At 36.3% G+C, this 72,089-nt stretch overlaps 1 protein-coding gene across 2 annotated transcripts; it reads right to left on the bottom strand.

Annotated features, from left to right (window-relative positions):
* Nucleotides 1-23,221: 23,221 nt before the first annotated feature.
* Nucleotides 23,222-53,895, bottom strand: Zc3h15 (zinc finger CCCH-type containing 15). Of its 2 annotated transcripts, XR_012447288.1 has the most exons (11): nucleotides 53,683-53,895; nucleotides 46,953-47,054; nucleotides 42,452-42,563; nucleotides 41,795-41,947; nucleotides 41,283-41,374; nucleotides 39,711-39,893; nucleotides 34,005-34,151; nucleotides 33,778-33,879; nucleotides 32,388-32,511; nucleotides 30,069-30,446; nucleotides 23,222-25,529 (listed from the first exon to the last, which is right to left on the bottom strand). XR_012447288.1 is itself a non-coding variant. In XM_020164072.2 (10 exons), exons 1-10 carry the CDS (start codon nucleotides 53,755-53,757, stop codon nucleotides 30,256-30,258), a joined length of 1,281 nt encoding a protein of 426 aa, XP_020019661.2. In that variant the 5' UTR covers nucleotides 53,758-53,895; the 3' UTR covers nucleotides 25,861-30,255. The 2 variants fall into 2 exon arrangements, 1 of the variants encoding a protein (XP_020019661.2); XM_020164072.2 differs by lacking the exon at nucleotides 23,222-25,529 and having other exon boundaries at nucleotides 25,861-30,446.
* Nucleotides 53,896-72,089: the final 18,194 nt, after the last annotated feature.

The following is a 72,089-nucleotide window of genomic DNA, read 5'->3' as shown; positions in this document are numbered from 1 at the left end:
TGATATCTTTTTTTTTCTCAATTGGTTTTGATGTAGAAAGAAGATAATATTTTTCCTCTGGCTTCTCAAATTCTCAAAACCTATCATGTATAAGGTTCTGAGAGATTACTTTAGGGGACACACTAGTGACTAACATACCTTCTTTAGGGAGGTTGAAATCTTGTACAAAGTTACAACTTTTCAAACGTAACCATAAGACAAGATGAATAATTAAAATAAGAGAAGCAAAACAAAGTATTATGGAAAATTCACTACTATCTGGGCATTGAGGAAAAAAAAATCTCCTGGAAGAGATGGTATTTAATATGGCTCTTACTCTAACAGATTGAATTGGGACAGAGGGAAGGAGAACATGTTAAGCAGAAATCAAAACCATGGTGGTAGAAACACATGAGTTTGTATATTAGGGGAGGGAGGATAGTGGAAGATATCTGTGGAGAAACAGCAAGTACAATGAGTTCCCACTTATTCATGGTTTTATTTTCCATGGTTTCAGTTACTGCAGTTAGCCATGGTTCAAAAATACAGTGCAGCATACTAAGATATTTTGAGAGAGATATTTATTTTAAGAAATTGTCTGGGTGGGGGGCAGGAGGAGGGGAGAGGTGGCCCAAACAATGTATACACATGTAAGTAAATGTAAAAATGATAAAATAAATAAATAAATAAATAAAAGACATTGGTTCACATAACATGGTGGCCGTGAAGTTCCAGAAGGAGAAGACCAAGAAAAGCTGGTGGTGTAATTTAAAGTCCAAGTTTGAAGGCCTATGAACCAGGAGAGCTTAGGATCCAAATCCCAGTCTGAGGCTGGGGCAGACAAAATAAAATGGGATGTCCTGCTCAAGCAGGCATACAGGCGGCAAAAGAGACAAATACCTCCTTCCTGCACCATTTGCTGTCTTTAACCCTCTCGATAGATTGAAGATTGGACAATCCCAACTATATTGGGAAGGGCAATTAATCTACTTTGAGTTCACAGATTTGAACTTTGAGTTCAAATGCTAAACCTCATCTGGAAACACCCCCACAGACACACCCAGAAATAGTTTAATCTCCATGGCCCCTGAAATTGAGATATGAAATTAGTCAACACCTGTAGTAAGTAAGATCGCTCAGAGTTGAATATTCAGTTTGAGGTGCCAGTGAAACATTTAAGTGTATAATTCTAGTCACTTTTGTCTTATTCTATTCTTTAAGCCATGGAGAAATATTTTTAATATTTCCATCTTTAATTTACCACACCAATTCTGTGCTTTATTAGCTTCCTGACCTAGGACATTCTACTTAATTCTTTCTCAACCTGATTGCTCTAAAGTGTCATTGACTTCTGAAAGTTGATAGCACATCTTGTACAGCTCCTGGCATGTGGTTGGTGATAAAAAATGATAACTATCTCCACCATCATCATCCTTCCAGATATTTCAAATACTTGCTCTGTGATTAACCTCTAAATCTTTAAAATGAGGATAATGTGAATCACTACTGGCTATGTTGTTATAAAATTTATGATATGATCTGTGTATAGAACTTCTTAAGGGACTAGTACTAGCAGCTCCCACATAAAGTTCTTAAATGTAAATGTTAATAAGTTCTTTAACATAAAACATTTATCATGTTTGATGACATACATTAATAAATATACTCAACAAATGTTAGCTATCACTACTAAAATTGCTACTGCTACTAATACTATTGTAATTGCATTAGGCAGACCATTGACTATTTCCAGTCCATTCATTATGGCTTCTCTAAAGCATCTTCTCAGTATCTATCTTGCTCAGGAGATTAGTCAGATAGTAGACAGGCAAATGTAGAAAAAAGATATTTTAAAATATAAACTGAAGATATCTGAAGGACAGTTTGCTATGTGTATCAGAAATGTATTTCAACTTAAAGTGTATTTAGAATAATATATGCAGAGATCACCTTGAGAACCCTGAGGGAATGAAGGAGAAGGAGTGCTGATGAGCCTTAGTAGGTGTTTTCTCAGAGCAGATGGGAAGAAGAAAAGCCAGGAAAGGACATTAAGGAGAGATAAGTAAGTGAACCAGAAGTAGAACCAAAATGGTACCAGTCACAGCACCAAGGAAGAAGAAAAGTAACAGAGAGAAGGGAATGTTCAATAGTGCTAAATGATGCAGAAAGCCTGAGAAAAATTGTAGGTTTTGTCAATTATAGGATAACTGATGACCTTTGAGAGAAGTTTCAGAAGAAGAACCAAGTGTAGAATCCAAATTCCAATGAACTGAGGAATGAGTGGGTAGGAAAATGGCAGCTATGATGGCAGCCTACTTTTTGAAGATATTTTCTAAAGAAAAAAAGAAAAGAAAAAAAAAAAAAAAACACAGAGCATAGACTGACAGGATTGCAAGGTCAAAGGAAGGATCTTTGTCCTTCCAAGAGATGCTCTTGGTGGAATAAGATCCTGGAGGAAAAAGGGGAAAAGAGCCCAGGCTGAGCTGAGCTTCATAATGGCAAAGAGTAACATCTTGCTTGAAAGCAAGAATAAAGGAATGGGTAGACTGAGATATATAGAGAAAATAAAATTGCACAAAGTCTTCACCAGGTAGCTTGGATATTATTGGTAAATGAAAAAGTGACTTTTAAGTTTGAACATCTCCAGGCATGGGGTGGGTGGGGATCAAAAGGGAGCCACCATCCCTTTTGATTATAAATGGTTGAGGATTGACTATAAGATGAATAAAATAATTTCTGGGCAGTAATGAGAGCTTAGCTAAAATAGGATACATTTGATTAGTGTTTAGCCCCAATGTACCGACTTTTCCTAAAAATATTAGAGTGTTCAGGGAATAACAGGATTATACTGAGGTTGAAAATGCTAAGGAATGAAAGAAGAGAAAAATGACAAGGGATGCTGTGTGGTGGTTAAGAGTATTTTGCTGACATCACAAATGAACCCAGGTAAGAGAAGATAAACCGAAGAAAAGAGTTTTAGACACAAACGGACACCATTAGAATTAAAACAAGTTCAGTGATCATGAAGAAATGGCAGACCTGAAACTGAAGTCTGAATATGGACACCGAGGGTCAGTATCACTGAGACCAAGTCTAGGGAGGCCTTGTCAGGCAGTAACCTTGATGAGTGAGTCTTCAGTTTCAGGAAGTCCAGAAAGCAGTAAGGAAAGCTACACAGAAATAGGGCCCAGTAATACACACAGTGGATCTGCAGTCAAAGAGTCCCCGCTTCAAGTCCCAGCTCTGCCACTCTCTTGGTAGGTGACCTTATGCAAGTTACTAAGTCTTTTCACATTTTTTCCCCACAAAATGGGGGAAGGGTCTTATTAGCTCCTACCTTAGGACTATTTGAAGATTAAATGGTATAATATAGGTAAAGTGTTTTACATTCAATACCTAATAAAGTTTCAAAGTATAATATTGATTAATGTTAGTGATACTTTCAGAATCTTCATGAATTATACTTTTATATTTACACTTGGGAGGGTTACATGGGTCAAGGTGGAGAGGAAGACCATGGAGAGGGTACAAAAGTATATGGAGAAGTTATCAAGCTTAGGAGCTTAACAGATGACTAGATAAGGAAGGTTAGAAAACTTCATAAAAATGTCTGCAACACTAGACTTTTAGATCTCAAAAAAAAAGATCCACAGATAGAATCATTCCAAAGTTTAGAGCCATTGCTTAATACTCTCTTAAAAAACCCAGCCTGCTTGTTGTCTTGTCCTTTTAGGCAATTTCCTGTCAAAGTTCCAGCATTATGAGTTTCCTGTTCATAGCTTTTGCTTATAGTTCTACTGGATTTCTCAGTATGTTATTAGTCCCCTCCCCTTCCCTTCCCTCCCCCTCCTCCCCTTCATTTTTCTTTTTCGACAGGATCCTTCTATGTAGCCCTGACTGTCCTTGAACTTTCAATACTCCTGCCTTGCCTTAGCCTCTGAACTGCTGAGATTACAGATGTAGAAAACCCTAGCTCATGTATTTTTTAATTGTAAAAATTCTTCATATAGTATAGAAAATAATCCTTTGATTGCAATCTATCATAGCTTTTGTCTTTTAGGTGTTTGTTGTTTTGTTTATAGAGATGGGGTCTCTCTATGTAATCCAAGCTAGCCTAGAACTCAGGATCCTCCTGCCTCTACCTCCCAAGCTGGTATTACAGACATGAGCAACCACACCTGGTTCTACCTTTAGTTTTTTAAACGATGTCTGTTGTAGAAAATAACTGTTAATTTGAACCTACGTTTTTGCACTTTTGGACTCTTAGGTTGTTTTATTGAAGTAACAGGTTGATTTCCAAAGTCAACCCTGCCCAAAGTCAGTTACAGAAAGTGCTTTATAGAGTGTCATTTAAAGGACAAGAAGAGAAAGCCTCAACTGTTCAAATATGTTTCAACTCATGAGTCTGATGCCATGACTGAAATTCCCCACATTAGTCACTCCTGAGGGACTTTCTGGCAGCTTGGATTTTAACTGAGTGAAGGGTGTTATTATCTTGAGACAAGATATTATCCTGCTTATACATTAACAGCAACTATGTACTTTGAAGGTTTTGCCATTCTTTTCTCCATAGTAGAGAAAGAATGTGCAGGGAATGAGATGTGCAGATAAAGTGTGGAATGTCTGAATCACAGCACAAGGTCTATGATATTGAAGAATTTTGGTACTGGCAATTGAACTCAGGGATTAGTACTTGCTAGGTGAGTGATCTACCACTGAGCTACATCCTGTTCGGCTTGTTTTTGAGATGAGGTCTTGCTAACTTTTGTTTTGGTTGGCCTGGAATTCTGATCCTCCTGTCCCCACCTCCCAAGGAACTGGGATTAGAGGTGTGTACCACTATATCCCACCCTTGAAGAACTGTTATGGAGGGCTCTTCGGAGTGAGGGGGACATTTTAAGGCAATTTTCCTATATTTTTAAGGAACAAAGGAGAAAACTAAAAAAGGGAATACTATTCAATTAAACTGATGTTTTAAAAAAATCTGAGCCTAGAGTTTTTAGTCCTCTAGTAGTTGGGCTACTTGGTATCAGTATCAAAATGTGGTAATTTTTCTACTGAAATTAGATGCTACTTTGCTTATCCCTTTGTTGTTTGGAAACAGGATCTTGGTCTACAGCTCAGCCTGACTATCAGCTTGCTACATAGTTGAGGCTGGCCTCAAACTTGTGATCCTCCTGCCCGGACCTCCTGAGTGCTGGAATTACAAGCATGTACCACCATCCCAGGATGTGATTCCTCTATTAAAGCAAACTTAGTAGAGTTCTACAGCTATGATTCAATAGATCCTTTTGTTGCACCTTCCTCACAAGAGCCCTGTGATAGAAAACTTAAAATGAGATTATTACAAAGAAAGATGTTAAAAAAAAAAAAAAAGTCTTGCCCTGGGCTAGGATCTGTAGCTCAGCAGTAGAGCACTTGCCTATGATGCATGAGACTCTGGTTGGATCCCCAGCTCCTAAAAACAACAACAAAAAAAACCACATTAACTTGTGAGCTTTATTCTGTCTTTGTAAGTGGTTTTAGTCTCCGAGAGAAAAATATTTAAAGGAAACAGATGTTGATGAGTCACATTTAAGCTCTTATAGTTTGAAACACATTTTTAATTTATATATGCAATTCTTACTTGGAAGTGGCTGGCTGAAGTCCTCAACCAAAACATAAATGATGAATTTTCTTGTGTTGTCATTACCAAAAAAGGTTGGACTAGGTAATCTTTAAGAACAGTTCCATCCAAGCACTGGTGGCTCACCTCTGTAACCCTAGCTACTCAAGAGGATTGTGGTTTGAAGCCAGCCCAGGCAAATAGTTTGTGAGACCCTATTTTGAAAAAAATCCACCACCACAAAAAGGGCTAGTGGAGTGGCTCAAGGTGTACACCCTGAGTTCAAATTGCAGTACCACAAAAAACAAAAGAACAGTTGCAAGTCTTGTATTCTAGAAATGAGTTTTATGCTTTTTTTTTTCCTGCCTTTGACAGAGTTTTGTAACCACTGATTGATCTAGTACCCAGTCCTTGTTTTGAAACTCTGGGTATTTCTTTAAGTCACTATCCAGCCACTCACAGTGAAGAAGTTAGAGAGAAGTAAAAACTTTAAAAGTGTAAGAGTGGGCCTTTTTTTTTGGTTGTACTAGGGTTTGAACTCACACTGCTTGAGCCACTCTGCCAAACTTCCAAAGTGTGAGAGTTGAAGCAATATTCATCCCTTACTTAGTAAATATTTACAAATTGCTTAACATGTGTCAAACCAACCACAAGTAGTCAGACCAACCAAATAACATCATAGGTAAAGCTAAGTGCTACGAAGTTTCCCTATAATAAAGGAGTGAAGAAAAACTGACCTAGGAGTCCATCTAAAAAAACCTCAAAGGAAGAACCAATATTGAGCTGAGAACTGAGAGAGGAAGAGGGTCTAAAAGGTGGAATAATATGTGGTTGGCAGTGATAAGACCACTGCAGACAGAACAATTGTGCACAGGTGCTGTAGCAGGAGGGAGCATAGTGTGTTTGGGAAACATGAAAGAAAGGGATTACATCCCCAATGAGGAGGACTTGGTAATGATTCAAATAAACCAGTATATTTCTTCTACAGATTCCTTGCTACTGTTCTCCTCTTTCTTCTATAGCACATAGCAAACACTTCAGTAAGGTACTTTATACATATTAACTCAGTGTCAGCCCTACACCACCCAAGTGAGTACATGGTAGAGAATGTGAACTCATGATCTTACCTGAGGCATCTCTGCTTTGCCTTTTTCCTCTCTTCATACACTGAGCTATTGTTAGGATAGAATTCTTATAGGGACAAGCCCAGGGTTACTTGAGAAGACTTAAAAACAGACAAATCAAAAAAGGATGGGGTGTGTAAATATTTTGGTCTTGCTGAGTACCAAGGCATGGTACTCAGAAAGCCTGCAAACTATAATCTATTCATGTGTTACTTATTTAGATGTGTTAGATAATATTTACTGAGTGCATTTTATATAAAGTACTGTTCTAAACATTTTTATATATTAGCTTATTTAACCCTAATACTCAAACCTACTATGTCCATTTTACAAATGAGAAAACTAAGAAATAAATCCAAGGATGCACAGCTAGAAGCTGTGAAGCGAGGTGGGAGCTGGTACCCTGGCAGTCTGGCTCCAGAGGCACAAGGCTTTACCTGCTTTTAGTAGGACTGGTAAATGCCTAATTACCTCATGAAACAATCCTCTTCCTTAGCTGGGACATTCCTCTCTGAAACATTAGAAAAGAAAGGTCTTCATGACAAACATGATGTAGTCACTGAATTAGTAAGAAAATAGTGAAACTGATGGGACTCTATAAGAGCAACAAACAGCAAAACTGCCTTTTCTTTGACAAAAAATGCTAATGAGTATATGGAAGTAATTTCATGGCTAATGAACATGGAATAAATTCTATGATATACAGCAATTTGCCATATAACTCTAGACTTTTGAAACTGGTAGGATGAAAACAGCTCTAAGGCTGCTTTTGAGCAGGGATTATAGTCAATTCTACACTAGTAAACTAATTACAGCAGAAAGGAGAGACCATTTTCAACAAAGAAGCAGAATTCTGCATTAAGTATTTGTCATTTTCTTGGCATATGATTTTCCATTCATCAACTGTAGGAGAGATTGTGTGTTTCAAATCTGCCTCTCTGTCATTTGGGTCCAAATCAAATTCCAGTGTTCTTTTGGAAAAAGGATTTTCCATGAAGTTAAGAAATTTTCCTCCACATGTGTTCATATCTAAGGAAGCAGGATTTCAGACCATCACGCATCACTCTAAGCAATCCCTTATATATTACCCTAGTTTTCCTAATATATTCTTCCTCTTACTCTCTTAGCAGAAAACAAAGTACGTTCAAACTCTATGTGCCAACCACTGTTCTGTGAATTTTATACCTGTTAACAACAGTCTCTGAGGCCAGGGCAGAATGCACACATCTCTCTTCAGGAAGTACTTGTCCACCTGTTGGGAGACAGCTGCCTGAATTATATAGACCTTCTGAATACTGCTAGTCTCTCTGCAAATGGGAAACCAGGCTGCACTCAAGAGCAGACTAGAAGCATAGAAAAACTAATCAGCTTGCTCAAGACAACACAGCTGCTAAGAGGCAGAACCCAGATTTTAACCTCAGCATTCTGACTTCACAGTTTGTGCTGTAGCATTCATGCATTACTGAAAAACTCCTCCCTGAAAAACACCTTCCCCTGCTTATATTTGATCAACATCTTTTCTCTCTTTCAAAACTTGGTGGCCACCTCTCTCATTCTCACTCTACTGATTACTTGTATGTGGGAGAAAAGTTTGACATTTTTCTTTCCTATCATAATAGTCTTCTTAGCTGACCCTCCTAGAATGAGACTGGTCAACAAGAAAAAAGCAAAACAGACTAACTTAATCAAAATTTCATGTAGCATGGGAGCCTTCAGAAATGAACACTGCTCATTTTTATGGTGAAATTCAGTTGTGTAGAAGCATGATTGTATGAAACAGGTGTGATCTCACGGTAACAGGCACAGGGAGCAAGTCCAGCAAGGCTTAGTTGTTCAGATTCTTCTTGGTCTGTCTGTGTAGCACCCCTTCTTCTCAGGAAAGGATAGAACCTCTTCTGGAAGGAGGTCAGAGAATTGACTGTCAGGTCTTATACAAAGTTGAGGAAAGTTAGAGTAATATTTCTGTATTTCTAGGTTCTATGGCTGCCTTTGGGGGAGAGGAGTTCTAATTTCAATGGACCAACTTGGGAAGAGGAATTTTAGTTTCTATGGCCTGCCTTGTGTGTGGGGGAAGAGAACAGGAGAAAGAAGTAGGAGAAAGAAAGAGACTCCGAAGTCCTTTCGCTGTCCTTGAAGTAGCTTAAAGTACTCAGCATGCCAAAGTGTCATACTCTGGGATAACATTTTCTGAGACCTGACACTTGCTTTTCATTTAGTTGAGAAAATGAAAACAATCAGAAGAGAACTTCATGTAACTACCACCACATCTACTGACCCACTTGCATTGGACTCCATATGATCTGCCTAACATTTACCGTGGATGTATCTCCAGTTTAAATCCAACACACTTTTATTAAATTAATTGTAAATTCAGCAGTCTCTTGCACCAGGTTCCATGATCTTATCCTTTCTTTCTTTCTCCAGGATATCATTTATCCTCTCTTGTCATCAGTTTTCCAACTGTTACTAAATCACTTCCTTTGATATACAGATGTACTATAACATCTCTTATCTTAAAAACAAAAAGGCTTCTGGTTCCAGTCCAGGAGCCTAGAAGTGGTCACTCCTTCCTGACAAATAAAAGCTGAACAAATTGAAACAATCAACAATTCTTAAATCCATCAGAGAAGAGCAGTCATAGGGAAAACTGCTGCCCTCACCCCCAACTGGAGAGACAGACAAACAAATAACAAGAATCACTACTTGCCAGAGGAGAAATCTCAGAGCAGAACCTCCAATGGAACCAGGACCTAGGTAGGAAAATCTGAACTACCTAATTGATGAATTACTCAGTACACCCTAGTTGACTATCAATAAAATTTAAAAAAAAAAAACTAAAGGAGTTGTGTGTTACATACCTGTAATCTCAGAACTTGATGGGCTAGCACAGGTTTGCAAGTTTTAGACTAGGTTGAGTTATATATTGAGACCAGGGAGGGAAAAAAAGAAGAGAGAGAGAGGGAGATAGAGAGGTTGAGAGAGAGAGAGAGAAAGAGATTGAGAGAGAGAGATTGAGAGAGAGAGAACAGTTAGAAGTGACAAAACAAGCATCAGAACTAGGTATGGCAGGAATTTTGTAGTTAACAGACCAAGTATTTAAAGTAACTATGGTCAATATAAGGGCTCTTATGGATAGACAACATGCAAGAAGAGATGGACAATATAAGCAGATAGATATATATTCTAAAAATTAAAAAATGCTAGAGTCCAAAAATACTGTAACAGAAAAGTAAAAAAATAAAACTTTTGTTTTTGCTATTTGTTTATTTATTGGTACTGGGGATTGAACCTAGGGCCTCATGCATGGTAAACACTCAATTTCTGAGCCACATCCCCAGCCCTCTTATTATTAATTGACCTAATTACAGCCTGTACAAAGTAACAATCTCATCAACATATTTGATTGTTTATGCATGTGTGTATATCACATACATTCGTGCATAAATAAAATTAATGACAGAAATGATAGAGGAAGAGTAGGAGGAAGGAAAAAGGACTATTTTGTTAGTATAAGATCTTTTCACTACCTGTCAAGTATTACAGTGCTACTTGAAAGTGGACTTGGATCAGGGTTTTTTGTTTGTTTTTTCTTTTTTGTGGTACAGGGGTTGAACCCAGGCCCTCAATGCTTGGTAGGCAAGCGTTCTACTGGTTTGAGCTATGCCCCCATTCTTTAGATTACTTCTAAATGCAACCACAAAGAAAAAGTTAAAATAAAAAACCAACAAAAGAGGAAAATTGACTCATAGTATGTTCAAATAAAACCACAAAATGTTCAGCCTCTGGTGAAGCCCTAGTGGTGGATGGCATCATGGCTGGAGTAGTGTAGGAGCCAGAAATCACACTGGATGCAGGAAGCTAGTGCAAGGGGGAGGGCCAGGCTTGCTCCTTTTATAACAAACCTTTTTTGAGAACTAACCAAGGAGTCCTGGAGAACTATCTTAGTCCCTTCTGAGGGCTGTGCCTTCAATGGCCTCCTTCCAGGGTCTACATTTAAAAGCTTACAAAGTTACACTGAGGACCAGTCTCGATTACATGAATCCTTGAGGGACTAACCATATCTAAATCATAGCACCACATATATTCCTTCTTCATTGCTTTTGCATTTGAGTTCCCTCTGCCTGGGATGTTCTTCCCTGAGATCATCTGTGCAAATATTTGCTCACTCTTCTCTCGCCTTCTCCAGTATATCTCTCAAAGTTTTTTTTCTTCTGCATCATCAGGGCCACTAGAGGAGGACCTAGCTTGTGGATTATGTCTAAACTACAAAACCAGGTTCTTGATGAGATCCTTCAAGAGTCTAGATCAAACCTTGCCTGATCTAGCTCTTGGACTCGTTACATAAAGCAGTTGTGCCCTTTAGAGTTTATAGCAAGATCTGGGAAAGCACTCCAGCAACTCAGAAAACAATGTTCATGAAAAATATCATTACCAGTAGCATACTGTAATAATTTATTACTATTGATATTTAGTGTGGTAGAATTGTATAATGATTAGTATTAGAAAAAAAGTAATTTGTATAAATAAAAAGGTGGAGAAATGTATGGCTTAATATTTTCTTCTGGAAATATTATGTTATAAAACATGAAGAGAAGAGAAGAGAAAAAAGGGGAAGAAGACAAAGGAAAGGAAGCTGACAATTATAAAAGGCCAGCTTTGTGCTAAGTGCTTCACATATTTTCCTCTTCAAAATTCAGCATCCTTAGGATTAATCTTTTACAGATGATGAAGTTCGGAAGTTTAAGATAATTCAGATATTTAGGGGAAGAGTCAGAATCTACTGATGTGTTACTTCAAAACTTATTCTCTTGCTGTTTTCACCATGCCGAGTTTGGTCTTTAAATATTTCTACAATAAATAAGTCTTTTTTATTGAGTCAGTGAGTCAAGCCAGAAACCAAGGGGAAAAAAAGAGTTCTTTTCAGTCTGCAAATGTCAAGGGTGATAATATGTAGCTGTGTTCTAACCATCCAGCTAAAATTCTTGCAATTTAGGCTTTTGTAAAAATATGAAGGGAAGTAATTTTTCCATTAGCACTTGTAACAAATTAAGTAATGGTAAAAATGTTACTACACATAGTTATCCCATCTCTTTCCTGCAATCCATTCAACCATGGAGAAGGATATGAACCAGCTATAAATATGTATTAGCTCATCTGCTCTTGCAATGCAATGAAATTTAGTATCTAAAGGGCTTAAGACTCTCCCTGAACTTGTTTTCAATAGGCAAAGAATTTTGAAATCGTGTATGTCTAAGAAATTATAACTTACTTTTATGTCGTGATTTAAAGTATATCACATTAGAAACATTTAAAGAAAGATAATTTCATACTTGCCCCAGGAGAGATACATTTCAAACCACAGAAAAAAATCTAGTTAATTCATTCAAGTCAATGTAATTTATTAAGTGTTTATTTGCACTTTGAACTCTGCTGGATACTATGCACAAAGAAAGCATGGTGTATTCAAACTAGTTCATAGTCTTTAGAAATCTACCCCTCTTCTTCTGTGACCTCCCAGGCAATGCAAAAACTATTTGGGATGAGATATATCCTGGGCAGAAAGAAGTCATTTAAGTTCTCCAGCTCAACTCCTTCAATGGAGCAAGGAGAAATGAAATAAGAGCAGAGTATTCTCTCTCAATTCTTTGCACAACCAACCTACATTTAATTCTTTAAATAACTTCTAAATTAATCTATTTTGCACATTATTTTTTGAATCTATGTCAAGGTACTTTACATACTTCCAGTACTTAGAGATACTTAGAAATGGATATAAATTTTTCCAATAACCCTTATGAATACATGTGTATTTAAAAATTCAATATTCTCAAAAGAAGAAATTCAAATGGCCAGAAAACACATGAAAAAATGCTCACCATCTCTAGCAATAAAGGAAATGCAAATTAAAACCACACTAAGATTCCACCTCACCCCTGTTAGAATAGCCATCATCAGCAACACCACCAACAACAGGTGTTGGCGAGGATGTGGGGAAAAAGGAACCCTTTTACACTGTTGGTGGGAATGTAGACTAGTACAACCACTCTGGAAAAAAATTTGGAGGCTACTTAAAAAGATGGACATCGATCTACCATTTGATCCAGCAATACCACTCTTGGGGATATACCCAAAAGACTGTTACTCCAGAGGCACCTGCACATCCATGTTTATTGCGGCACTATTCACAATAGCCAAGTTATGGAAACAGCCAAGATGTCCCAGCACTGACGAATGGATTAAGAAAATGTGGTATCTATACACAATGGAATTTTATGCAGCCATGAAGAAGAACGAAATGTTATCATTCGCTGGTAAATGGATGGAATTGGAGAACATCATTCTGAGTGAGGTTAGCCTGGCTCAAAAGACCAAAAACCGTATGTTCTCCCTCATATGTGGACATTAGATCAAGGGCAAACACAACAAGGGGATTGGACTATGAGCACATGATAAAAGCGAGAGCACACAAGGGAGGGGTGAGGATAGGTAAGACACCTAAAAAACTAGCTAGCATTTGTTGCCCTTAACGCAGAGAAACTAAAGCAGATACCTTAAAGCAACTGAGGCCAATAGGAAAAGGGGACCAGGAACTAGAGAAAAGGTTAGATCAAAAAGAATTAACCTAGAAGGTAACACCCACACACAGGAAATCAATGTGAGTCAATGCCCTGTATAGCTATCCTTATCTCAACCAGCAAAACCCCTTGTTCCTTCCTATTATTGATTATACTCTCTCTACAACAAAATTAGAGATAAGGGCAAAATAGTTTCTGCTGGGTATTGAGGGGGGGAGCGGGAGGGGGTGGAGTGGGTGGTAAGGGAGGGGGTGGGGGCAGGGGGGAGAAATGAACCAAGCCTTGTATGCACATATGAATAATAAAAGAAAAATGAAAAAAAGAAAAAAAAAAAGTACATTTTATGTATGTGTGGAAATGTCATGATGTGCATCTTGTCCAATAAATCTTTTTAAAGAATAAAAAAAAAAAATTCAATATTCTGGCTTTCTGTTGGGACAGCTGCCCTACAAAATTTATTGTTGATATTCCAACTCCTTTAGTTTGATATTCACGTTTTCCTTTTAGATTCAATGTTTAGTTGATTTATTGCTGAAAATGTCCTCAGCCTCATTCAATATTTTGTGCTGCCAAGATCATATTTTAGTTTATATACATCTTTTTGTTTGCTTCTGTTGCTGTTCTCTGAAGAATCTGCAATAGTAGTCAATATCCATTTGGGGCCACCAGAGTGTATGCTTTCCTTTCATATAACAAGGAAGTTGTTCATGGTGTTACATCAGACAGAAGATTCCAAGAAGTTTATTTAAGTCCAAATCAGCCACACCTTTCTATACACATATACAGCAGTGTCTGAACATGGATGAGGAAAACATTTGGCAAACAAAACTACAACACAGCTGGGGGAGGAAGGGAATGACACATTGGCTTTGAATTTTTACTTCTGAAGCCAAAAGGGCCCTTCTGCCTGCACTTCTGTACTCTCTAATCTACTTTGGGCTTCTAAAGGTCCTAACTCAAGAAACCCTTAAGTGCTGGTAGTCATACCTTGCTTGAACAGTTTCTGGAGTTTGGGTGAGGCATCTATGCTAGTTGTGACTATGCCAGGATAGGAGGCAACTGTCAGGGACCCTAAGAAGCAAAGAATCCTACTAAGTAATTTTATTCTTTTTTTTATCCAGTCATGGGACATACCACTTTTGTCAGTTTGTAGTTTGTGCATAATTTGGGCAACAAAGATAGAGGAGGTAAGAAGAAACACTTCTTCCTATGTTCAGGCCTGGGGCTGCAAAATATGTTTTTAGTAACACCTTGCATTTTAACGGAAAATACTAAGTTCCAGTATGTCATTTTGTTATTTTTCAGAAAAAAATCTAAGTTAAATGGTTAGGAGACATAATTATTGAAATTAACTTGAAACTGGGGTGAACTTTGGAAAACCTTTTCATTTTCATGTTCAATATATAAGGTAATTCAAGAATAAATTTTGTGTGTTAATACTGGACATGTGTATCTCGTTGCATTGTTTCAAATTTTTCTTTATTAAGTTATTCAGTATTATTAGTTAAACAGTATTATTTTTTCTGGGTTATCTAAATCAATAAATTTAAAAGAATTTGGTCAGTGCAGTTAATCAAATTCTTATGTTCTACAGTAGGCTAATGTCTACCAGATTATAAACATATTTGACTGAGATGTTATTAACAATTATGTTTGAAAACTACTGTCAAATAATTCATTAAAAATGGGAGGAAGGAGGGGCAGGTGAGATATGAAAGTAAGGGAAAAACATATTTTGGGGATCTAAACCTGGCATTCTCTCTCTCCTTCCCAGTCAATAAGCTAGAACTAAAAGGAAACTACCTTAAAAGCTAGGTGGGTCTTGGGGATATACCCAAAAGACTGTTACTCCAGAGGCACCTGCACATCCATGTTTATTGCGGCACTATTCACAATAGCCAAGTTATGGAAACAGCCAAGATGCCCCACCACTGACAAATGGATTAAGAAAATGTGGTATCTATACACAATGGAATTTTATGCAGCCATGAAGAAGAACGAAATGTTATCATTCGCTGGTAAATGGATGGAATTGGAGAACATCATTCTGAGTGAGGTTAGCCTGGCCCAAAAGACCAAAAATCATATGTTCTCCCTCATATGTGGACATTAGATCAAGGGCAAACACAACAAGGGATTGGACTATGAGCACATGATAAAAGCGAGAGCACACAAGGAAGGGGTGAGGATAGGTAAGACACCTAAAAAACTAGCTAGCATTTGTTGCCCTTAACGCAGAGAAACTAAAGCAGATACCTTAAAGCAACTGAGGCCAATAGGAAAAGGGGAACAGGTACTAGAGAAAAGGTTAGATCAAAAAGAATTAACCTAGAAGGTAACACCCACGCACAGGAAAGCAATGTGAGTCAATGCCCTGTATAGCTATCCTTATCTCAACCAGCAAAACCCCTTGTTCCTTCCTATTATTGCTTATACTCTCTCTACAACAAAATTAGAAATAAGGTAAAATAGTTTCTGCTGGGTATTGAGGGGGGGGAGAGGGAGGGGGAGGAGTGGGTGTTAAGGGAGGGGGTGGGGGCAGGGGGGAGAAATGAACCAAGCCTTGTATGCACATATGAATAATAAAAGAAAAATGAAAAAAAAAAAGCTAGGTGGGGGTATAGCTCAAGGGCAAAGCATATGCTTACTATGTGTGACTACATGTTTAATCCCAGATCCAAATGAATGAATAAATAAATAAGTAAAATAAGTAAGTATGAATAAAAGTGAAAATAAAAGCCTATAGGTATTATCATACTCCATGGTAAAAGATTGAAAGCTTTCCCTCTAAGACCAGAAACAAGACAAGGGTAACCACTCTTACCATTACTAGTCAACACAGAGCAAATGGACATTCTAGCCAGAGCAACTAGACAAGAAAATGAAATAAAAGGCATCCAAATTAGAAAGGAAGAAGTAAAATCATCTCTGTTCACAGATAACATTATCTTATATGTGGAAAACCATACAGATGCCACAAAAACCTTTAAAACTAGTGAATAATTTCAGTGAAGTTGCAAGAAACAAAATCTACTGACTGAGGCAAAAATAAAATTAAGAAAACAATTCCACTTTCTAGAGTACCCAAAAGGATAAAACAATCAGAGATAAAAATCGAGGTGAAAAGCTTTTAAACTAAAAATTATAAAACACTGATAAAAATTAAAGAACATACTAATAGCTCCTTCTACAAAGACGTCTATGTTCATGGATTGGAAAATTAAATATTGTTGAAATGTGGGTACTACCGAAACTGATCTACATATTTAATTCAATATTTATCCCAATCCCAAAGGAATTCTTTCCAGAAATACAAAATATACTACCCCAAAATTCTATGGGATTTCAAGGGAACTTGAAGAAATAATCTTGAAAAATGTAGAGGCCTTATAATTTCTGAGTTGTTGTAGTGTTACTACAAAGCAATAGTAATCATGATGACATGGAACTGGCATAAAGACAGACATACAGAACAATGGAACAGATTAGAGAGCTCAGAAATAAACTTTTATTTAGATGGCTGAATGATTTTTGACAAGAATGCAAAGACTACAAAACAGGGAAAGAATAGTCACTTCTACAAGCAGTGTTGAGAGAACTGGATATCCAGATGCAAGAAATCAACTTGAACCTTTACCTTATAGTATATCAAACAATCTAACTCAAAGTAGAGTAAAGGCCTAAATGTTAGACCTAAAACCATAAAACTCCTAGAGGAAAACATGGGAACAAAGCTTTATGACGCTGAAGTTTACAAAGATTTCTTGGATCTGAAACCAAAAACATAGGCAACAAAAGCAAAAATAGCCAGGCATGCAGCTACATGCCTATAATCCCAACACTCAAGAGGCTGAAGTAGGAGAATTTTTAATTTGAGGCCAGCTTGTACTACATAGTGAGACCCTGTCCCAAGAAACAAAACAAAACAAAAAAACCCCAAAGACAGATGTGACTACATCAAACTTAAAACGCTCCATGCATCAAAGGAAACAATAGAGTCAAAAGACAAGTTGTGGAAAGGGATATATCAGATGAGGGGCTGATATCCAGTATATAAAAAGGAACTATTATGACTTGACAACAAAAGCACAAATAACTAAACAAATGGGTAAAGGATGGAATAGACAATTCTCCTAGTAAGACACAAATGACCAACAAGCATATGAAAGTGTTCAACATCACTAATCATAAGAGGAATCAAATCAAACCACACTGAGATATTACCCCACACAAATACTGGGCAGTAAGTGGAAAAACTGGAACCATTGTGCACTATGGTTAGGAATGTAAATGGAAAATAATATGGCTGTTCCTTAAAAATTAAAAATAGAATTACCACAATATTCCTACAATTTCAGTTCTGACTACCTATCTAAAAGAATTCAACCAGAAGTTTGAAGAGGTATTTGCAAACCCATGTTTACTGCAACATAGCTAAGAGATGGAAGTCACTCAAATGTGTTCATTCACTGAGAGATAAATAATGAAATATGGGCTGTAGCCACAGCTCAAGAGGTAGAGCACATGCCTAGCAAGCACCTTTGCTTCAAACCCCAGTACCACCAAAAACAAAAACAAACAAAAAAACATTTATGAGAGGCCATCCTAGGGGCTGACAGGATAATTCAAGAGGTAGAGTGCCTGCCTAGTAAGCGTGAAGCCCTGAGTACTGCAAAAAGAAATAAATGAATAAATAGCTGGTTAGCTCATGCCTGTAATCCTCGCTACTTGGGAGGCTGGGATTGGGAGGATCAAGGTTCAAGGCTAACCTGGACAAATACTTTTGTGAGACCCCCCATCTCCAAAATAACCAGAGCAAAACAGACTGGAGGTGTGGTTCAAGCAATACTGTGCCTGCTTTGCAAAGGAAAAAAAAAAAATCCTGAGTTCAAACCTCAATGCCACCTAATAAATATAAAAAGGAATATAAAACAGGTTAAAAAAAGAAAATCTTGTCACGTGGTACAACGTGGATAAACCTTAAAGTCATTATGCTAGCAAAATAAGCCAATCACAAAAGTACCAATACTTCTGTGTAATTCTACTCACGTGAAGTATCAGAAGTAGTCAAAATTGTAGAAACAGAAAGTAGAAAGATTTTTGCCAAGGAATGAGGGGAGGAGGGAATTAGTGATTAATGAATATTGAGTTTCAGTTTTTCAGGTTGAAAAAACTTTACAGATTCATTGCACAAAGTGAATATAATTAACACTACTGAAGTGTATATTTAGAAATGGCTAAGGTGATATGTTTAATTTTTTTTAACAATTAAAACCCTAGAATAAGAAACTAAAAATTAAGGTTCTATGTAATTATATCTTTATTACAAACACCAAATAACTGTTAATGGGCCTGTAATTTCACTGTATAAAAGGAATGTATAGATACACACTTTTACAATATAATTCTCATATTTTCCTTTTAAAAAGTATTCAACAGAGTGAGGTGTCAGTAGTTTATGCCTGTAATCCTAGCTACTTGGGAGACTAAGATTGGATCTCAGATCAAGGCCAACTCAGGCAAGTTCTCAACCAATAGCTGGACGCAGTGGTGTGCTACTATCACCCAAGCTACTCAGGAAGCTGAGATCTGTAAGGTCACACTTATAGGCCAGCCTGTGCCAAAAAGTTTTTGAGCCTCCATTTTAATGAAAAACAGACTGACTGGTTGTTTGGCCCTGTTATCCCAGCTACGATGGGAAGCCTAAAGTAGGAGGATCATAGTATAGGGTTGGCCTGGGCAAAAAGTAACTCTATCCCCAAAACAACCAGAGCACAAAGGACTGGGAATGTGGCTCAAGGGATAGAGTGCCAGTCTAGCAAGCATGAACCCTTCAGTTTAAATTCCAGCATTTCCCCTGTCCAAAAAAAAACACCCAAAAAACAAAAAAACCAAAAATCCCCAAAAAACTCAAGAGAACATCATGGTCACCTTTCCACTTCAATATATAGAACATTTGGCAAAGGTAGGATCACAGGATTCAGAGTCTTATTATTTCCAAAGGAATGAACCCTTGAATAATAAAATTTAATGATCAAACTAACAAATATTCTCTGGCTAACTAGCACCAAGGGGGAGGGCACTACAAAAATGACAGAGTTCCTGGCCACAGGAAAACAATACTATTATGGGAGCTAGGACATGAACATAAAGAAGGTAGAAAGACACAATTTCAATTTTGGGTTCCCAGTTTCAGTGAATCAAAAGCAGCTTCATGGGAATGTATCTTCAGAAGAGTCAAAGTCAGGAAGGATTTGGGAATGTGGAGATTGGGGCACTTAGGGAAGAAGAAGCGAGTAATTTCACAAATATGAAGGTGCAGGTAGATAAGACACACAAAACTACAGAATGTTGTGATAGTAGTTACCAGTTTCTTAGTGCCTATGTACTGAGTATCTGCTACTAAGTACCTGTGTACTTATCACCTACATTCATTACAAGTATTACATTATGTGTATTACATTGTTTTTATCTGATAAAATAATAAAGTAAGAGAGAGAAGCTGGGATCACTAAAGGAAACTTTGAAGATCATGCCTGAATATTTTCCTGTTTGTAAGGAAATTTAGAACCTTTTTTTTTGGTGGTGGTACTGGGGTTTGAACTCAGGGTCTCATGCTTGCTAGGCAAGCATGCTACCACTTCAGCCACTCTACCAGTCCCAATTTAGAGCTATTGAAAAATTATGAACAGGGAGGCCTCACGGTTAAGACTACTCTGTAAGATGAATCTGGCAATGCTTTAGATGTATTACTTTTGGAAGGAAGGAAATGGGTGATTAATTATGAGTACGGTGACCATGTCAAGGTTGCAAGGGATAGTCCCAATGTATACCAGTTGACCTAGTATAAATATTTAGAGGAGCTTTCTTCACTCCCCATAGTGTCCTTTTTATACTCAAAACTGTTCCAGTTTGGAAGGTAAATTGTATGTGACTAGTTATGAGCAGAGATGAGAACTAGGTAACATAGGATAGTGGCCTTTTGAATAAAACAGAGGAAGGATATGGGAGAAATCTTGGTGTGGTAGTGATTACTATTTTCCAGTACAAGTGACTGAATAATAAAATCTTAGCAAGGAAAAAAGAAAGGGGAAAAAGAGGAAGGTTTAGGAAAGAAACTGATGACTTTAGTTTGGAATCTGAAGTACTGGCAAGATATTCATGTTGTCATGTAGTAGCTTATTGGAAATGTGTGGCTGGAGATACAGTTGCTCATGTGGAAGTGATTACTGAAACCATGAAGTGAGTGACATTGCCAAGGGAGAGAGAATAATCAAAGATGGTAGAGAGGTCTGGAGAACAAGAAAGGCCTCTAGAAAATCACTAGAATTGTACATACCAAATGAGGTTAAAGACAATTCTGTAATTACTTGACCATCTTGAGGCCAGCCAAAATTACCAACTGCCCATGTACAATGCTGAGTTTGGAAGTATTTGGTTGAGGACTGGCAGAATGGCTCAGGTGGTAGAGCACCTCTGGCAAGTGTAAGGCCTTATTTCATACTCCAGTGCTGCCACAAAAATAAAAAACAAAAACAACCAGAAAGTATCTACCCAGGAAACTGAAGGGCAACTTCACAACGTGCTTCCTGTTTATTTCATCAATTTTATTCTTGTAAATGTGAACTCCTTACTGTTATGCTGTAACACTATCTTCCCGACTACAGCAATTGAAGGATGTCGGCTGTTCTGTTGCCCATATTTTCTGTGACTTTCGTATACATTAGTACATATAGAATAATAATGTTACTCTTTGCAACATAACTTGTCAGACTATCATGTTAGGGTTCAGCTACAATTTCAATGATGACATAAAGACTAAAAACTAGAATTTATTTCCATATCATCAGTATATTCAGAACCACATGGTAACTTAAGAGTGTGGGTCAGGTGGTGGAGTGCTTACCTAGCAAGCAGAAGGCTGAGTTCAGGCCTCAGTACTGCCCTCTTAAATAAATAATGCCCAACTATAATTAAAGAAAAAGACCCACATGGGATATTGCCAAGTTGCTCAGTGGCTCAGTGTTCACATGTGAAAGCCCAGGACTTAACCACTTCATTTCATAGAGATGTACATTTCACTCAGGAAAGGGCAGAGATACTATGAGTAGTATGCAAAATTGACAAAACACATATTAAAGGACACACTGAATTTAAGACTGCTTTGAATGAGAAAGAAGTACATTTAAAAATTTTACATTTTATAAGTACATATTCTTTTGCCCTTAAAGTCATGTGGAAGCACATCAAATGCACAACTTCATTTAACTGTCCAGAAGTTAAAATTACAGTGGGAGCACTGGCATGTTATTGACTTTACCACTCTTTCTCTCCCTTGTTTTTTTAAACTTGATGCTTCAGTAAGTGCTAATCCATGGACTAGTACAGTTTAACTAGAACGTGCCTTCATAATTACTTATTCTGACTTAACAAAATCCATTTTTTTTGGAGAAAAAGTTTTAAAGTAGATCATGTTATTGCTTCATATACCTGAAAGCAAATGATTCAGTCCATTGGGGTTGCATTAAATTTATGGAGAATTTATTCATTCAGGAAAACTAATCCTTTTAAGCAATTTAAACTGTTGGTAAAAAGATGTAGTACAGAGCAGGCATGGTGGCTCACATCTGTAATCCTAGCACTTGGGAGGCTGAAGCAGGCTAGCCCTGGATACATAGCAAGGCCTTATCTCAAAAAAAAAAAAAAAAAAAGGTGAACTTGCTCACCATTGTACATATGTATGGAATTATCACAATGAAACCCCCTACTGTTATGTATGATAATTTAAAAATGAGATGTACATACAACTCTCTGAAAAGTTGACAATGTTTTTAATACCTGCTTGGAAGAGAACTAGTTAAGGATTCAAATTCTTTGCCAATATTGTATAATGAATTCAAGCAACTGTGGGAATATATAAGACGCAGAATTTATGACGTGCCAAGGCAGCCATTTTTCTAGGTTGGTTCTGGGCCTTTCAAATACAAGCTAGTGATTTTTAGCATCAACAACATGGGAAGCTTGTGTCTTGATGGTGAAGTGTACTTACTAACAAGCTGAGGAGAGGCAATTAATGACAGACAGAATCTTACCAATGTTTAACATTAACGGTCTCATTTTTTAAAAGTGGACTTTAATATTCATGATATTAAAAAAATTCTGTAATGCTTTACAGGTAATATGTTTAGAATGTATCAACCTATGCAGATGTTTTTTTTTCTTTCCCAGGGATGATTATATCAATCATTTGGTTCAGAGGCTGAGGCAAAATAAAATCCATATGGTATGTACCCTGAATTTCTAGACACTAGTTTAGATGTTGAAGTTGTTATCATCTCAGTGTTTTCCCATATATAATGGTGATGTTATCAGATTGTAATGCAGCTGGTGACATCATAGCTGTCATTTTGAAACATAAACATGTGTTTATTATAGAGATGCTGGTGTAAACAAACCTACTGTGCCCCACACCCCAGTCACATAAGACACCATATATATTAATATAAAGCTTAGCCATCAAGACAGTATGACATTAGTGTAAAGACTAAGTGAATCAGTAAAGTTAAAAATATTGAAGTAGATTAATGGTTAGCTGATTGTTCACAAATGTGTAAAATGAATTCAGTGAAGGATAGTCTATCAACAAATGGTGCTAGATCAATTAGATTGTTCACCACATGCAGTAAGTGATCTTTAATTCATATTTGAGACTACATATAAAATTTAAGCAAAAATGGATTACAGACTTAATTTAAAACTGACCACATCCAGTGCTAACGATATGTAAAAGATATGCTGGATCTTCTACTCAGGTGAATATAAAACGGCACAACTACTTTGGAAAACATTGTGGAAATTTCTTAAAAATTTAAAACATATCAGTAGACATTCCATTCTTACTATTTACAAGAAAAGAAACCATATGTTCATACAAAGACTTGTATGTGAATATTCACATTACTTTATTACACTGGCAACAACCCCAGTCCACTGACAAGTAAATGGATAAACAACTTATATTTTATCCACACAAAAAATAGTACTTAGTAATCTACAGGACTGTATATTAATGCTTGCAATAAGATAGATATGCTAAGTGAAAGAAAAGAAAGAAATGAAGCACACATTATGAGTCCATTTATGCAAAATTATAAAAAATGTAAGCTAATACAAGGTTATCAGTGCTTCCCTGGGGATGAGACATTAAGGTGTTTACCTTAGGGAGGAAAAACTTACAAAGGGACATGAGGAATCTTTTGGAGGATGAATATGTGTACATTGTATCTTGATTGTGATTATGGTTTCATAGTTAAGTACATTTGCCAAACATCAAATATATATTTATTGTGTTAGTTTTACCTTTAAAAAGCTGTTTAGTAAAGATCTATGAAAACTCATTTAGTTTTTATCAGAAGAATTAACCAAATACACCTATCAATTTACCTCTTTTGGCATTGAGTTATTTTATACTGTTGGTATTAATAACTTACTGTATAAACTCACACTCTGAAAATCTGTTTCACTTAAAAATGTGTCCTAAATCTCCATGTAAACTGATGCACAACAAATTTGCAAAATATTTGTCCTATTTTTCATAGAAGGGCTACTCTCATTTCCATAGGCAGTATGCAGACTCTCATTTGCTTTGCAATTAAATCAGGTATAGAAACACAAGTGCAAGAAAAACCTGCTAAAAGTGTTTAAGTTTGTTGTCAACACCTCAGATATCCTAGTGGCTCACTTAAAATTCTTTTAACGTATATTTTTATTGCTTGCCTAGGGACAAGTTCTGACAGTTAATTTTGCATTTGATCTTCTATTACTCAATTATCAAAGGGAGTGAAGATGAAAAAGATGGACAGTCTTTGGAAAACTGGTTACACCAAGCAATTCTGTTTGGGCAGAATGAGGTATGATAACTTACATTATGTATTTAAAATTCTTACTGAAGCCTAGCAAAAAAAATCTGTACTTGTTTTCATCTGACTTCTAAATAAACTGGTAGAGTTCTAAGTAGCATATAAAGCACTTGTTAAATTTAAAAACGTTTTTGTAATAAAAACTATGCAAACATAGATAAACCCACTTGGTGAAGCTAAAGAAAATTGGCTACAAAATACTATTAGCTTTCAAATGCTAACAGGCAAAATCCATTCAAGAAAAGTAAAATTCCAATTTTGCTGTTCCCTGAATGTTACTTTGGGGAAGGGTTGTGGTAGTAAATATTTACCACTGTCTCTATAGCCTCATACTAACTAGTTTCTTTATATTAAAAATTTCAGAAATATTTTAAAAACCAGTTTTTTGAATACTTACTCAGTAGAAAGATTTAAAAATGATTTTAGAAAGTGGATATTACTTCTTTGAACATAATAAACAACATTCATCACTCTGAAACTAGGAATGTAGCTGAGTAGAAGAGTACTTACAGCTTAGCATGTGGGAGGCCCTGGGTTCAATCCCTGGTATTTCAAACAAAAAGACTTCCTCCTTCTGAATTCATATGTAAAGGTGAAAAGTACGTTCTTGCTCAAATGAAAACTTTAATTTTTTGGAAACAGATTATTAAAGAATTGACCCTGAACCATTTTCATTTCTAGCATTTCTGTAGTTTCAGATAATATTACCTTTGTACAGAATATGGATGCGGAGGTACGGTTCAGCACACTTTTGAACTAGTGTCCCTGTGAATAACAGTCATGCCTTGTAAATATGAGATGCTATCTCACTTTTTCATCTTTTTATGGACAACTCACCTGTGTTAATAATTCTGTCACTTCTAATAATTATTCTGCTTTTTGTCTTTTTAATAAAAGGTATGAACATTCATTCTTCATAGTTTTTGCTTTTACAGATATCAATAATCAGAAAATAGCTTTGGAATAAATCTATCAATTATTTTTCTTAGTTGTTATCCCCAATGTTGAGTTAATTACATACATAAAAATAGTTAGCTGGGTATGGTGGTGCGTGCCTATAATCCCAGCATTTGGGAGGCTGAGGCAGAAGGACAGAGTTTGAGGCCAGTCCAACCCACATAGTGAGACTGTCTCAAAAGAACCAAGACAAAAACAATCAAACAAAAAAAGTAAAAAGAATTCTTTGCTGCCAAAAACCTTAATGGGAAAGAACAGGGGTGGAGTAGGTGTCAAGAGATCCTGGAGTTTCCTATATATAACATCTAAGGGTGCTGGAAGGATGTGTTGTAGATAGCTGCGGCTTTGCCCTTCCAGTTAGCAGACTGCTCTGGGAAGAAATAGAAAAAATCAATCAATTAAATAAAAATTGGCCAGAATTAGCACAAACTAGATTATGATTGTTTTTAGTTCTACCTTTTCATTAAGAAAACAGGGTGAAGCTAGGGGTGGAAAATAACAACAAATATGCACAACTGCTATTCATCAACTAAAAATAAGTAATAAAAAGGAGTTAATTATATTTTTACTTTTCCCTTCACAGTGGGTTAATTAGTGCAAGAATTAACCTAATAATTCTTAATATACCAGAAGAAAATGGTTCCTGGGTGAACTGATGTGCTCAATTAGCTTGTGTCACAAAATTAATACCCCAAAAAGGATTTAGTTTCTAAGATTTTTACTTTCACTGCCTATTCAGCACTGTATAAATATTCAAGATGAACATTTCTTATACAGTGGATGCTCTTTCTTCCACATTGAACTTTTCTAAAAAGCAAAATATATACAATATATACAATAATGCACAAACCTGACAAGAGCCACACAATTACATTACTATACACTGTACTTGAACTTGAGAGATTTTGGTTATTTAAATACATTCAATTACACATTCCTTGATACTACATTTCTATACATGCTGTAAAGTTGTAAACAAGATTATTCAAAATAAATATCAATTAAATATGATGTACACATAAAATTCTTTAAATGTACAGTAGTAAAAGGCATACTGATGATCTTTATCACTAAAATACAGTTTTCTAAGACAGACAAAAATACAGTTTAAAGGATTCACAGGTGGAATGAAAAACAGTTGCACATTTAGTCCTTTGTACATATGGTCCTTTTCTGCTATAATCTAAGGATTAATTGGCAAACAAATTTCTAAGTACTCATGGTCTTGTGTGTGTTTTGTGTGAGTGTGTGCGTTGCTGAGGATCGAACCTAGCATGCTAGGCAAGTGTTCTACCACTGAGCTACATTGCCAGCCCTTCATTCTCTTTTGAGTTAAAGCATAACGCTAACTAAAAAAGGCTAAGTAAACTAAGTCCTGGTGTGTCAGCCCCATAAGTCCTGGTTAATTTTACACTTGCTCTTAGGGCAAAAGGGTGAGAAGCAATGGGACCTGTTAATTTTATATATATTTGTTTAAAAAGCAGATCAACAGTCACAGAAATGTTCCTGGAGATAAAGCACAAAATAACCACCTTTGCCTGATAAACGTCCATCACAATCACAAGACATCTTTACTTAATCTGAATGAAAAAGCGGAATGAAATTATCCATAGTCCAAATGAAAAAGTATCATTATTAGTGGCAAGATACTAACTTCTTAAACATAGTTGTGATATCTCCCTTCTAAAATATATACTTGGATTAGGCAGAGACCATTTCTTAAAATTATGCCTGATAGTTCATGCTATCTATGGTGCCTAAATAAGCATTGCCTATGTGAAAAAGAAAAAAAAAAAATCACAAAAACACCCATTAACTGAATGAGCAATAACAAATCACTTTTTCTTCCTACATTAACAAAAACCAACAAGAAAAGGAAAAATATACATTTAAAAAAAAGGGAAGGAGAATATGAAAATGTATTTTGTACTAATGTTTCATTTAGGTTTGTTTTTGAAGATGTTATAAAATTTTGCAGGGCATACCACTGTTGTCAAATTCTAGTTTAATTAAAGCTCAGCTTCTAGTAATTTCTCCCAATTGGGAAACAAATTGATATCTTTATTCAGAACATACTACTACCACTAGTAGAACATATACTTAAGAAAGGTCAAAAAACACAAAACAAAAGATTTTGGCAGTTCATTCTCTTATCTGATAGTCCTTGAAAATCACTTACAGAAACATGCATTTGAATTTGTATATATGAACAGTGTACCAAGTACTCAGAAGCATTAACATATCAGTATTTATATCAGAATTAGTCCTATACTTAACAAATGGAATAAAAATCTAGTCTGTGATCCCGTAAGTTTTTCATCCAAAGTTCATTTACCCAGAGTAGGAAGAGAACTTACACAGCAGTACTATTAGTTATCTCTATGAACTGCTGTCAAATTCCCTTTGTCTACTTTTTATGAGGGGATGGATACAAAGCTTTCTTAATGATGTGGTACACCTAAATCTTTGATTCTGTAGTTTAATTACTATCATTCTGATTCAATAATCATAGTTGACTACTTCAAAATAAAATACATTGTGCAGTTACACAATTCGCCTCAGTACATGCACTGTGGGGATTAGAGTACCTAACAAGTGCAAGGGTAAGATAAAATTCACAGTGTTAAGTATTTTGAATTAGAAAGAACCTGGCAAACATGGAGTCACTGTAGGGTGTAATGTTTATTAAGTACAGGACAGAAAGAGGACAGGCTGATGAAATCTCAGATGTTAAGGAAAAAACAAAAAGCTCTCATTATTTGGGAAATGTTTTCATTTTATAGACTATAAGGAAAGATGTGCAAAGCTGTATTTCCTCTGGCTTTCTAAAATACACACCTTTTAAAATGAAGCTAAGTGCATCACTGAAATTAGATTACAGAGATATCTTATTCTAACAGTGGGAATCATATTAAAGAACTTTGGAAGAAAAACTGTTCAAAATTAAGGTCATATATAAATGGGTTAGTACAGATTAACTGTACTAACATAAAGTACTAACTGTACTGTGAACAATAAAAAATTACTTCTTCAGGTCTCTGAAAATGTACTGTTATTTTAGAAGCAAATTTAAATCTGCACTTTCGTTTTCTCAGATTTTGTTTTCTGCTTTGTCTGAGCATGTATGGTCTTTTTAATGGTAGACACCTTAGGGAAAGGTAGATGAAAGCCATCCAAGATCTACAGACTTGTGAGATACCAATAATTACCTCCATTCTGAAGCATTTTTCTCTTTGACTGACTTCAAAATGACATTTGCTGTAAGGTTTGAATAATTCTATAACTTAAACAAGTAAAAACCTTCAGCATACTTTTGTAACTTTTAGTTATGAGACAAAGTTTCAGAAAAATTTTAAAAATGGAAAAAAATTGACAGTTTGAGTTGCAGCTTTAAAAAACTAAAGTTTGTTAAATTATTTGGAAAATGTTCCATTATTAAATGGTGCAATAAAAGTAACCTTAAAATTTCTCACCAAAAGAATGGAGGAAATCATTAGTTTTATATAGAAAACACAGAAGTACACTTTAGATGAGAAATAAACTTGGTTTATAATGTTTTGTATTTGAAAAATGTCAATTATATTAGTACTGAAGAGCTAGGGAGTAAAACTGCTTTTATAATCTTTGATGCTATTGTTTGACAAGATTTACAATCACTGTTTTTAGGTTTGACAATTTGGAAGCACTTCAGAGGTCATTCAGATTTTTTCATCTTCTGCAGTGCTGGGGATTGAACCAGGCAGGGCCTTCTGCATGGTGGTTAAGAGCTCCACCACTGAGCTGCATTCCCAGCCCCAATACCAATGAGTCATAAATCTTACATGCAAGTGAAAAAAGCTAAGACTCAAATATATAAAAATCATACAGTTTATCTGAGGCAGAAATGAGATTAGGGCCCAGGTCACCCGACATTTCAGTGCTATTATCTTAAGTTACTTTAAAAATAATTTTTACTTGCAAATAATAAAAGCAGTACTGTCATATTTGGAAAAAATAAAAGCAGTAACAATGGTAATAAAGTTATCTAGCACTAAACATGTCATTAACAAATTATGTCTATTTTAAATGTGTTATTACTCTAATTTTTCAGGGGACCTCAATGGCAAAGAGCTTTGGCTCAAAGTTTCCTGGTGAATTTGTTTACTCTTGCCAACAGAGCAATCAAACTTTAGTATATACTATTTTAACACCACAGATCTCAACAATGATTTTGAAGTAGTATTTGATTCAATTGTAGGTGTTCAATTCAGTAATTACTCTTTGATCTAACAGTACCTAATCTCTTTGGAAACTAGGAATTAAGAGTTATTAAACTCATTGTTGCCACTGTCAGTGCTCTACATGGTTCTGTAAGTATTAAGAAAATCCACTAAGAATCTGTGTCTTATGTGTTACCTATAACAGACATCTAGTTAAAATCCTCAACCCAGAAATGTTAAGAAAATTTTTTTAGAAAAACTTAAAACAAAGCCCCATATTTGGATTTTAATGTATGATGGTCTTTATTTACAACTTTATTGGCAAAAAAGAGGGAAAACTCTTAAACAGTTTAACACAGGGCATTGTAGCTGATCCTGTCAGATTAAAAAGTTCCATTTTAAGTGTCCATCTAATTGATCAAAGATAAACAATACTGAATCTGCATATGCAGTTTCCTTTATCAAGTACAGTGCTCACATTTTTAGGCAGTCTTTAAAACATATAAATACAGAGGAAAGGAAATTACTCATCAAACGAAGGATATTTTAAATATAAATTTATGTTGTTCCTAGTAATAATACATACCCAATGAAAACCAAAAGTTGGAAAACCAGTTATATTTACTACTTGAGTTGACAGTTACAATGATCAATCATTTTCTGCAATGATCATAATATTTTTAATTTATCATGAACTACTCTGAACTTACTATGAGATGTTGCCAAAGTCAAGAGAGAAGATGTAGGGAGAATATTCCTTTTCTGGAGGACAGTAAGTCCTCCAGAGCCAGCATGGGAAATAAACATCCTGTTGTTTCTAGATGGAAAAAAAACCTAATGTAGTCAATTTCAACTCATGCTGAGTTGACTTAAATTTTTTCATTGACTTGTTTGGTGTCATTCTTCTAAATCGAGTGTGTTTAATTCTTCTTCTAGTTCATCTAAATCTTCTCCAGTAAAAAGATTTTCATCAACAGGAACAGCATCAATGGCTCCGTTTTCCTGTCCCTCTCCTTCGTTGTCTTCTTCCAAATCACTTCTTTCTCCATTTTCAGCCCTACCTCCAGAAGCTTCGCTTAATTTGTTTTCTAAAAATAAAAGTTGAAATCAGTAAGGCCTAGAAATAGAAAACACTACTCCATTAGCAACTGAAAGCACAGACTGATACCCCTCTTTTTTCACTTTTTTGAAAAAAGCCTTTCCCAGTACTATTGTAACAAGAACTGTTCTTTTTCTGAGATTTGTGCCAATTATCTATGTAAACAAGAATGTTGTTTTTCATCATAGGTATTTGACTGCTTAATGGTTTATACATTTAAAGGCAAGATAAAACTTTAACAATTTCATGTTCCTTACAATATCTAGTAATTAGGTTTATAATCATTTTCAGTATAATACTTTGTTTGAATAAATGGTTATGGTACCAAATATATGTAAGCAGCTACTTGGCCTTTGGTTTTGCAAACAGTAATTCACTCACATGAGTTGTAATGCTGTGGGGATGTGACTCATAGGACAGTGTCTGCCTAGTATGCACCAAGCCCTGGGTTTGATCCCTAGGACCACGCAGACACACAGGCATATACACATGATCTTAGTACCTACCATGTAGCCTTTTCTTATAAATGAATGAGAACACAAAATTTGCTAAAATGTTGCCTTTTTTCTTCAATGACATTTACAGAAACACATTTTTAACAGTGTAATTTAGATTTTAGTCAATTCAAATATTTCTGGGGATTATAACTTCTGAAAAATAACTGTGCTTACTGTCACCAAAGCCCTCCTTCAAAAAGGAACAAATCAGCCTGCATTTTGGGAAGACAACAGTTTTTCAAGTTATAACTTATGTGCTTTTGCTGTAAAAATAGGTTTTGTCTTTTTTTTTTTTTTAAATCTCAGCTTTTGCTTTTAATTAGGATTCCTTCTGCCTTTTTCTCCCACAGTAATCATGCCAAACGTTTACTCCTGTATTCAAACCCACCACTTCCTTGAAGTACAATTTGACATAAATTATACCTATACTAACAGTCTTTATCTCCAAACACACTCTACATAGCCTTTTCTCCATTCTTACACTTAATCATCATTTATATTTCCAGGTCTTACTTCTTTAAATGACCTTTCATTTCCAATTTTTCCTTCTCTACCAGGTCCTTTTTTTTGGCCCACATATGTACCTAGGTTTCCCATATCCTAAAAACACTGCCATGACCATGCCTCCTACTCACATTTAAGAGTTAGTGGTCTGTACTCATTTCCCCATCATTCTTCCTATCACTTGCCATCCTGTTGAAAACTGGCACCCTATTCCAACAACTTCCTTTCCAATTCCAACTAATAACTCGTCTGTAATTCTTTTTCTTTTTTTGAACTTTTAGCAAGGATTTATTTTAGTGTAACAGGTTAAAGTATAGACGGGTGTGTGTGTGTGTGGTGGGGGCGGGGGGGACAGGAAGAAGAAAAACCTTTTCTGTTCCATGCAGGAAATGGGAGCAAAGACTCCTTATTTCTAATTCTTACACTTGATTTTTTTGAAACTATTTTTTCTCTGAATTTTTCATTTTTTCTAAGCACGTTCTCTTTTGCCTATCCTAAAACACTGATGTTTGCAGTGTATTCTAGAATGTTATCATTGTCTGTACCATGCCTGGGTGAACTCATTCACTGAGACATCAAAAGAGATTTCTTTCAAAACTGTTTTCTTCTGTGAATGGCTACACAGTATCCTAGACAATGTCAATTCTGACAAGTCAAAACTCTCAAACTCACAAGGTACCAAACTAAACTCATTAGCTACACCTCTAAACTTGCTTTTGGTTCATGCTGGTTTCAGGTTATGGTTCAGTATCCACCCAGATACTCATTTCTACAGTTTCTACTATTCACTACAGCTTTTATATATGGCCAAACTTACATATTTATGTTACTAGCCTAGTACCTGAACACATCTAAATTTGCCAAGCCTGGTGTAACTCTCTTAGGTAGCTTCCTAGTTTCCAGAATTCTGTGAAAGAAAGTATACTCACCATCTTTATCTGAAGCATATGTGCTGAATCTTTCAAGACTGGCTACAGTGATACCTGTCTCATCTACATCTCTTGGGATATACAGGCTTATATCTATGTCATTTACGCTCATGGAATCATCAACCTTTAACAATATATAGAAAAGAATATTGTTAAAATAAGAACATTTTTCACAATGTACTTTTACCTCTAATATTTCTCTTAATAAAACAAAATTATCACTGATATTACGAGTGAAAACAAATGATCAACTACAAAAACATGGACTTATTACACGCAGTTGTGACCAAACATGGTCAAAAACATTTAAAAAATTTTAAATTTAAAATTTTTTAAAATTAAAAAAAATCAAACGAAACTTTAATACCTAAGTATGCATTTTACAGTGCAACTGATGCGGGGAAACTCTGACATGGGAGAAGCTCTGAGCTTCTTGTTACATTTGTGTTTCAATTGTGGATCTGCTGAATGTTTCCCTGGTCTTAATTCTGTGAAAAATACACCTTCCCGAAAGCAAATGATGCCCAAGAAGCAAACTAAAAATGGTAACCTTTCCAAACCAAAAAGGGCACATAATGTGCTGAATAATTTACATGGTAAAATGAGAATATGAGATTTGCTGAAACATCTTTAGCAGAAATTGGGTGGTATTATGGGAAAAATGAATCAAGCATCCGCAGTTTTGCCTCAACAATGATATCCTAGCAAACATGCACATGGATACCAAAGGACTACAGTAATGCCAAAATTCATTTCCTCAATTTCTTGCAATGCCATCTTCAGTACTTCTTTCTCTGACATCACATTTTTACAGAGTATGATATTCAAAAGTGAATCATAAGCTATCTATAGGCACTAAAATTACCCATAACCAAATAACTGTTGTTGCATGTCCCCCTCACCCTACTCTGTACTTTTTAAAGAAGTACCCCTATTCCATTACTCTTTTTTAGCACAAAATATTAAACAGAAAGACTTTTATTTATTTTAATGGGAAGGTAAAACACATAGTTTTCACAGCTAAGACACATATACCAGGCATGCACTGTCCTAAGTTTTATAAAGAACTACAAACAGGGCTGGAGGCATGGCTTAAGCAGTACAGTGCCTGCTTTGTAAGTATAAACCCCAGTCCCACCAAAAAAAACCCAAAAAACAAACAAAACCTATAAACAAATATAAACTTATTAACTCATTTAATTCTCACAAACATTCTATGATATAATGATTACCATTATGTCCATATTGCAGATGAGCCTAGAACTCTGGAGTAACTTTCCACTAATGGAATAAGCATTTGGACTGTTGCTGTTGCTTTTAAACATGCTGCTCTATTATACTGGTTTCTTTTTGATTATCACAAAGAAATGAGTTTAAAGCTTCCTCTTACCTCATCACTACCTATTCCTTGAGTGTAACGGGTATCATCTGCTTCCTCATCATCATCATTGACCAGTTCAGGACGAAATTCAAACACCTCACGACCACTAATCTATTCAGATACACAAATAGATCAACTGAGAAGAAAAGCTGAACAATTTATGGCCACTAACTTTAGAGCTATGCACAGTTAAGTAAGTACAATGAGCAATCAATTTGTGTGAGCTTAGTACATACCACTAGTGCTTTCCCTGCTTTGAAGTCAGCTTTTCTTCTTTCCATATCTTGTTCGAGTTTATCGATCTTTTCTTGTCTTTTCCTTTTCTTCCATGCAAGAAAAGATTCTAGAGTGATTTTGGTAACATTTGGACCTAGGGCAGAACGCTGCAAAGATAGGAGTTAAAAATCATCTATAGTAGTGTTTAATGGCAGTTTTCTTTTCATGTAATTAATTTCTTGCCTAACACTATCCTAAAGACATTAAATATAGACTAAATTAATGTATTTTTACTTTACATGGTAATGAGCAAAATGAGTGCCCAGGGACACAAATACTTAAAACGTGTTACTCTGAAGCAGAATTTTCAACACTGAATGAGTAGGAAAACTTGTCATGAAAAACTGCTTCAACATGAATTGCAAAAAACAATTTTAAGTTTCTCACTTGTGTTGCCCAGGAGATGAAAAGCAAAAGTAAAACATTAATAGAAAAAGACCAAAACCCACCATATGCTCCTCAGGGGTAATAATTAGGTAATAAATGTATAGAAAAATAATACTTGCTAAACACCTGCCAGGTATTCAGTGTAAAAACCTTGAATAAAAATATGCTAACACACTACATCTTCACAAAAAAAGCACAGATCTAAGGAAATTTATCAAAGATGAATAGCTAATAAGTGGTGCAACTAGGATACAAACATTCCCAAATATGCCTGATTCTAAAGTCTGTATTTTCTACTACTGCATATTGCATTCTGTGTGAGACATCAAATATGACCTTTTAAGAACAAATGTAGCCAGTTTTAGGAACTGAAACAACTCACTGGTGTTTAGAAAGTGGTATCAGCACTACTGCAGTCTGAAGTACTGGGCCCTGCATCCTGCTTAAAGGGAGTTGCTGGTAGGTCTCTGGTGATGGGGATCTATTTCTCCCGTCCCCTGCGCACACAGTGAATGAACTCCCACTCAAATGCTGCAAGTCTGCAGCAGAGCCTCCACAAGTCATTTTCTAGATTTGGTTCTGGTTCTCTGCTTGAGTATTTTCTGTCACCACGGCACTGAAGAATCTTAACAGACAAAGAAAACCTCCAATTTCTCCAGACAATTCAACTGCCTGCTTAAACCTGCGCCAGCTCTATGAGCCTCTTTGAGGGTAGGAAGGATGCTCACTCTCATGCTCAGAGATGTCCTTCTCCGTGTTTCCAAGCTCTGGAGCCTTTCAATCCAAGTGTGGGTATCCACAAAGGGAGGGGAGAGGGATGAATGAGGGAAACGACCACTACATCGAGCCTCCATCCTGTACTCGCGTAGTAACAAGAAAGCATGAAGGCTTATGGATGCTTTCCTGAGGAGTGAAAGCAATGGGGAGAATGATAACATGTGGTATGCTGTTTTCTTAATTCTACATTGGGAACTAGCCTTTTTAGCCCCCAAATGTCCACACCACTAACTTTTCCTTCTTTTACAGTTTTGAAATGCACTGCTTTTTTAACTGGGGGGAGGGGACTGGGTGGTGCTTAGGCTATGGAGTCAACACTAATTCAATTACATATGGAGTGTTCTGGGATAGCACAGAATAGGCCAACCCATGCAGTTACTAGGAGGATGCACCCTGGCTCATGAAATCCTCATCACCATCCGGCAAGTAGAGGTGATTAACCTTTTGCACATAAGTAGTCACAAGGAAACTAAGGTATGGAAGAGTTAAGTAACTTGAACCAGGTCACACCTAAATGGTACAACCGCTAGTGTTAAACATTTTACAATCTGAGCCAGCTTTGTCACTTGGCTTTCATCTATGCATAACAGTTAGTTGGTAATATCTGGCGCACCAGGTCTTTTTGCCTCCAGCCCAAGCATCTTTCCTTTGGGATTCCCTGCAACTATCTGTGAGCACTGTTTCCCAAACTGGATTGTCCTTCTGGTGTTGCAAGTCAGCTTCCTTTGCTGCTGAGGCTCTGAAATTATTAGTTACATGTTGCACTCGGTATTTACTTCATGTCTTCATTTCTTTGTCTATGGACTCCCCTCTACCCACCTCTCATTAAGGATACCTACAGCCACTAGGTGGAACACTGCAGGAAGGACAAGTGCTGGCATTCCTGTACCTCCCATCTCAACTCAACAGTGCCCCTTGGGCCCCTTGTCCCCTAAGGGTTCGGACATGGATTTTCAAGAATGTGACTTGAATATTACTGGGCCTGTAACTGAGAGCCTTGGCCTTTCATTTTAAGAGGTTAGTCTGAAGGTAAAGAGTTTGTCAGCTCCTGAGCTCTTGCCCATTATTTCTGTATGTAAACCTCCAAGGCCCCAGAATGGAGCTAGGAACACAAGTGAAGGGACCAGAGAGGTTGGGTCCTCTCTGGCTGTGGCAGGGTTCAGCAGCTATGTTCCCTTTTCAGCAGGAGGGGAGGGGCACAGGGTGACAGACAGTTCCCTGGGGTGAAGACAAAGGCATTCTGCCTTGCCACAAAAGAGCTCTCTCCAGGAAAGTGGTAATTGCATGGGACACTGTCAGCCCTGTGGTCTGTGGGTTGTAAACTGGCATGAATGCCTCAAGTTCTGGAGTCCCCTCTGCCTAAAGAACAGAGAAGGTGCTTGTTGAGAAATGTCTGAAATCAATGAATGGAGACTTTTGGAGGTCTGTTAAAAAATGACTAAAAAGCAATTGCTCTAAAACATGTTAAAAATGATTACACCTTCAGTCATATCCCACTACTGCAACAGAACATTTTCTGTTTTTCTCTAGACAGCTGGAAAATAAAAGGACCTTGGGTCAGAGACACATGGTGGAAGCTGTCTGTGGCTGGTTTCCATTTCTCCTATGTTCTTTTAATGGAAAATGGCCCTAAAAATTTTGGAAGAAAGGATGAGACTAGGGTGTAGCATATACTATTTGTATTCTTAGGCTGCTTCTGCTTAAAAACCAAAACAAAAAACCAAAAAACAATGCCCCCCTCCCCAGCCCCAGGGCAGTTCAGCAATATTCACCTCTGGGGAGAAAATTCAACTTCTGTGCACACAATCTCCCAGCAACTAACTGCCTTTTATCTACAGCCTAAGTCCTTAAATTTGCTGGGCCAACCATAATTATGTCGTCTTTGTGTTCAAAAATTTGAAATCTGCAACATCTCGGTATATCTAGTCTATTTTATGCCCTTAATTACAGGAAGATTTATTGATACTTTTCCTTTCCTCACACATGCTCTTTACCCTAGCATTCCCTGTCTTTTACTGGGGTTCTGGTAGTTTATGGGTCACTGATGTATTGCAACTGTGCACAAGACTTTTGCAGCATCTTCTAATTGTTCATGTTAGGAAATCCTGAACAAAAACTGCAAAAAACTCAAGGCCATTCAGAGGGCAGACCACAAGCCAGAGTCGCTAAGGAAGCAAGTTCTGTTCTACTGTCTGATGTGAAGAGCAGGGACTAAGCTGGTGCTTCAGTCTGGTGGGACTTTATTGCCATTAAATAACAGCACAGAGTCAATACAGTAAAGCCTACTGACTCTAAAGCAACAAGTGGAATCTGATTTCCTAAACACATGCGTGGTCTTTCCGCACACAAATCCCAGAATAAAAAGCCCTCTATTATTCATACTATGCTCATGTTCAGGATGCTTTTCCACATTGTGTTCTATGGTAATTTCTTTATGCAGATCAAACTGAGAAAGTTGTCGGATTCCTTAATGTCATTCATCCTTTTATGACATACTCAGTTTTAGTAAGCTATAGGATTCACAGGACAATAAATATAAATAAATCTACTTTTTTTTTTGGTTGCTCTAGGTCTGCGTGTAACATGTAATTTCAAACAGCAGCACCTACCACATGCAGACTTAGCACTCTGGGTGAGTTAGTTCATTAACAATTAGTGAAGTTTAATTAATAGCTGAATATCTCTTAACAGTTTATAAATCCCCAGTGATACAATGGGGAGTGAAATATTACACAGAAGTAACATTTCCATATTTTAATTGGGTTTCAGGTATTTGACCAGTTTGTGAAGTGCCTAGTGATCATTTAGACACTTCACAGATCATCACAGTAAAACTTTGCTATTTTCCTTTAGTGTCCCTGAAATCTTAATTAAATGAAGTTGATGACAATTCTGCTCTGGAAGAAAATAAGGATGTAAAGAGCTCTTTTATAAGTACAGATGACATTATCTACAATAGTTCAGAAAACTTTCTCTACCTCCATTTTTCTGGATTAAAGCTTCAAGATGAGCAAGATTATCTGAGGTTTTATACTATCAATTCTTCTCTGGAACGAATACTGAAAACATTCTGTAACTCCTTTCTGCTTAGTGGTAGTAAGATGAAACCTTTGATTTGTTGGTGCTGGTTCCATTTAAAGGAGTTGACGGTGGGGGATCTTTAATGGGATTTTAGTATTTGAAGGTAAAATTTCTGCTCTTCTGCATTTAGCTTAAACGTGAATATGGCTCATATTACTGAGGATAAAGAATTTTTCTAGTTGCACATGGATAAAGGGTGAAAATCCTCACAGAGTAAAATATCTTTTCCTTAGTAAAGGAGTAACAAAGCAAAGGCTAGCAATTCATTTGCTGGTCATGTGTTAAAAACCTTAGCTACTCTTTGAATGGTATAAGTTTTATGAGAAATCAGGCAATCAGAAAAACCTTCTATAAATGATCTTGAAAGACCTGTTTCTTGCCTTCACATAAAATCAGCTTAACCTACCAAAGGGAGATTGTTCTTCGTTCCATTTATAAATTTACTCTCGAAAGCAGAACATTCATGTCTTCAAACCCTAAATTGTTTTGAATGTGCCCAACACAAAGAAGTGATATGTGTCTGAAGTCATAGATATGATAATTACCAGGCAAATTATACATTGCATACATGTGTTAAAATGTGACACTGTAATCCATAAATCTAATGTGTACATTTACTGTGTCAGCTAAAAAAAAATGTATTTGAAAACCCTAAAGAAACAGAACAAGTAGGGATGGTGGAAGGGCTCAAGTGATAGGGCATCTGCCTAGCAGTGTGAGGCCCTGAGTTAAACCCCACTATCACCAATTAAAAAAAAAAAAAAAGAAAAAATAGAATAAGTATATATAACTAGGCATTTACACGACATACTTAGATTATCCAGGGTAAGGCAAAATGGCTAGTTTAAAATATGTAATGCTACATGTAAGTTTCCAGTAATCTCAACAATTTCATGTTATCTTCATTAGCATAATTATTAACTCACAGAATAAAATTGCCTTTTTTGCTGAGCCAGAAATGAGTAACTGAAAAACCACTTTTATTAGACTTGCTCCCCTCTAACAGGAGAGTATTTTGAGTACAGGGATAAATAAAACATAACTGAAAACTGTAAGGGAGTTGTCCCCTTCCATACATTTATTAATTGTTAGTGTAATGGTGGAAAAAAACCACCATTCTAAAACTAAAAGTTCTATCAATCTGAGAACTGACAGCATTTTAAATGACTCAATCTTATAAAAACAATTTGATAAACCAGTAGCTAGAACTTAAAAGCTATTATGTAATTCTGTAATTAACATCATGATTGGCTAATGTGTACGGCTAAGTTTACAATTTAGACACAGAATTACAGTAGTGCAACTTTAGAAAAAAGTCACAATATTTTTTCCCTTTTTGCAACGTTATTGCCCCCAAGTGGCAAATATTAGAATTCGTAATAAAAACTTTTTTTTAACATTAGACAAAAGACACTAGTTACCTCTCTTTCAATTAGATCTTCCAGTGAAATTTCATCTTCTTTTTCTTCTTTCTTTTTGTCTTTTTTCAACACAAATCCAGGAGGAAGTGCATGACGATACATGCAATTATCACCTCCTCCAGGGCATACCCAAAACCAGCCATATTTGTTATTTTCAATAGCTTCAAGGAAATGCTTGCAAACCTATAAAGACAATATTACTCAGAAGTAGTAGTTCAGTGTAGTCCGTTTTCATTGGTAAACACTTAAGTGTATGGAATAAGTACATTCTATTCACATCTTGAGACTAGCTGTATGTACAAGTATCTTGTTTGCAGAAATACGTATAAAAATTATCTTAAAACACTTAATACAATGGTAAATTCCCTACATAAAGCCTCTATGATAATGTTTGAACTTGTGAATTACATAATTATGCTTGTTTCACTTAGCCTTTGTGAATGTAGTCCCAAAGCCAGCTTTTTTTTAAAAAATAAATTGGCATACATAAGTGGTACAGAAAATAAAACAGTGAGGTCTAAGGGCATGGCTCAGTGGTGGAGTGCTTGCCTACCATGTCTGAGGTCTTTAGTTTGATTTTCAGCACTATAAAAACAAAAACCAAAGAAACAGAAAAACAGTGATTTTTATTTTGATTGGCTCTTTCCCCAAAACTGATCATAGGCAATGACACAGACACTATTTGGATTACCTGACTATTCAGTAGGCCCACCTTATTTGTGGATGAATTACATGGTGTTTTAACCAATTGAGTAATTTTTTAGAATACTGAAGTCTATCTATGCGTCCTGGGCATTTGAAGTGTTTCCTCAGTGGTGGTCTCCCTGGAGCCACATACCCTTGGATATGGGTCAACTGTATCAGCAATTTTGTACATCTGAGTCACAAGGGAACAAAGTTCAATAGTGAAGCTTCAAATAGGAATGGATATAAGGTGCAACTGTACTGAAGTCTCAGTAGTAACCTTTGCCAATATTATTAACAGTATTCTTTTCCTGAAAATACAAACAGTTGTATGTGAATGCATTTAAAATTTTTCCAGCATAGCAAGATTTTTCACTATAATTATACTAGATATACAATCCAGTACAATTAGAAATAAGTCAAAATTTTAAATGTAGATTTCCTAGAATACTAGAATTACTACCTACCAAAAACTTGTATTTTGGAATTCATAAGTATTATTTTTAATCTTATAATTTAAAATTCACCATACTATTAAAGTCAAGCAAATTATTAAATGGATTAATCTAACTGGTCTTTCTCTCATCACCAAGGAAAAAATTCTTATGTGAATATATGACTGTGTTTACAAATGTGAGAAATTAGTATCATTCCAGAAAATGCATTCTAAGGACTTTAGTCACATGGTTTCTCAGACTATTTCTGAACAAGAATCTCAGTTTGTAAAAAGTGACAAAGTCCAAGAATAAAACTTGATGTACCTTACACTGGCGAAAAGAAATGTTCTAGTAACTTAATAAACCCCGTAGAAATAGCAAGAGATACCTTGCCACATATTTCTCTCTAACAATAAATACCACAGCAACTCAATTCAAGAAAAGGACATACTATTTGAGTTTTTGGTTTTTTCTTTTCCGCCTCACCGTGCTTCTTGTTCACTACTTCTTCCAGCTTTTTCTCATCCCAATTATCCATAGTATCTAAATAAAAAGAGATATGAAGACTAGATAATTTAATTTTTCCTACTATTCCCTTAACATATATCTCCTTAAATGGAAAGGAATACTCTTAAGACTCATGGCCTAAAAATTGTCTCTTTGAAACACTAATGGTAAGTGTACACAGTATTGTGAAATCATTATTCGCCCAAGCTCCTTAAGTAGTTCAGGCAAATGAGAAGGCAGTACTGGAGTGAAGAGTAACAAATAAATTCAAGATAATTCAGGTATCATCAATTATTAAATCAAAGGGGTAACATGATAAATTAGCTTTTGTGAAAAACAGCAAACCCAAACAATTGTTCTTTATAAATAATACAACTAAGACTATAATGTTTTTCAGGTTATTAAATATATTAACAAACAAAAGGCATTTATTTTTGAGAGGTTAAAAAGAAATACCTTTTTCAAGTTCTTCATCTCTTGCATCAATGTAAACACTTCGTTTTTCACATTTTCTCTCCAACGTCAAGTCATGAGAGAACTTACACTTATCTCCTTTAGTACACTGTCCTTGCTTGAAGAAAGCACATACGACAGATTTGGGATCTGCACCTATGTCAAATGGGAAGTGGTATTTGTATTAGAATCTGCCAGATCATAAAGTATAGCTTGTGTTATGGGATATAATTAACTTGTCTTCCATTCACTAGTGTGAAAGGAAAATATCACTTTAAGGTTCTTTCTACAGCACTTTGCATCTATTTTTCTTTCATTTAGTCTTACTAAAAAAAGGTATCAGAGGGTAAGAAAACCAACACACAGGTTATTCCATAGTCACTTGGTTAGTTGGCAGTCAATGAGGCATAAAGCAAAGAGAAACAAAAATTGAAGAATACTGCCAAAAATATGTGACGGTTTATGCAAGTCTTGGTCACTACCAAAGACTGGATATTATAAATCAACTACTAGATTAATGCTTAATTTTGCCTCAAGGGTGAGGCAAATGGCTGGAGTTCTAGCAGTACAATGACAGCTAATAAACATGAAATCAAATCAGGAGTTTTAGGTATGGATTACATTTGATAAAAATAGTATCTCTGATACTGAATTTTTTACCTTTACTTATTTTTTGAGCAGCAACTACAGGTTTGAACAGCTCATTTAGCTCCTGCAATTCTTTCTTCTTGTCATCTTTCTTCAATTTCTTTTCCGCTTCACTTTGTGCTACCTATAATATTTCCAGGTATAAACTTGATTGCTTATAAAATTGTTTTCAGTACACAGTAATCACTAACATAACAAAGACACTTGCATATTTGTATGTATATAGTCTTAACCTCTCAACATAATGGCTTTGTGGTATATATTAAAGGTTGTGGCTATACTATTTAACAAAACTGGTAAATTCTGTGATGAATTATTTTCTGTTCTGTAAATGGTACCATGTCAAGTTAAAAGCATATTCAGAAGCTTATGCAACAAGCACTTAGGAAGCATTTAATACATACTCAGTATTTTTTTAGCAAATGGCTCTGAATTGAGATATTTTTCCCCGAAGAAACAACACACTCCTCAGAAATGTAAGGGTGCATTTTGAAGATGAGGATGCAAACATCCTGAAATGTACACAGTAACACAATGACTAGACTACCCAAAATACTAGAGCATACTTGCTGAAAAACACTAGTCTAAGTCAATGTAGGAGATTAAACAAAATAAAATACAACATATAACATGGAGCCATACCATTTATATACCTGGTATCATTAGAGGATTCATCCAAACATTTGTATGTCAGGTCCTATGTTCAGATGACAGAATAGAGATGAAAAGACAAAGATGCTTATATAAAGAAGTTCACAATCTAGTGGGAAGAAAGACACGTAAAAAACTGTAATACACAGAGCACTCCAAGAACAAAGAATGCTGGTATGCCTAAGAAAACTGGATTCAGAAGATAACCTATGCATGAGATCTTCTTATGAGCAAGAAAGGAATGCAGAATGAGTCAGCCAATGTCAAGATTCAGGAACTAGAGGAATAAAGTATGAGAAACATCAGAGGTTTGGATTGTATCAGTAGAGGATAGAACACAACTTTTGGGGATTTAAAGTAAGCAAGTGACAAGATCATGTTTTATTTTATAAAGATCAGGATGGCAACTTTGTGGATAGACTAGTAATCCAAGAATGAAGAGAAAAAGCAAACTGCAATTGCTGTAGGTAAAAAACCACTAGTACACAAAACAGGCGTTAGTTGTGAGGATGGGAAGACAGCTAGGACATAAACTGACAGGGACTAAGTAAGTGACTGAACATGAAGTGTGAAGGAGAAAGAGAAGTATAGGATTATCATATGCATGATTACTGCTGTTAAACAAGACAGAGAATACAGGAGGAACAGGTTTCAGGACAGGAGATAGGGATGAGCTCAGTTTGGGGCATAGTGAGTACAAAATGCTTACATAGCATCTGGGTGGAGCTATTCAGAAGGCAGCTGCAAGCTGTACTGGACATTTATACTGACTCCATTGAAACTAAAGAGAGTCTGGTCTGAGATAAATATTAAAATAGCAGTTTACAGATAACTGATTAAAATTTTAAGTATGTACTCAAGGACAGCATAAAAAATTTCCAAGAGCAGAAGGCAATTCCTTGAAGAATAAGTGAGCCAACAGAACTTAAACAGTCCATTAAAGAGAACAGGAAGCATCAAGGTATTCAGTAAAAACCCTAACAAAAGTGTTTAAGGAAGGGAAAATTTTATGAAAGAAATAGCCTGATGCTATAATTAGGTCAAAGACTTCTCAAGTTCTGACCGTAACCAGATGGTGGAGGTGTTGAAACAATAACAAAAATTTGTTATTTTCTTAATAAAAGTATCCTTGCTCATTAGGTCCAGCACAAACATCGTACTGCCAGAACAATACAGGGCCAACAACCACTTAAAATATTTAAAAGGTAAAAATCAAGCTGGGTGTGGTGGTGTTTGTCTATAAACCTCAGCACATTTCCCTAGGAATGGCAAATAGCACAGGGCCTAGAGCAATGTACACCCAGTTCCAGCTATAATATATATAATATATATATAATAGCAGAATGGCTATTCATTTTCAATGTTATATATGGTGGAGGTACTCCATGTTTACAAGAGCCCACTTAGCCAATAAAATAGAAAATATAAATATTGAATATACTATCACTCAACTATCATTACAAATTTTATGGCTTTCCCAGGTTTGAAAGGTGAGGTCTGAAATCACCACTGAGAACACTAGCAGGGAAATGACAAAGTGGCTCAAGTGGTAGAGCACCTGACTAGCAAATACGAAACCCTGAGTTCAAACCCCAGTACAGCAAAAACAAACAAATAAACAAGCAACTAGGATGAAGTTGGGGGAGAACAGGATTGAAAAAGGGATGTTAGCTGCCAAAGGAACTGTGCAAGGAATAACTGCCCTCCCACTACAGAAATAATACATCCAAGTGCATCTGACTCCAAAGTTTACCATGATGCCCTCCAGTATCTGCAGGCACTGATTCCAGAGCTCTCCTAAAGATACTAAGTTCGTGGAAGTTCAAGTACCTTTCATATTACTTGTAATATCTAATACAAGTGATATGTTAATAGTTGTCATATTATATTACTTAGAGAATAATGACAGTTAAAAGTCTGTATCTGTTCAGAGCAGACAACACCTGATTAGACCTCATCAGGTAATATACACTAGAAACAACATAACTTCTTTCTTTACCTATGACTGTATTATTTAAATAGGTTAACAACTAGAGAGAGCAACATTTTTCACATTAGAATCAAGTGAAGGGTGAAAAAGTTAAGGCACTGACATGTAGACAGCATGAGTGAGAGAAGATGGTTTTAGAGTGGGATTAATCATCTCACAATATATTATTTGGATCTTCTCAGATTAAAAAACACTTGAGAAATTCTGCCTCTCCTATATTAAGAAAACTGTTACAATTTTTTTATATGCACGGTAATAAAGGCCACTTATGAAAAAAACGTTACTAAAATAAGGAAAAGGGAACAGAAGAAATGAAAAATACTTTTAAGTAAAGACCCGTGTCTACAAAGTCTTAAGGAATGAAAGGTCTAAAGAATCTGAAGAAAAAGAGGCTAAATTTTGGTTGGTAGTATTTTCAATGGGGTATCACTATGCAGGCTGGCTTAGAACTTACTATGTAGCTCAGGCTGGTGTTGAACTCATGATCCTGCTGCCTCTACCTACCAAGAGGTGAGATTACAGAGGTGAACCATCAGCCTTAGATGGGGCTAAATGTTTTGAGTCAGTTGTAAGCAGACAAAATAATTTCCACATTCATATGGAAGAATAAATGTCTAAGAACCATGAAGAAAAAAAAGGAAAGGAGTAACATTCTAGGGAAAGACCTTGCTTTAACAGCTAACAATATACTATGAGGTCTCTCACTGTAATAAGAGTAAGTGGGATAATGGTTTAGGGACAGACAATAAGCAGAACAGAAAAGAGAATCCAGAATTAGATCCTAATATATTTGAGATTTTAATGTATGTTAGTAGTTATATTTCATTTCAATAGATAGGATAAATAAATGAGAATAAGGAGCTATTTACTTAAAAATAAATAAACTTAAGGATACATAAAATGTATGTTATAATACAAACTGTAGACTCTGAAAATAACTTGAGCATGCATAATGCAGTGAAAAGCGAAGCCTTTAAACCGTATTTTAAAAAGCTAGGCATATTCTGAAAACATAAAAACTATTGTACAGCAAAACAACTGAAACATTACAAATTATCTGCAATGCTGACAAAAAGTATCTCTTGTAAATTAACAAGACATCCAAAACAGGAAAAACAAAATAAGGATTTGAATAGGCAAGTGACAGAAGTGCAGACCCAATCAGTCAACAAGCATGTGAAAAGCATTTATCTAGTAGTGAGGGAAACAATGTAATGATGAGATCACATTGGAAAATATAAGCACTGAAGTACTTTAAGGTACTATGAATTAAAATGTGAAGTATTATAGCCTCTGTGGAATGTCATCAGACAAATTTATCAAAATTAGAGATTCATATTCCTTTATCTGGAAACAAAAAGTCACTTAGAGGATGTCTGCCAAGAAATAAAAGTGCAAGCACATTTAGGAACACATGCACAAAAATTTTTCTTGTATAAGTGTTCTTAGTGTCATAAAGCTGGAAACAAAGTGATCACTTACGAATAGTGAAACAGATAAATATTAATACATCCAAACTGTAGCACAGTATGCACCCATCATTAGAATAAATGAGAGCTATGCCAAAATGACTTAGAGGAATATCCAACAGGAATTGCTATATAAAAAAGGTTAATATGCAAAAAATTTAGAGTAAGATTCTATTTTACAATACAATTACTTTTATCTGTGACAGATACTGTGAAGAAAATATGGAAGTCTATGTAAAAAATTTATTTTTGAGTAGCTTGTTTCTTCTTTTCCCCCTCATTTTTATCAGGATATATTTGTTGTCTAGGGGGGATTCACTGTGACAATTCTGAGTAGACTTACATTCTACATTGGTTAGATCACCCCCACAATATCCCTCCCATAATAATTTAAATTATTTACCTGACGTGGATTTTGTTGACCAAATTTAACTTGATGAGTGACAGCCTTGATAAACTTCTGTTGCTTTGCTCCTTTCTTATTCTTTAAACCAAAAGTTTTGTCCTAAATAAGAACATAAGTATCATTTAGTAATTTATATTGTTTTCTCCAGTGATACCTAGATATCATTTATTCCTTACTGAAAGAAACAGAATCTTTCTTATTCCATAAAGAGACACGTAAAATGCTAAAATCAGGTAAAGATAATATATGACCTCAGAATATTGGCTAGGACTCTTCACAATTCAATACACACTTAAAACCACCATCACAAAATCTGTTAGTTTGCTTCCTTTTTCTAGTATATTTTAGAATATTAGTATTAGTTCTATGGAATATGCAGCATTGTTATACTGGGATCAGTAGTCCTATAGTTAAATAAGTTTGGAAAGCTACTTAACAGTACTCTTAAGTCCCACCCCTCACATATACCCCACTGCAGTGTTAGGGATTGAAATCAGGACCTTTTGTATACTAAGCAAACACTCTTATCACCTAACTAAGCTAAATGCTCAGCCAGCCCTGAGTTCTCAATTCTTAAACTCAAGATATCTTAGTGGTATAAAGTATCTTAGAGTGGATATAGTATGCAGCACTTCCAAATATTATTTTACTTCAGAATGAACTTTTGTTCAGAGTATGCTGGAGGATGATGTACTGAATTTATTTTTGGGGGATACTACATAAGATAAAGAAGATGTATTCAATTCTGGACTAGTTTAGGGGCAATAATGTCCTCTCAAAAGCAATTACATTTGGCGAGGGGCAGTGGCACACATCTATGATTCTAGAGAGGCAAGAGATCAGAAAGACTGTAGTTGAAGGCTCACCCAGGCAAACAGTTAGCAAGACCCCATCTCAATTAATAAGCCAGGCATGATGGTTAATGCCTGTGATTCCAAGTATGGGGAAGCTGTAGGTAGGAGGATCAAAATCTCAGGCCAAACCAGGGCAAAAAAACCCACGAAGCCTTACTTGAGAAATTAAAACAAAAAAAGCTAGGAGTGGCTCAAGTGGTAGAGTACCTGCCCCCAATACCACCAGAAAAAAAATCAATCACATTTAGTAAAGAAATCTAACTACTAAAATGTATACATTCCAAGCTGTTGCTGAAATGGAAATATACCTAACTAAAAAGCAATACTTTAAATTTGGAATTTTATTCAATATAATATCAGTTTTCAATTTTGGGATGCTCATTATGTACTAGGCACTAATGGCAATCCCTAACTATTTCATATTTAACAAGAATGTAGCACAAAAACATTCAGAATCTATTGCACAACTATGTGAGTGTATGCACATACGTTTAGGGCTATAGAGGCTTGAAAATTCATGTCCATTTGATTTTAAACATGACCTTATTTGGAAACAACTCTTTGCAGATGTAGTAAGCTAAAATGAGGCTATACTAGATTAGGGTGAACCCTAAACCCAATGACTGCTGTCTTTATAAGAGGACAGAGAGAAGGCAGTATGAAGACAACAGAGAGACTGGAGTAATACAACAAGTTAGGAATGTCAGGTGATTGTTGGATGCCACCTGAAATTAGGAAGAGGGAAAGGATTCTTCCTTAGAGCCTTCAGAGGAAAAGTTCTGCTGATACCTTGATTTCAGACTTCTGGCCTCCAGAGGTATGAGAATAAGCCACCCAGTTTTTAGTAATTTGTTGCAGCAGCTCTAAGAAACTAAGATAGCAGTCTTTGCTCTAAAATAAAAAGATAGCAAGTCTGACAAGAAACCAAATACTGGTATCTGAAATCTTTTATTTCTGTCTCTCTTAAAGGATCTTCCGACTAGGACAGCAATAATCTTGCCTATAAGACAGGAGAAGAGAACAGGAAGGGGAAGATGTCTCTTAGTTTCTGATATAGTTACTGCACAGAGCCCTTAGTCACCATTTTCAAGCTCACTCCCTTTTTGCTATGTTGCTCAATGTGGCCTTGAATTCACAATGCTCCTGCCTCAGCTTCCTGAGTACTGGGATTTTGGGCATAAGCCACACACAGAGCTCCAGTCCCACATTTTAACCACTCCTGCCACAGCCTCTGTGCCTAGTGTTCCAGGGCAGAAGAGTAAGACTGTTAAGGGTAATGTGACATATGATGAAAGATGACATAGTACAGCAACTAAATGTGAAATGCCGTAGTTTTCTTTTCACAAAACCTGAGATGGTGAGGAGAATGCAGATAAAAACATGATCAGGATCAAAGTACAACAGCACCCATAAAAGCGTTGCTAGAGTTCAACCTATGCCTCATATGTAAATACAGAGAAGCAAAGACGCAAACAACAAATAGCAAGGCAGACAGTGAGACACAAAGATTTAGCCTATGATATACTGTTACCTCTTTTTGTAAGTACAGAAACTCAGGAAAGTGCAACAAACTTTGCAGTTACATTGCTAACTGCAAAGGGGCAGGCCTGTATAGTGTGAAGGTTGAAGAATATAATCTGTAGTTAGACTGCCTATGTTTTAATCCTAAACAGAGCCAATTATACTCTTTGATACAGTTTTCTTTTGGAAAAGTAGGCCTTGCTCAACCTTTAAATTAAAAGATTTACAACAGAAAGACAATATAGCATAGTGGCTGAGAACAGGACTTAGAAAAGCCAGTCTTCCTGGGTTTGAATCTTGGCCTGTTTGCCAGATTAGTAACCATGGGCAAGTTGTTTAACCACTGTGCCTATTGGTAGCGATATTCATCTGCTTTTTTTTTTTTGGTGGTATTGGGGTTTGAACTCAGGGCCTCATGCTTTTGCAGGTGCTTTACCACTTGAGCTACTCCGCCAGCCCATAATATTCATTTTACTGAGAAAATTAAAGGAGCCATGTAAAATTTATCACTTACAGGGTTCAGAGTATGGCTCAAGTGGTACAGCTGACTGCCTGGCAAGCACAAGGCCTAGACTTGTGCTTTAAAAAAAAAAAGTCACTTATACATGGCTCATGTCTCTCTTCTCTCCTTTTCCCTAAAACTGGAAACTGTTAGTCCATTAAGTGTTAACTATTAAATGGCATATGATATTTGCACCAAAGTTTATTTGACTCTTTAGAATTCTGGCTAGGTTATAGGGCAGGCTGGTACACAAAACACTTTCTAAATACCACATTGTGGATCTGGGAAAACAATAGTGGAAGTAGGATGGTTTTTAATTTAGACAACCTCAATAAAGCTGTTCCCTGAGATCAGACTCTTACTTGAAGCCTGACCTGAATTTGAGGGTGGGGGAATATTAGGTAGGAAAAGGAGGGTGCAGTGAACCCCAAATCATGGTTAAAATAAAAGGAAGCAGTGGCTCACACAATAAAGTCCCAAAAATTAGTTATAGGAAACGAACAGTGTCTGTTATATGTGTTTCAGTGGGCAACTTGGGAAATTTAATACAAAGAAGTTTAGAAAACAGGCTGTGAGCAAGGAATGGTGGGGCAGCATTTCGCAGTATTCAGAAGACTGAGGCAGGAGGGTCACAAGTTTGATGCCAGCCTGTTTTTGAGACTAAACAAAACAACAAAGAAAGCAAAAAAAAAAAAAAAGACTGCTCATTAGTCTACAAGAGTCTTAACAGTGAATTCCTAGACTTCACTTACAATTCTGACCCCTTCTCTCTTTTCTCACCCTTAAGTAATCCTGCTCCTGTATACAGACCACTCTCTGCTCCTTAAAGATGTTTGGGGTGGGTGGGGGGAAGGAAGCGGGAAAGGCAGGTCAATGCTGAACAGTACTTCAAGATAACTGAGTTCTACTTCTTGGAACACTGCAGAGACTGCCAGTTTACCTCATTTATCCCTCCCCCCCACCCCCGTGCATTGTCTAATGTATTTTATTGTTCATTTATGCAATGGATATTCTGCAACTGATAAATCCAGCTTCAAGGAGTCAACAGTGGACTTCAGGTGAAGTTTATTAGCAAACAATAATTTTTCTCCATCCTGTTTACACATCTGGATCCCATCTATAAAGGTTCCTATTACTACTTCTTTGCTGCTACAAATCCTTAGGTGATCATTCTTCATTTGCTTACTCTGAACCCAAGATTTCTTCCTCTTTTTCAAAAGCAAACTACTGCTCAAAGTTGACTTCAACTTACTATTAAATTTTAGAGGTGAGAAAGCAAATGGTATATACCATTTAAGACCAATGTGTGAATGGCTAATAAACTACAATTACAATCTTCTTTGATATATTCATTCCACAAAGAATATGTATTCATGCCAATGAATTCACGAAATTTTGGTGAGGGAAAGAAAAAAACTGCAGGAAATGTAAAGACACTATTTCTATGGGCAAGAAGCATCATATAGACAGTGCAGGTAAATCTACATTTATTTCCCCTAACTAGTTCTTATTTATAATGTACTAGCAGCTGCCATCTATTGAATATATATATGACCCATAGCAGGCACTTTACATCATCTCCTTTAACTCACAGTTCTAATATTATAGAGAATGGAAAATAGTAATTAAGACAGGTCATGTAACTTGTCCAAAACTACAGAGGTAGGAATTTTAAATGATGGATTCAAACCTAGGTCCACAGCACTCCAAAGCTGGTGTTCCCTTTATTAAATTATGATTATTTTTCCGGTTGGCAATGTGACATGTTGTAGAGCATTTGTTCTTGTTTGGGAAATAAAAAAACTTCTAGTTGAAAATTTCCAAATCTATATAAAAATTGATAAAGTGCTGTTCTAGAGGAAACATGACTGGGGAGCCAGAGAGATAAACTTGCCCTGCTTCTCTATATCCTTACAATAGTTATCAAGACATTCTGGGGCTTTCAGGAAGTTATATAAACAAAATCAGCTGGCGGCACAGCTCAAGTGGTAAAGCACATGACTAGTAAGGGAGAAGCCCTGGAGTTCAAACCAGAGACCCACCAAAACAAAAAACAAAACCAAAAAAATCAAACCAGGTTGAATTCTGTCACTTCATTGGGACATTTTTTTTTTTTAAATCAATGACTGCAGTTATCTTCTTATGCGTGTGTCTTTGGAGCCACCTTTACTAATGAATTACAGTTGCTTTCTCTTTACCTTAAAAATTTAGTGGCAGAACAGGTGCTTAGTAGTATTCAAGACGTCCTGGGTTCACTACCCGCCACCCCCCCAAAAAATCCTGCTGGAAGATCAACAGAGCCATATTATATGTATCAATTTTAGAGCTGACAGGATACAAGTAATTTTCATACGCAATTCTTAAAAAAAAAAGATCTTACCAAATAAAAATAAGACAAATGTGTCTACACTTAAAGCTCTATGATGCATAAAGTACCTGGCAAAATTTAATTTGTCAGGTAAAATTTGTTTTCATATGGAAGTTTTACTTTGCCTCAGTCACTATGTTTATTCAATCTCTGTAAATTTACAAGTAAAATAACATTCCTAAATATCCATCCTGGAAATAGTACTGAATGCTGTCATATTATCATCCCCAGATATTTACCTTAGTGCCACAAATCCATATTTTTCAATAACATGACAGTAAAAACAGATGGAAAGGTGACAATCATTTTGCTTTCAAATGTCTAGTTATGGCATTTTTTTACAGTTTTAAAGAGTACAAATTAGTTTAACAAGATATACTTGGGCTGAAATTTGGCCAAGATTCACTTGAATTCCTCACAGCATTTTATTTAACTAGACTCAGTCAACTTTAGAAATTATGTACAACCTGACAAAATTGTACAACTAAGCTTGAAGACTGTCACTATCTTTCAGGGCTGTAATAACCAAATGTGGAAAAACAATAAACAGTTATAAACGAGGAGCGTCTCGTTTCAAAACAAACATTCATTCCGGTCGCGTTTTAATAAAAAGTAACCATTCCTTAAGAGGCTATCCGTTATTCAGATATACTTTTTGCAGTAAAATCGGCATAGCCTTTTCCAATTACACCCAAAATTCATGAGGTTCTATTCACGAGCAGAAACTGAGGGAAGAAATCGGAAGAAACAGGCTATTATGGGCTACATGAGTATTTCGTCAAATGTTTCACCATCTTAAGGAAACTCATTGGTACAGTTGATGGAAAATAGGTGAACACCACTTAGAAACAATACGGTTCCTCAGCCACTACAGGGCTACAGGATTAACGCGCTACATGTATGTATGCATGAAATTTAAGAAAGCTAACGACACAGGACTAATCTCTTTTACAGCGTTACTCCGATTTAATTCAGACTACACGTATGAAGCTCTATGTCCATGACGTTGGATTGCGACCTGAAAGAAATTTCCGCTCTTTATGGGAAAGTTCACAGGTGGATCAAAAAAACCACCAATAACCTGTTGGCTAGAAAAAATAATTAGTATTACCCCTGGATGATGGGTAAGACATAAAAACCACAAGGGCCTGTCACGGGTAGACTGACCGGGACCATTCAGACTATTTCTCTGAACGGCTCCAATTCTGAAAGGATTCGCGAAGGACAAAACCCCGGGGTCACGCAGCACTCGGGTTCGTGAAGCGGGAAGTGGGCGCAGCAGCAAAGCCCAGGTGCGGGGGTGCCGGCAGCGTCACTATAGCAATGACAGGCAGAGCGCGTCACCGCGGAGCTGGACTTGGGGCGGTGGGCCACGGGGAGCCCAAAGGAGGAGAGACACGTGCCCCAGAAGTCCCGGAGAGCGGGCGGAGGGGAGGCTGCTGCCTGGAGGGCTCGCGGCCCGAGTGGGGGAGGGGTACTCACTTCAATAATCTTCTCCTTCTTTTTCTGCTCCGCCTTTTTGCTGCCCCCGGCCTGAGCCTGTTTTTTAGGGGGCATTGCGGAGATAGGTGGTACCGGCCAGACTTAAGCGCAGATGGATACTGTAGAGGAATCTGGCACCACGGCAGGAGAAGGAAGACCCGGCCGCCGTCGCTGCCGCAGCGCACGGAAAGCAAGTCGCTCATTCGCCGCCGAAACGCGGCCTTTGCGACAGGTCGATGTCGCAGAGCATTGTGGGTAGCAAGGAGCGGTGCCCGGAAGCGGATTTGCGCGTGCGCTTCTGCTGCGCCCGGCCAGGAGGGGGCAGGGAAGGGACGTGGGAAAATGATCCCGCGTCACACGAGATGTCGCGCGCCCCCTGGGCCTCTTCTAGCTTGCAGCCCTCATGGGGATGAGTTTGTGTCATGAGGTTGGAATCCGTGCGTGTCTGTAGTCCCTCCGCGCCTCTCTTACTGGGGATGGGCGACTCTTGCCTACCATTCCTTATGGGGTTAGGAAGTGTTTTTTCCAATGTCCACCCCAGCTGTGGGCGGCTCCGTGAGCCAGATTACCTGATTACCTGGAGGGGCAGACCTGCAATGCGATGGTTTGAAATTCCTGCGAAGGATTATGGAGAAATTGGCAAATTTCCTTTCATTGGAACAGCTCAAGAGATGGCGCCCCAGTGAATGAAGTTGACCTCCTTTGGAGTATTGTATTATTTTCATACCCTGGGAAAAGTGTTTTGACTATTCCTAAAATTTCCGTTATAATGCTAAACCAACCAAACTTAGTATGGACTACACTTAGTTTGAGCTTGGTTTTAAGTGCTCGGTAAATTCAACAACTACTTGGCACATTACATACATTATTTTATTCATTTACTTATTACAACTGCACTGAGATAGGAATTATCATAGTTTCCATTTTGTAGGTGAAGTACAGAAAGGAAGGAAAATGCCCACATTTGTGTAAGGTCTGAGCTAGGGACTCTTCACCATGGCAGTCGGACTTAAAAAATCTACATATTTATTACGTTTATTTACAAAAGTAGGTCTTGTAGGGCCGTTAATATTTCTACAAAATAAAATACTACCTTTAAAAAACGTACAATGCTTGGCTGTTACTTCTATTTCATGATTATTGCTTAAATTGCATTTGGTAGCCAAGAATCATTTTTCTAGGTAAGAGTTTTTAACCTTTTTCATTAATTTGCATAGGGAGAAAATTATAATCCCCCCTTAATTAATGCACTTGATTATTTGGTAACTTTTAACATAAGATCATATTAATTTACTGTGTGTGTGTGTGTGTGTGTGTGTATAATCCAAGGCTGTCCCTTCTTTACTTAATGTTTTGTTTCATTGGTTTTTTTGTTGTTGTTATTGTTATAGTTGTAGTTACTGTCAGGAATGCAGCCTGCTTCCTTCTTTATACAGTGTTGCTAATTGGCCATCATTGTAACAAAATACTTGAGAGAAACAACTTATAAGAAGAAAAGGTTTATTTTGGATCAGAGTCTTAGGGGCTTCAGTGCATGGTTTCTTGGCCTTGTTGCTTTGAGCCTGTGATGGCCCAAGACTGTCAGTGATGGGAGTGCATGGCAGACAAAGACCTATTCACCTTATGGCAGTAGAGAAGCAATGAAAAGAGGGGACGGGGTTCCAGTGCCCTCTTCAAGGTTGCTAATGACTGGACTTCCCTCCATAGGCCCCACCTCATAGTTTTCACCACCTCCCAAAGGCTTGTGACCAAGCCTTTAACACACTGGGACTCTGGAACATTTCATAGCCAGCCTGTGGCACTCATAATTGTAATCTGTTTTTTTCTTTGGAAACATTCTCCCTTAAAAACAAAGGTACAGATTTATTCCTCTTCTTTGTCACACAAAGCCAAATGCTAGGCACATAATTTAAGATTTAGCAGGGAGATTCTCCAGTAGTCTCTCCGCTATACAGGGTATGTTTTTAAATCTCAAAACAATGAGGAATACTTGAGTAGAGTTTCAGAGTTCTTCAGGGTATTGGAGAAATACATTCATTGTAAATCTACAGGTGAGAGGCCTGTGGCAGAACACATACCAAGTCTTATTTTCATTTTTTCTTCTGCTATTTATTGCTTCTTTTGTTTTCTAAGACCAATTTTTCAGGTTTCCTATAGATTCTGTGAGCAGTATTCCCAATAGATTCATTTTTTACTTTGGTTTTAGTTGTTTGCAGCTAAGAACCCTGTTACAGGTTGAAACATGTTCCTAAAATTCATATGTTGAAGCAATAACCCCTATTACTCAGAATGTGACTATATTTAGAGATAAGGCTTTTAAATAGGTGTGTTGAAATGAGGATGTAGGATAGGCCCTAATCCAATCTGAATGATGTCCCATGGAAAAGAAAATTTGAACACAGTATCATGAAGACACAAACAGAAAGCAGCCATCTGCAAGCCAAGGAGAGGCCCTGGAAGAAAACAAACCTGCTGACACCTTTATCTTGGACTTCTAGCCTCCAAACTACTGTTTAAGTCATCCAGTCTTCAATACTTTGCTATGGCAGCTCTAGCAAACTAAACAGACTGACGTAGGATCAAACTATACTGTGGGTGTTGCTATTATGGTAGCCAGAGGCAAGACTACTAGTTTATCTAAATAAATTCTTATTATAAAACTAAGGCTAATTTAACTGGCCATAGAAATCACGATCCATTTTGTGAGTCGAGGTGGTACATATTACAAAGTATTGTGATTTAAATATTGACTACTTCAAAGTATTTGTGTCATGTAGACATTCTCCTTTAAGATATTTTACCCTTCAATATAAACTATTATAAAAGGCTTGCCAGCATTTCAGTGAGGTATGTAAAATCTCTTTTAACTTGTCAGTTTGAGTTTCAATATTGTCAACCTTCACTTCTATCTACACTGGCAAAATTTTTTCAAGTGGGTGACTTACCTGTTTCTATTTGAAATATTTCTTGGTGCCATTATGATAATAGTTATTATGGCATTTGTCAAGAAATCAAGATGTACAACTTCCAAACATTTTTTGCTTCACTGAAGCTAAAACTGTTTTCCATGACTCTCATCAATCATATCATTTTTCTAGTAATCACTTTCTGATGGTTTCCCATGTCATTTTGAATTCAAAATAAGGGATTCTACACTTTCCTTAGCCCATTAATGTCCTATTATCTTATTTCAGTTGATACTCCCCATTTTCCATCTCCATATACCACCCACTACACTCATGCTTTAGAGCTTCTCATAATCTTATGTATATCACCCAAACAAAAACTACTAGAAATATTGGTGAGCTATTTGATTCTCTTTTCAACCTCCAAAACCAGTAAGTCATAGTTATTCTACTTTTTTTTTGCAGGGAAGTTGTGATGAGGATGGAAGTCAAGGCCCCATTCAAAGGCTCTATTGTGAGTTACATCCTCACCCCTCATAAGAATCTTTCAACTTGTCCTCTTTTTACTTCACTACCTTATTTCAGGGCCAACATCTTTTACTTAGGCTATTCTAAGGGACTCTTAAGTTGTTTTTCTTATTCCAATTTCTTCACAATGCGCTCTGCTGCTTGAGCCATGCCCCAGGCCCAGTAAGTTCTGTAATATGAGTTTGATGGTATTAAATTAAACCTCCTTGAAGGCGTCCTGTGTATACAACATACAGGCTGGACTATAACTTTCAGTCCTCCTGGCTCAGCCTTCCAAGTGCTGGAATTCCAGACATGAGCCACCATATCCAACTTGCATTTGTTCTTAAAATTTAGTGGGTGTTAGCTTTTTGAGGCTTGTGGTTCATCAAAATAAATATGGAAGAAGCAGTGATGGACAAAATATTTTATGTGATTAAAAATCTGTTGTATATATTACATATGTTCAGATAATGGGATATTTACATAAAATAGTCTTTATTTCATATTAGGAAGAAGTATGGTTTTAGCAAAATTGTATGGATCAATATCATTTTATTCCCCAAATAATAACACCACTTCTAAGTGTTTGCCACTTAAACACATTTCAGAACCATTGTTTTAGTGGATTGAACATGGTGTCACCCATTAGATTTAGTGTGAGTGATCCCTGAACCCTAGAACCTTTGAAGTGGCAAAGTTGTTTCTAGAAAGTACTATCAAGTTAAATGGTTAATTTTTTCTTTCTAATTCTTTTAAAATATGATTTTAGAATCAGAAATATGTGAGTTAAATCTTTTCCCATTCCACTTATATAGGCAACTATAGGCAAATTGCTGAACATAGCTAAGCTTTAGTCTCTTTACATATGAAATAGAAATGAATATATCGTTCCTAGCTCATAGGGCTATTGGAAGGATGAAATTATATAATGCACGTGAATCTTCCAAAGAGTGCCTAGCACATATAAGCAGATCCTTCTTCCTTCCTTCCTTCTTCCCTCCCCCTCTCTGTCTGTCTCTTTCCCTCCTGCTCTCTCCCCCCCTTCTCTGTCTCTCTCCCTTCTTCCCTCTCCCCCCTCTCATTTTGTGGGTTTTTTCAAGGCAGGGTCTCACTATGTAATGCAGGCTGACCTTGAACTCATTATGTAGCCCAGGCTGTCCTGAAATTTGTAATATTCCTGCCTCTGCCTCCCAAATTTTGGGATTCAGGCATGTACCTCCATACCCCATCTGGCCTTAATAGTTTCTAGACTACTTTACTTCAATAAATATTAAGAATGTAAAATCAGGAGACAGGGTTACTGGATGTGGGAGCAGAAGGGGAAAAAATCAGAAAGTAGGAGAGGACTTCCAGGTGTTCAGTATGCATCCACAAATAATGATGGTTCTATGTATGTCACATAGATACTGTGTGGAATATGTGGGTTAGGCAGGGAGTAATGCATCCAATTTGGGCCCTGTTGAATTTAGGGTGTTAGGGGAACAGCTATATGGGAAAATCCAATGGCATATGGTTATTTGACTTGGAAACTAAAAAGAGAGTTTGGGACATATGGTTGTCAATGGGAATGGATTACTTGAGGGACAAACAGACAAAAAAAGGGAATGTGGGAAACAATATTCAAAAGTCGAATACAGAGTAGCTCATGGAGGCAAGTGGGAAGAGGCAACTATGGCAGGAACATTTGGGGAGAAGAACTTTTCAGGTAGGATGTCAACAAAATCTAGAAATGTCAACTCTTGGGTTATCTTAAAAACTGTGGCTTCTCATACAGAATTAGGATGAATTGTACTGGACATCCAATTTTAGACACAGCTTAGATGAGTGGATATTTCAAACTATATTTCTTTTCTCATATATGATACTACCATCTATTGGTAAACCTGTGTTTTTGAGAGAGAGAGAGAGAAAGACACACACACAGAGAGAGAGATATTAGGGTATTATATTTAGGATATGGTTGGTCTTTGTTTCTCTTTTGAGGCATTATCTGTCTCCAGATCTCCACAGGGTTTACTCATTTTCATCTTATGGGTCTCAGCTGAAATGCCACTTCCTCCAAATAGCTATCCTTGACCACTGTATCTAAAGAACCTCTACCCTCCACTCCAGTGAGTGTATCTAATCTATTTTTTAATTTCTTTAATTACAGATTGTGATAAATCTATGATTATGGACTGTGATTACAATTTATCACAATCTGTAATTACTTTTTGTTTTTGTTTATTTTTAATTGGATGTCTTTTAACCCAGAACGTAAGCTTTATAGGAATGTAAGCCGAGAACTTAGCTATCTTATTTACCACTGCATTAATAGTGTCTGACACAACTTGTTTCTTAGAAAGAGTTCAATAAATAAAGTTTTAAAAATGAATAATGCCAGAGAACTAAGATGAGCATTGAGAATTCTTTCCACATTTTCTCTGTAGGAGTATATTTAGCTTTGGTACTTACCTTATCTATTGAAGATGATTTTTAACAAAAATCATTTTGCCAAAATGTTATAAGCATCCAGTTCTAGCTGGGGAATTTTGCAGTAACAATGGGGAGTGTAATCATTAAATGCTAAGATTTCACAGTAAAATGGCAAAATTAATAGATAACACTTCTGAGGATAAAGATCTCCTAAGTAGGTATACAGATCCATTTTGCTTCCAGTTTTCCTAATGACAACTTATTAATGGAATGTAGATTTATAATAGTATGTTAGAGGTTTTTGAAATGAGGAATGGTAAATTTGAAAAGATACAAATGTTGGTAAACTATTTACTGTACTCTTAGTTTGAAATGGTACTTACTCATTTTAAATAATGCAGGTTGGCAGCACAAAATAAGAAATGAAGTTTAAAATTTCTCCAAAAGAAATTTCTCCAAGGCACAGGTCTCTTCCTGTAACAGCTTGTTTTGAGATTCTTGGAGTGACCAGTAGTATCATTGTCAATCATATTTTCTGAATTAAAAAGTGGGAAACAGTCAGGAATGGTGGCTCATGTCTGTAATCCTAGCTACTTGGAAGGCAGAGATTGGGAGGATCACAGTTTGAGGCCATCCGAGGCAAAAAAGATTACAAGACCCCCAACTCATACAATAAAGGATGAGCATGGTAGTGCACTCCTGTCATCCAGCTACTCAGGAAATATAAATAGGAGGATTCTGGTCCAGGCCAGCTTGGGCATAAACGTGAGACACTATTTGAAAAATAACTAAAGCAAAAAGGGCTAAGAGTATATGACTCAAGTGGTAGAGCACCTACCTAGTACGCACAAAGCCGAGTTTAAAACCCCAGTATTGCCAAAAACAAAAGAGCAGAAAACATAGTCTGACAAATTTATTTGTGTTCATATGATAACATGGAGACAGAACAATTGAAGTTGGAACAGTTTAAAAACATTCACAACATATAGTTACAAAGATGTTGTGGAACCATAGCAGGTAAAATGACTTCTCACCTAGGGAAGTTAGAGAGAGATTTTCAGAAGAGATGCTAGTTGAACTGTGTATATAAGGGTTTGCTAATCATAGAGAACATTGGGTATTCCTGGCAGAGGAAATATCTGCAAATATATGAGTGTGTGAAAGTACATGACATTTTCAGGGAATGACAATGATTTTGTAAAGATGTGTTGAGACAGTTACAAGAGATATAGCTAAAAACATACTGGGATCAGATTTTAAAGAGCTTGGGCATTAAACTGAAGTTATTAGTGAGCTATTCAAGGTTTTACAGAGACACATGATCTTAAATCTATATTTTAACCAAGATAAACTAGAATGTGGAGAGACTAGACATAGTGAAATAAATTGTTATACTGCTACAGTCAAATTGGAGAGGAATGATGACAGCCAGTATGGATAGTAATGATGGAGACAGAAATAAATTGAAAGTTATTGAGGAGATGGTAAATCTATACCAAAGGATATGAGGAGTAAGAAGGAAAGATAGGAATTGAGGTTGATTTCATGTTTAGGTAATGGTTGAAAATATAGAATAAAGAGCCAAATGGGGAGCACATGGAGAGAAAAATGAGAATTTAGTTTTGGACAGGCTGAGTTGACTTTCTAGGTGGAGATGTATAATAGGCACTTGAGAGGGAGATCAGGGCTAAAAATAATAATTTTTAGATTCATCTACAATATAGATAGCAATTGAAACAATGGGAATAGTTAAGATCACCCAGGAGAATGAATAAAATGAGATATGAGACATCCAAGACCCTGAAGTAACAATAACATTCAGGAAAGGAAGTGTAGAAGCCTGTGGTAGCATAAAATGTTTCCATATATTAATCCATACTCTTCAAGAGGTGGTTCCTAAATTCCCTTTACTTGTGTGTTGGGCTGGACTTGGTGGTTTACTTTTACTCAATGAAATTAAAGTAGAAGTGATAGTGTGCAATTTCAGAGAATAGGGAATAAAATGTGCCTCAGCCTTTCCCTCCCACCTCCACTTGATCTAGGAAAAGCTATGTTCCATTTTGTGAAGACACTCAGGCAGCCTACAAAGAGACCCATGTGTTGAACAGCTAAGGCTTCTTGCTAATAGCTAGAGAAAGCCTGGGACCCTTCTGGCAACAGCCATGATTGTGATCCATTGTAGAAGTGGATCCTTCATTTCCATTCAAGCCTTCAGCTGTATTCCACCCAATATCTTCACTGTAACAGCATGAGAGAACCAGAGACAGATTGCCTTGATACTCATGAATTCCTTACCAGTAGAAAAGGAGATAATGGGGACAGGGTGGAGGCAGGGGTGAAGGGGATAGAAATGACCCAAACAATGTATGCACATATGAATAAATGAATAAAAAAAAGAAACTGAGATAATGAATGCTTGCTGTTTCAAGCATCTAAGTTTTAAAATAAAAGTTGTGAGATAGAAGGAAAATAGGAAAGAGTTATATTGAAAAAACCAAGAAGAGGTTTTAGTAGGAATGATGTCAAATACTGTAGACAAAAGATGATAAGACAACTGAAACAGTCCATTGGGTCTGGTTAGAAAGAATTAAAGTAATGCAAATGAGATCAGTTTAATTCAAATTGATAGTGATGGCAGACACATTATAATTGGTAGAAAAGTCAAATAGGAAGTGAAAACAGCAAATATCCATCACATTATCAGTAAATGTAAGTAGACTGAGGAAATGACAAAAGTAAGGAAAGATATGTTCAGGATGGTGGAGAAGCTTGAATGTGTTTAGAGAGGTCAAAGCTAGCTGAGATGCAGAAGTAACAAGTGCATTATTGATGAAGCAAAATCAAGGAGGCTGCAGAGGATAAGACAGAGAGGGTACATTCCTTGGAAAGGTGGAGAAAGTACAAGTCTATGAAATAAAGGGAAATGGTGTATTCATGGACACAAATATATATATTTGGAGGTAGAGATCAGCACAGGTGAATTTCTTTTCTTTTTTGAAATGGTCATTTGCTAAAAATAAGGAAACAGGGTTAATAAGAAGACAACTAAGAAACACTACTAAATAAACATGTGCTCCTTTCAGATCAGTCTTTCCCTCCAAGATCTACTTAAACCATCTTATCTTTTCCATCCTTTTGTTCATCTACCATCAGGTATTGCTAGAGAAAAATCATGTTAGTTGGTGTTTTTAATTATATTCTTTCCTACGTATTGTTGAGGGAAAGGATTTTTTTCTTTTTAGGGAATATGCTACTTAACTTCTATTAGAAGAAGAAAATTTGCTTTGCACTGAGGCCAGACTGTAGTCTGAGGCCTACAGACTAAAGTGAAGGAAGTGGTATATTGATTCATTGTTGAATGCTTATGAATGCTAGAACCCAAGAGTCTGTGCAAGTTTTTAACTCCTGTTATTACAGAAGATTAATGGCCTACTAAGTCAGTTCATTATTGGATTTCCTGGCAAGTTTTTTTTTTTAAATTTATTCATATGTGCATATATTGGGCCATTTCTCCCCGCTGAGCTCCCCACTCCCTCCCTCTCCCCTCCACACCCTCACTTCTAGGTCCAGGCAGAACCTTTTCTGCCCTTGTCTCCAGTTTTGTTGAAGAGAAGACATAGCAATAATAAGATATAGTGTTTTTGCTAGTTTGAGATAAAGATAGCTATAAAGAGAGATTCCTAGCATTGCTTCCATGCACATGTGTATTGCAACCTGAATTGATTCGTCTCTACCAGACCTCTTCATTACTTGCTGTCACCTCTGTTGTTTTAAGGTTAGTATATTAGTTCCTCTACAGTGGACACATCAAACACTTTCAAGTTTTGGGTTTCCTACCTTTCCCTATTCCTCCTGTATGTATTCCCTGAAAGTTTTTTTTAAAGTCAACTGTAGTAAATTTGCAGGTAAACTGAAGAGAGAGTTGGGATGTATTAATTTAAATGTCAAGTGTAAGCAAGACCCCAAAAATACACACAGCAAATGTGATTTTTCAGAAAATCGTCTTCTTTTTATACTGTGAGGGAAAGGTAGCTCATACAGATGTGAAAAGCCATTGGGTAAAAGAAGGAAAGTAGATACAGCAAATGTTATTTCATGGCTCTGATCAAGTTATTAATTTCCTATAGAAAGGAAATAACTCCTTCAAATGGAATAAACTTCAGATTAAAAATTCATGAAAGTTTTTCTTACATTATTTTTGAATACAATGTGCAATTCATGTTTTACAGCTATATATCAAGTCTAAAAATCACATCTTTTTTGTCAGTTAAATAGAAAACATTTTAAATTGGTGTAATTTAAAAAACAGTTTAATGACCATATTGTGATAACCTTTCTTGTATGGCTATAAGAATTGTATAATGGTTTAAATGTTTCTAGGTATTTTCACTTATCTTACCCAATATGAGATCACAAGGTAGAATTACAATGATCTTTCTTCTTCAAATAAAAATATTGAGGTTTACATTTGTTGTCTAGAGTCACTTATTGGGTAGAAAAACCAGGACCCTCTTTTTACTTCAACGTCTAGGCTGTTAAGTCATTCAGCAGCACAGATTTTACTGATGTTTGGTTTTCAGTTCAACCAATATTTATGGAGTTTTTCTTGGTAGTGTACTTTTATTTGCCTTAATTATTTTTTTTAAAGTGATTAAATTATAATGCCTCAAATTTTCATTTTATAGTTTCAAATTAATTTAGGGAATTATATATTTATTTATTTGCAAAGTTTATTTTCAAATCTGTTTTCATATACTATATTGACTTGGAAGCCAATCTTTCTGATTTCAGGTATTAAATATTGAAAAAATAATCATTTGACTATGTAGAAACTGTGATTTACCTTTTTAACAGAAATTGGGGTGGACTTTTCCTTATTTTATTTTATGTTTTTGTTGGGACAGAGTCTTACTATGTAATCCAGATTCGCCTCAAACTCACAATCTTTCTGCCTCAGCCTCCTGAGTGTTGGGATCACAGGTGTGTGCCACTATGCCTAGTGAAGATTTTTCCTTCTTAATTGTATAGCCAAATATCTTCATTACATTGTTTTAAAAATTCCTAAACTTACAATCTTCTTCCACAAGTTTCCCCAATTATCTAATCTTTTTCTTTTTTTGCCCAAAGTGATCTCTGACAAACACTTCATGACTCCATACTTATTTCATCATGTCAATCAAATGCTGTCTTCCCTTATTTTACATACGTGAGTCTTGAATCGGTTTTTCTTCATATGCTTTTTTCTTGAAGAGATCTTATTCTTATGGCTTTATCTAATAATACATGTAGGTGGTTCCATGGTGATATGCAGACTTCTTGGAAATAGCTGCACCAACTGCGTCAGTGCTCCTTGCCAGGTTCTCAATATGCTCAAGTTTTATGATCTAGCACAAATGGCAGTTACTCAGTGAGTCCTTCCAAATGCAGTTCATTTTTTATAGTCCCACATAATTTTGTCTTATCTCTACATTCTGGATACTACATAGTACCTATTTATTTATTGCCTTCTGGTCTGATTGAGGGGCCTAAGTCCAAGTCCATATCTGCTTATCTCCTTGTTATAGCAACTGGCACAAAGACATTTAACAGGTGTTCATTGAATAAATAAATGAATCAACTTTTCCTTCTGTACTCATTCCCATTAGTAAAGTAATGAATTACTCCAGGACTTGGCAAGTAACTTAAAACAACAAATACATATCACCTCATGCATTCTTTCTGTCAGAAATCTGGGCTTGGCTTCCTGGAACCTCTGGCTGCATTCAAGGGGTTGCCTGGCTGTGATCTTATCTGAAGGCTCAAATAGGGGAAAATTTACTCCCAAACTCACCTGAGTAGCCATTGACAAGGTTCAGGTCCTATGGGCTGCTGGATTGAGTGCCTGAGCTTCTCTCAGGCTGGAAGTGGACACTTGCCTTAGATCATTATGGAGTATGTCTCTCCATAGATAGTTACAACATAGCAGTTGCCTTCCATCAGAGAGAGCAAGACAGGAAGAGAGGATAAATGAGTTGGAAATCAGGATCTTTTTGTAGCATAACGTTAGAAGTGGCAGCCTGACATTTTTGCCATATTTCATTTATTAAAAACAAATCAAGGGGAGAGAACTAAATAGGGCATGGATATGGGGATAAGGATCCTGGGATTTTGGAGGGTTATCTTAGAAACTATATGTCTTACGATCTCAACTGATTAATTTAAAAGTAGAAAGTTCACAGGCTATATATGGACTGCTTCACATTGCCCTCCACTAAATAAGAATGTTTTTGTTTTTATATATTAACAATGCTAATATTTTAGTATAATCCTTTGACTTGTGCCTGGTACACTGTATAACATCTGATGGTAGATGCTGCAGTCTAAATATGGTAATGGTAGAGAAAGAAAAAGATATTAGCAAGGATTTGAAATGGAATCTATAATTTCTCAATTGATTACCATTCTCTCTTTGTCTGTTTCTTTCCATCTCTCAATTTTTAACTACAAAACATAAATCTAAAACCAAAAGTTCTTAGAACATAGTGAAAATTCAGATTTTTACCACTCTTGTTCGTGTTCTTATTGCATTACTTTTGAATGATTGAATATGACCTCTGACTGGTTTTCCTCTTCTAATCTGTTCTATACAAACTTTATCTTTACATATTGCTTATTCTGGAGGTCTGTTTTAGGTTGGAATTTGTACATAAAGACGCTATGTTTGGTACTCAGTAGCTTCATTTCTGCCTGGATTCACAGGTAAGAGATAGACTGTAACTACTCCTTGCCTCCCAGCACCCCAATGTTAGATCAGCAGTTCTCAAAATAGCATGACATATAGGGGGGTGGTCCTTAAGAACTTTCCAGGGAATCCAGGAAGTAAAAATTATTTTCATAATAAAGTTCAGACATTATTTGCCTTTTACATATGTTATTTGTGCTGACTGCAAAAGCAGTGGTGAATAACACCTTTGCCACCTTAGCACAAATCTAAGCATTCATGCCTAACAGGGAAGAATGTTTGTGGCACCCCGAAATTCATATGTGAAATCCTAACCCCTAATGTGATGGTATTAGGAGGTCAGGCCCTTTGAGGTGATTAGCTCATGAAGCAAAGCCATCATTGTTTGGATTATTGCCCTATAGAAGACACCCCAGAAATCTCCTTTGCCCCTGCCACCATGTGAGGACATGGCAAGAAAACATCATTTAGGAACAAGAATGTGATCAGGTGGCTTCTTGATTATGGACTTCCCAGACTCCAAAACTGTGAGAAATCTGATGTTTATAAGCTATTCAGCTGATGACATTTTCTTATGGCAGTTCAAATGCACAATGTACCAGTAGTCATCGTATTCACAGAAAGAAGGCAAGTTTTGTTTAAGAATGTCTGTGATAAAACAGTAAACAGCAATTTTATTAAATTTGACCCTGTAGTGCATGACCTTTTCAGCATTCTGTATGGCAAAGTGGGAAGAATTTGTAAAGCTCTTTTGCTTATATCAAAAGACAACTCTGTCTTAAGGAAAAGCATTTTGCAATTATTTGTGTTAGGAGCTGAATTAGTTAATTTTCTTATGGCTCAGAATTTTTACTTGAAAGAATGAAACATGACCTGTGGATATTCAGATGTGGGTATAGATGAAACATTTTCTTACTAAGAGAAACTGTCACTTAATGGATGGAAAGCAGCTGATATTTTTGTTGCCAGTGATAAGGTGCAATCTTCCAAGCAAAATTTAGAATTTTGGAAAACTTGTATTTGTCACCCTGAGCATCATAGGCTTCATAACAACTAAAGACTTTTCTAATGGTCCAGGTGGTGATATTAACAAATGCAAATCTCTGAAGGCTCTTTTGTAAGCAGGTAATCCCATTCATGAGGGTAGAGCCCTCATCATTTAAATACTTCCCCAAAGGCTCCACCTCTTAATACCATCACTTCGGGTTTAATTTCAAACATGAATTCTGGAGAAACACAAGATTCAAACCACAGCAAAAGAATTACCATCACAGTCAAGCATTGGGTCTTTGACTGTGGTAGGATCAGTGATGGACTATAGCCAGCTATTTCACCTTGACATTTACTGTACCCAGTGTTAGTTCAAAAAAATGATTTGAAAAATTTTCAGGAATTTTGTAAGCCAGTTGTTAAACAAAGCCATTATTAAACTCTAACTTATGCAAAGTTACAATGAAATAATTTGTATTATAAATCAAGTAGTAAATACCCAGCATATGCTTTTGAGGTTATATCTATTATATCTGTACAGTAGACATTCTATATAATTATGTACTAGAGAACATCTTTCCAAGTGTGTTCAGTGATGCCATATGGTGAACTTGAAATTGACTACAATGAGAATATTTACAACATGGAAGTAGGTAATTCCTACATTATTAGGGTTTGTTCCGCCTCTCTTGCCTTATAAGAGAGAGTTGGTTAACATTTACCAACACAACATTGAGTATAATGATTTTGGCACACAAATTTAAGTTTCACTCTTATGTTTTGCCCTCCTCTCTAGCAGAAAGTTTGGCCTTTGTTTTTTCTTACCTCAAGAGGAATTTGTATGAAAGTTGTTGCTTTCAAATAACTTGCCCTTTTGGCTTTTGTTACATGGGGAGACCTAAGTTTTAAAGAATATTTAGGGTAGAGGAGAGTTGAGTTCCTTTGATGGGAGTGAGTGAAGGAAAAGAAATTCCTCAAAACTGAAACTAGAGGTTCATGAACCCCCAGAAGAGTGGGTCACACCTTTTTCCCTGGCAGTATCTTCAGAAACTGTCAAGACATTTGGGTGAATTTGTTCTGTGGTTCTCTTAGAGAGACTGGTTTCAAGGTAATGGGACTCTCAGCTTTAATAAAAATTTTCACACTCAGGTTTGGCATGGAATGAGCAGAGCTTCTTCCTTCAGGGGCCAAGGGGCTAAGATATCAAAGGAGAATATGTCAAAGAAAGATGTTCATTAACTCTAAGGATCTAAGGTGAATTTCCTGCTGGTCTCTTTGATGGGAACTTTGAGTTGGAATTGATTTGGTTTAAAAGAAAGAAAGGATTTTGACATTTTTTTAGTTTTTAAAATTTTTATCATTTTTTCTAATTCTTACATTGACATTTCTTATATACCTGTTCATAGCTGAAAATGAACAGTTGTTCCTCAGTATCCATGAGGATTGGCTTTAGGACCCCTTTTAATACAAAAATCTGTAGATGATCAAGTCCCTTATGTAAAATAGCATAGTATTTGAATATAATCAATTGCATCCTTGTTTAAGGAATAATGAAAGAAAAAAAGGTCTGTAAATGTTCAGTACAGACATGATTTCTTTTTCCTGGACTTCCTTCCTTCCTTCCTCCCTCCCTTCCTCCTTCCCTCCTTTCCTTCCTTCCTTTTTCAGACAGGGTTTTGCTGTGTATCCCAGGCTGGCCTTGAATTCATGATCCTCCTGCCTTAGCCACTGGAGTGCTGAGACTACAGGCATTGCCACCATGTCTAACTAGAATATTTTCTGCCCCTGGCTGATCGACTCTGCAAATACAGAACCTGGATATGGTGGACCAACTATATATACCTACTGTATTAGTGAGGCTCTTCAGAAAAACAGAATTAAAATTAATTAAGTAGTATTGGCATATGCAGTTTTGGGGACTGTCAAGTCTGAAATCTGTTGGAGAGGTCAGTGGATTAGGAATTTAGGCAAGAGTTGATACTGCAGTTCTCAGGCAGAATTTCTTCTTCTTTGGGGAACTTCAGTTTTGCTCTGTAAAAAATTTATTCTTAAAATCACCTGTATATCTACTTTTGTCATCATACACAAAATATGAAGGATATTAAAATTTCTACAAGTAATAGGGAGAATAAAAATATTGAGTATTCATCTAGTAATTTTTAGAAATTAAAATTCCTTAAAGATTAATTCTTAGAAATAGGTATTTATACTTTTTTATCTCTGATCTTATTATGACTTTTCATGTGCAATATATCTGATTTATTCCCATTGTCTTATTTTGAAATATTTTTAGAAAACACTAACAGTTATTGATATTTGAAAGACCTTCCATCAATCAGGAAAACATAATTCTTATATATAAGCAGATGTTTTATTACTGGAAATAAAAATTATATAAATTAATTGGTATTACATAGACACATAAATAGATTATTTATGGTGCCTTTCTTCCTACAGAACTCCCAAGGTCCTTTTTTCTTCATAATAAAGTAAAAATAAAAGTTTAATCAATAGGAATGAGCTTGGTTCCAAGATAAGAGTTAACTTTGGATTTGAATGAGTCTATTGATTGGGCTTTATGAACCTGAGGCAGGATTGTATCTAAGGATTGGGGTGTACTTTAGTTTAAAATGAGTGCTTCTGAAGTTGTTGGTAAGTAGACTGAAAAGTTCAATAAACTTGGTTGAGACAGGCTCAGGCAATAAGTTCATATAGAGATAGTAATTCAGATAAATATAGAAGTCACAACATTTTCACTTAAAAATATTTCTGCACTATAATTATCAAAATAAATATCACAGTAGCAGCAAGTGAGGTTAACCATAATACACAAAGGACATTAATGGTCTTCAGTGTAGGAAATAGGAGCTCATTTTTAGTCTTTTTTCCCTCCTTAGGAGCTATATCCTTCTTTTTTACCTCCTCTCCCTTTTTCTTCTATAATTTAAAACATCAAATTCACCTGCAAGAATGTTATATTTTTAGCAACTTACCTTTTTAAATACTCATCAGATTCCAAAATTGTGCCTACTCCTTCCTCTCCTTTCCCAATTCCCCACTTACAACTCCATTGTTGATATAGTTCAATTAACTCAATAATCAGCTTACTGCAGAGGAAAGGAAGTTTGCTGTTGGTGATAGTGCAAAGTTCTTTTAAATGTTTTGATGAAGCTCAATGAGGTTTTCGACTAAGTTGATAGAACTCTTCATTTTGTTTATATTTTTATTGCCTTCTAGAGATTGAAGATGGAAAGTTGAATAAGGTATGACCTCTGTCCTCAGTTTAATAGTAGATATAGACATGAAGCAGTTACTATACATGACATAATAAATTATGCAACAGAAGTTCTGAAATGATATTGCCAAGAATAACTTACACTGCCTTTGGATGAAAAGAAATGTAATAGAACATAAAAGTAGGTCTTATGGCATTTTGAAAATGTGTTGACTTTTTCAATAAAAAGTAGTTAAAGAAAAAGAGGCCTCTTAAAAAATTCAGAAGTCAAAATGCAAGTATAGTGTAAATCATGCCCACTGGTCTAACACAAGCAGACTCAGAGAGATATAGCAAGAAAGAGGTAACTCCCTGTATGATAATTACATACAGAGTAGAGAAATTTAGAAGTGAAATGCAGTCCTAGGGGAGGAGGTCAAAAGAAGAAACAAAGGGAGGAGATTTTGTTTTTGTTTCTTGTCATATAAATATGTATATCTGATCTGATGCATTTGAAAGATTTTTTTGGTTACTACAACCCCACAGCTTCTTTCCTCTCACTGAGTCAGGAAAAATCAAAATAGGAAAATCATAAAACCTCTGAGTTTTCTCTTTAGCATAAATAGAAGAAGTCTATAACTGGGAAAAAGCAAAAGCTACACCAGAAGACAACAGAGGGAAATAGGGAAGTTTCTCTTTTCTGTTACAAGAAAAGCAAACTGGGTATGCAAGGGCAAGAGCATACAAAGATTATAGTGAGTTTGATAACAAGTAAGTTTATTGAAGGAGGTAGAGAGGCAGCTATGACTTTCAGAATCATTGGCAAAGCTACAGGGCACAGCATATTGACACTGCTATTCTTTGAGCTAATCTTACCTTGAGGAACTGTGGGTCGAGACTGGCATAAATTTTGGGAATTCAAGGAAACAAAGTAAAAAGTCTTTGAGATCAGATGAATTTCTAGATCTTTAGAAGTTCTGTTTAGAGGTCTTAGAGTGGTATATGAAGTCATTGGGATTGGTTTCACTTGCCCATTTGTATTTTCACTTTAGTAGCTCAGTAATAGTGCTTTTTCTTAACATGCACAAGGCCCTGTATCCAATCCCTTACACACATAAACACACATACACACTCTCTCTCTGTCTCTCACACACACACACATGAACACACACTTCTCATTCACTGTTGTTCTGGCACTTAAGGTCAACACCTTAAGTCAGAAGAAAAAATAAAGAAGTATCACTGCTTTAAGTTTGAAAGAGCTCTTGGTTGATGCTATTATAATTTACACAGTGCATCTCTTATTGAGAGTTAATATTAAATTTTGTCTAATTGTCCTGTATTTATTTACATTGTATATCTTAGGATAAAGTGTACGCTACAATAAAGTGATAGAGAAGTATATGCTGTCATAAAGTTAATGGTTTTCATTGGTTATTTTGGCTTTTTAGGATGAATATGTCTTAGGTGAACAAAGGAAAAAAATTCCATAAATATTAGTAATATAACACAGAAAAGAAGAGTACAAAAAACTAGCTGAAAGGCAGTTTTCTATTGTATAACAAACTATCACAAACAGCAGTGTGAAGCAGCACACTTTATCTCTTCATGTCTGTGGATAAGTAGTAAGGTACAGCTGATGTGTATACTT

This window comes from Castor canadensis, chromosome 4, assembly GCF_047511655.1.
Source record: "Castor canadensis chromosome 4, mCasCan1.hap1v2, whole genome shotgun sequence".
NCBI lineage: Eukaryota > Metazoa > Chordata > Mammalia > Rodentia > Castoridae > Castor > Castor canadensis.
Note: the sequence above shows the minus strand (reverse complement) of the source record. Positions and strands in the feature narration are given on the sequence as shown.

What these genes read in the sequence shown, in the direction of transcription:
- Zc3h15 (XM_020164072.2), bottom strand. Translation starts at nt 53,757, where the DNA reads ATGCCCCCTAAAAAACAGGCTCAGGCCGGGGGCAGCAAAAAGGCGGAG. An exon ending in AGAAGGAGAAGATTATTGAA is followed by an intron (nt 47,055 to 53,682) that starts GTGAGTACCCCT and finishes GTTCTTATTTAG; the next exon opens with GACAAAACTTTTGGTTTAAA. An exon ending in AAGCAGGGAAAGCACTAGTG is followed by an intron (nt 33,880 to 34,004) that starts GTATGTACTAAG and finishes GTATCTGAATAG; the next exon opens with ATTAGTGGTCGTGAGGTGTT.